The 64,825-nt window shown below is 30.9% G+C and overlaps 8 protein-coding genes across 10 annotated transcripts; 4 read left to right on the plus strand and 4 right to left on the minus strand.

The window, feature by feature from the left end:
- Positions 1 to 271: 271 nt before the first annotated feature.
- LOC114184163 (KHG/KDPG aldolase-like) lies at positions 272 to 3,932 on the minus strand. Of its 2 annotated transcripts, none has more exons than XM_028071426.1 (9): positions 3,645 to 3,932; positions 2,836 to 2,890; positions 2,559 to 2,594; positions 2,434 to 2,478; positions 1,565 to 1,648; positions 1,259 to 1,330; positions 1,091 to 1,129; positions 855 to 954; positions 272 to 544 (listed from the first exon to the last, which is right to left on the minus strand). In XM_028071426.1, exons 1-9 carry the CDS (start codon positions 3,899 to 3,901, stop codon positions 390 to 392), a joined length of 843 nt encoding a protein of 280 aa, XP_027927227.1. In that variant the 5' UTR covers positions 3,902 to 3,932; the 3' UTR covers positions 272 to 389. The 2 variants fall into 2 exon arrangements, with proteins under 2 accessions (XP_027927227.1, XP_027927228.1); XM_028071427.1 differs by having other exon boundaries at positions 855 to 971.
- A 6,018-nt stretch (positions 3,933 to 9,950) lies between these two features.
- LOC114185700 (V-type proton ATPase subunit d2) lies at positions 9,951 to 14,907 on the plus strand. Its single transcript, XM_028073575.1, has 10 exons — positions 9,951 to 10,256; positions 11,032 to 11,152; positions 11,490 to 11,597; positions 11,677 to 11,779; positions 12,205 to 12,285; positions 12,389 to 12,474; positions 12,563 to 12,622; positions 12,751 to 12,799; positions 13,430 to 13,564; positions 14,474 to 14,907. Exons 1-10 carry the CDS (start codon positions 10,076 to 10,078, stop codon positions 14,603 to 14,605), a joined length of 1,056 nt encoding a protein of 351 aa, XP_027929376.1. The 5' UTR covers positions 9,951 to 10,075; the 3' UTR covers positions 14,606 to 14,907.
- Positions 14,908 to 15,536: 629 nt separating this feature from the next.
- Positions 15,537 to 18,590, plus strand: LOC114186257 (receptor-like protein 7). The gene has a single exon (XM_028074300.1). The coding sequence runs from the start codon at positions 15,537 to 15,539 to the stop codon at positions 18,354 to 18,356; it is 2,820 nt and encodes a 939-aa protein (XP_027930101.1). The 3' UTR covers positions 18,357 to 18,590.
- A 1,056-nt stretch (positions 18,591 to 19,646) lies between these two features.
- LOC114186141 (AP2-like ethylene-responsive transcription factor At1g16060) lies at positions 19,647 to 22,017 on the minus strand. Its single transcript, XM_028074170.1, has 8 exons — positions 21,722 to 22,017; positions 21,549 to 21,631; positions 21,391 to 21,399; positions 21,207 to 21,295; positions 21,059 to 21,132; positions 20,807 to 20,857; positions 20,636 to 20,712; positions 19,647 to 20,540 (listed from the first exon to the last, which is right to left on the minus strand). The coding sequence occupies exons 1-8, from the start codon at positions 21,940 to 21,942 to the stop codon at positions 19,975 to 19,977; spliced, it is 1,170 nt and encodes a 389-aa protein (XP_027929971.1). The 5' UTR covers positions 21,943 to 22,017; the 3' UTR covers positions 19,647 to 19,974.
- A 3,059-nt stretch (positions 22,018 to 25,076) lies between these two features.
- LOC114184807 (pectate lyase-like) lies at positions 25,077 to 27,020 on the minus strand. The gene is made up of 3 exons (XM_028072114.1): positions 26,607 to 27,020; positions 25,847 to 26,540; positions 25,077 to 25,772 (listed from the first exon to the last, which is right to left on the minus strand). Exons 1-3 carry the CDS (start codon positions 26,801 to 26,803, stop codon positions 25,305 to 25,307), a joined length of 1,359 nt encoding a protein of 452 aa, XP_027927915.1. The 5' UTR covers positions 26,804 to 27,020; the 3' UTR covers positions 25,077 to 25,304.
- An 8,121-nt stretch (positions 27,021 to 35,141) lies between these two features.
- On the plus strand, positions 35,142 to 37,886 carry LOC114185843 (auxin efflux carrier component 8-like). The gene is made up of 7 exons (XM_028073778.1): positions 35,142 to 35,396; positions 35,562 to 36,194; positions 36,749 to 36,926; positions 37,031 to 37,116; positions 37,209 to 37,366; positions 37,464 to 37,540; positions 37,662 to 37,886. The coding sequence occupies exons 2-7, from the start codon at positions 35,678 to 35,680 to the stop codon at positions 37,726 to 37,728; spliced, it is 1,083 nt and encodes a 360-aa protein (XP_027929579.1). The 5' UTR covers positions 35,142 to 35,396; positions 35,562 to 35,677; the 3' UTR covers positions 37,729 to 37,886.
- An 8,282-nt stretch (positions 37,887 to 46,168) lies between these two features.
- Positions 46,169 to 49,986, plus strand: LOC114185615 (outer plastidial membrane protein porin-like). Its single transcript, XM_028073454.1, has 6 exons — positions 46,169 to 46,410; positions 46,545 to 46,612; positions 48,150 to 48,260; positions 48,720 to 48,806; positions 48,887 to 49,095; positions 49,375 to 49,986. Exons 1-6 carry the CDS (start codon positions 46,362 to 46,364, stop codon positions 49,679 to 49,681), a joined length of 831 nt encoding a protein of 276 aa, XP_027929255.1. The 5' UTR covers positions 46,169 to 46,361; the 3' UTR covers positions 49,682 to 49,986.
- A 3,224-nt stretch (positions 49,987 to 53,210) lies between these two features.
- On the minus strand, positions 53,211 to 57,152 carry LOC114184871 (probable serine/threonine-protein kinase PIX7). 2 transcript variants are annotated; one of them, XM_028072245.1, is made up of 6 exons: positions 56,531 to 57,152; positions 55,505 to 55,842; positions 55,270 to 55,405; positions 54,720 to 54,856; positions 54,511 to 54,634; positions 53,211 to 54,197 (listed from the first exon to the last, which is right to left on the minus strand). In XM_028072245.1, the coding sequence occupies exons 1-6, from the start codon at positions 56,712 to 56,714 to the stop codon at positions 53,692 to 53,694; spliced, it is 1,425 nt and encodes a 474-aa protein (XP_027928046.1). In that variant the 5' UTR covers positions 56,715 to 57,152; the 3' UTR covers positions 53,211 to 53,691. The 2 variants fall into 2 exon arrangements, with proteins under 2 accessions (XP_027928046.1, XP_027928045.1); XM_028072244.1 differs by having other exon boundaries at positions 54,720 to 54,859; positions 56,531 to 57,151.
- Between the last annotated feature and the right edge of the window lie 7,673 nt (positions 57,153 to 64,825).

Genomic DNA, 64,825 nt, shown 5'->3' on the forward strand with positions numbered 1-64,825 from the left:
ATTATTGAATGTTTTTTCTTATGAAGAGATATACTATGTTTCTAACATACTAACTTAATTGTTATGAGCTCCTTCTTTCTAAAATAAATGTAGTTTTATGTTTTTTAAATGTCAAATTGACCAATGTTTTTTACTACTTGTATTGATTGACGCACTAATTATTTTCTAAATTTATCTTTAAATTAGAAGCTCTCTTTATCTCAATAAAAAATAAAATTAATTAAAAAAGGTGATATAAATTTATTGTGTCAAAAAACCTTAAACAGTACAGTGCTCTATCAAATCCTGACAAAATGATTAAAAAAATATAAGCAACAACTATGTCAAACAACCATTATGGCTAAATGTAAGAAAACAACAACATTAGATGTTTAAAAATGTACAAATTGTTACCTATTCACAGTTTTGTTACCAAGTAAGGTAGCAGAACGTGCAAGTTTATGTATCTTATCAAAATTAAATTGCTCAATTGCCTCTTTATCAAATATGGCATCTGATAAAACAACTGAGGATGCTCCACGCAGAATATATTCACCAATAGCATCTGCAAAATACAGATGAAGTCAGTCACATTGAATGGTTATGCGAATGACATTGCCATTAACTTCATCTACTAAATAAAATGCATGTTGTGCTACTAGGCATCCATGGATGAGGTTATGGTGATCACATTTATCTAAAGCTGGTATAGAAAAGTTCTTCTAAAGTTGTTACATAAGCTGGTATAAACAGTTAATCAAAAGAAGTGTTTCTAAGAAAACCAGAAAACCTATTTATCAATTATTCGAGAATGAAACATGAAAAGGTCAGAATTTTCATGTTGGTACTCATACACAGGAAAACTTCAAAACTACCTATTGTTATTCCCTGGGAAGCAACCATAGATACATGAGGAAATGTCTTCTTGAGTGCTGATATGTACTGAAATCCTCCAAGTGCAGAAACTGGATATATCTATCACAAGGTAAAACCTAAGTATAAGAAATCATGATGTGAATTATAACCATTAAAAAGAAAAATAAATTAACATGGGGAAGCTCTAAATATAAAGACATGAATGTTAACCATTAAAGGAGATGGAAAAGCATACCTTGACCATTTTAGCCCCTGCATCACATGCAGACAATATCTGCATTGCACAATGATCACTAAGGAGTGCTCAATGAATGCTTGAAAAAATTGCATACAGTGAAATATTAATGATAGAAGAGTTTATCATGAATCTGCAAAGGACTTGAATCTAAAAGTTGACTCTTACTTCAGTTGGAGTCATTGTACCCGGAATATATAAAACTTCACCACTCTGAACGTAATCCATTACCATTATGTCCTGATAACAAACAAACAATTTTCAACAGAATGCACAATGGTTAGACATTCTAGTGTGTCCGCAAATAGTGAACATGTAAGTATTACGTGACAAGAATCTCTCAAGCTAATTCAAACAAGAATAATAATAGGGAAAAGAAAAAAACAAAAAAACAAAATAATAATAGTAAACACTGAAATTTGCCACACACAGGTATTATGTGACATGCAAGTATATATAAATATAATTGCAAACCTTAACAGTTGCAGGACTCAATAGAAATTTGGCTCCAGCATTGATTGCACTTTTAGCATCCTCAATCTTGAGAACAGTTCCAACCTAAGGGCAATAGCTGTTCAGTTCAGAAAACTGTTGAAGAGAAATGTGATTTCGTAGAATAATATAATATATGATAAGAGTCTTGATCATCATGTTAAAACAATCATTAGAATGCAGAAGGATACCTTTACAAGCTAGTGATATCCAACAAGCAACTAAAGAAATCTCTAATTTTATAATAATATTTTGTGTGCATTTTCAAGAGAGATCAATTTATTAGTGTTCTAGACAAGACTAAATCAGAAGAAAGTTAGAGACTTTAGGTAAACTTTGACGATATTACTTAGAATTTAGAAGAAAAGTGGAAAGATAGGATGAACATCATCTAAACTGATTGAGGATTGGACTAGGTCAGATATTCCTCTTAACCATTATGGGGCTGTCACAAAGAGGTAGTTATCCACATGAATAACAGATTCAACACTAGAACAATTTCGAATGTATCAACTTTATATATTTTTTCCAAAATTCTACAAGACATTGTGGTTTTGTTAGAAATAATCCACAGAATAAATAACTATTCTCTTGTTTCAGAGAGAAGAAAAAGATCCTAGAGTGAGGATTAGCAGTTCTTGGTGATAATCGTCATTTACATGTCTATCAGCATGTCCATTAGGTGATGATGCTATACACAATCTTAAAATTCAATGAACTGAGAGAGTGCAATGACATTGACATGTTCTCCAGATTTCTTAACTCTGGGCAGATTCACATGATGTACACCCAAACAAAGAACATTGATGCCATCTGATAAACTGATAGAAACTTTAAGGATGAAAGCATACCCCTAGGGTCATTGTAGGATGCTCCTTCACAAGCTGCTGCAGAACCTACACAGACCAGAAAAGCGTATGAATTCTAAATCTAAGAACAAAACAAGTGAGGCAGTACAAAAATTGAGGTAAACAACCTCAAACACACCTGGAGTCGACACCACAATTTCCAACTACATGTAAAAAGAAATAGATGATGAGAAACACATCATGAGAAAAATTAGTCGAGTACATCATATCTTTTCAGATGTCACAAGGCTTGCATACCTCTACTCAAGAACATTTAAACTGATTCAACTAGTAGGATCAATTTCAAAACCAAGACAAAACAGATCCATGTAACTGTCCTCTGAGTTTTCTTTATTAAAATTAAATTGATAATACAGAATAAAAGAACGTCAGAAGAAAACTTACAACTGAAACTCCACCTGCTATTGCAGCATTTGCAGCTTTCAAGGCCACTTCTGCACTATACATAGGTGAAAAATAAAAGGTAAGCCAGAATAAACAGGCACACAATACAATTCACTATGGTCTGCCTTGGGAGAATTAGCCTAGTACTTTCTAGCAAATAAAAAATTCAATACAATCAAAAAGAACATAATACATTCAGTAAAATTAACCTCACTAAGCAAAATAGGTGCCAAAGAAAAAGGAAGTGAAAAAGTAATACTCTTTTATCCTCTATATTTAGTAACATAAATTACACAACAGATACAAAACAATTAGGCTGAGTAATCCTGTTTCAACTTTGGCACTAAATTGTTAAAATTTGTTTATGGTGTCACTTCTTATCCTAACAAGCTACTACTCATAGACACCATATGTCCAAACTTCATCTACAACAAGTAGGCCATCCCTGCCTCATGTTTTACACAACATGAATTGTAACCACTCATCCATATCCTTTAAATCTAAACCATATTTTTCACCTTTTTCAACATTAATGCAGTTCTCTTCTGAGAATCAACATTCCCATCAAAAGGAAAGTAGAGTAGCAAGCTCCTTCTTTCTGAAAGCGTATAAAAATCATTTTTTTATTGCAATCTGCTAATTCCCAGAAGAAGTTGCCCAAGTTATCCCCACCAGTGACAAAGCTATAGGGAAGCAGGATAAGAAAAAAAAAAACCCAATATTGATTAAAAAAAACTAGACCACTGGCATTTTTTTATAATTGTTCCATAAAAATAATAAAAGGATAGAAGCAGAGAAGGAAAAGGAACCTGTTAGCCCTGAGACAAGCTATGATACCAGAATTGTTGATCTGGCTGAGGGTTTTGTCAACTGCGGATGCTGAAAGATGAGGGATTCTGCATGAAACTCTCACATGCATACGCAGAGAAGGAGGAGAAGAAGAAAAAATAGGCCATTGACACAGAGATAAGGTTGCAGCAGCAGTGTCCATAGTTTCCTTACATCTGCTTCCTCTCTGTTTTTTCTTTACAGAGAAGCACAAGAAAAATGGTATTTTTTTTTTCATCAATTAAAAGTTCATCCTCACAAATGCAATACGTAAGTGTAAAGGGGGTGTTTATTTTATCATATGTTTTTTTCTTTTAAAATGTTACTTTATTTATTGTTTTCAAATGTTGATTTCTTTCGGAATATTAGTGTTTTTTCTCACACATTGTAACTTTCTTATTCAAGTTATTTTGTACAAGTATTTCAAACATAAAAATGCAACATGGTTATATTCATTTTGATAGAAATAGTTTAAGTGTGAGTCAAAATCTCACATTAGATAAAAAAGACAAAGTTAAACACTATATAAGAAGAAAGACTCATAGCAACATTGCCTTAAAATTTTTGTGTAAAAGTGGTGTCTAAGGTCTTATATGTGTAAGACTAATGTCATATAACCATATGAAACCACAATCTCCCAATGACCATAACTATGTCATGACTATAACCATAACCCATATATATATATATGAAAATATATATAAACCTATCACATTTCTTGGAAAAAAAAAAGTAGAGATGACCTTGTTCATGTTTTCATATCCCAATTTAAATAATAAAATTAATTTTTATACAATTATTAGTTGTAATTATACCAATAAAAATATTGCAAACATATTTTTAAAGTAATCGTTATAAAATCAGTTTAATAACTATGTACTTTCACTATAAAATTATTTTCGTAATCATTTAATTAGAACTTCTTAGTGATATAAGTTTTATGAGAATATTTTAAAAACTAACAAATTCGTTAAACCATTCGACACTTATTATGAATATATTGTTATTAAAAAACAACTTTATTTTTTATGTATTTTTGATATGATGTTTTATATAAAATATTAAATATTAAATACAAATTTGAGATATTAAAGTCTGTATACGGTTTTAAAACTCTATTTTTACACATCATATTATTTAAATTAAAAAAATAAAAACAAATTCTTAAAGTAAGTTTTCATATTAACATTTTGAATTAATTCAAGCTGATTAAACCTTGTACTGTTCTAATCAAAACATAATTGAAGGAATTGGTTGATTCAATTGATTAAATGGGAATTGATCCACTACCTCATCTAAACCTTTTCAAATGATTATATTTAATCAAACTAACATACAACCCATGAAATAAATTCTCATTAGAAAAAACATACAATGATTAACAAGTTAAAAAAAAAAATATTAACAAAGATATGTATATATTTTTTTAAGAGAATTATAATTTTTTAAACTCAAATATGATTTATTAGATTTTTTTTTTATCTAACTTACTTTCCTTTTTTGTATATTATGATTTATGGCCTTTGAAGTACACTTTAAATTTTAGAATTTACGTGTAGAGATGGCAAATAAACTCGTGCCCGTGGGTATCACCCGAACCCGTCCCCGTTTTGACGGGGAATCCCCGCTTTGCCTTGGGTATGGGTAATACCCGAAATTTTCAACTGGGGATAGGGATGGGGATGGAGATATATATATACCCGCCCAAATACCCGTCCCCGCTTAAATTACTAAACTATTTATAATTTATTAAATAATCTAAAAAATATATATAAATAAATAATATATTTACACATAAAATATAATATAATATAATATAGTATATATACATATAAATAAAATATACTTTTATATATATATATATATATATATATATATATATATATATATTTACACATATACATGTAATATAATATAATATAATATAATATAATATAATATAATATACATATAATATATATACATAATAATATAATATAATATATATAATATATACGTATAAAACAAATTAATCATTTAACTAATGAGATCTTTTATAAACAAATTTATAACATTACAAATTTATAAAAATTTAAAAGAAATATATATATATATATATATATATATAAAAGCATAAAATATCTACGCATATACATATAATATATATACATAATAATATAATATATATTATTATATTTATATTATTATATAATATAATATAATATATACTTAAAATAAATATATATCTATAAAAAATATATATATATATATATATATAAAAACATAAGATATCCACACATATAATATATATACATAGTAATAATAATATAATATATAATATAATATAATATATATAAATAATTATATATATATATATATAAACATAAGATATCCACACATATAATATATATATATATACATAGTAATATAATATATAATATAATATAATATAATATATATATATATATATATATAACATATTTCTCATTCTCTTTGTTTTTTGTTATACACTTTGTTTACTCTCTCAATTGTCTGGTTTGTTTTTCAAGATTTAATTTTGAAGGTAATTTTTCTTCTTCTTATTACATAATTTTTACTCTCTGTACATGGTTATGTTCAAATAGGTGTTCCTCAATTTCATTCTATGAAATAATTTTTAGGTTACACATTTGATTATCTTTATTTATTTATTTATTTTCATGAAAATGTTTGACTCTTATTTTGTAGCTCTTCTTTTTGTTACTTTGGTTATACACTTTTTTACTCTCTTTTAATTGTTTGGCTTGTTCTTGTTCTTTAAGGTTTAAGCAGATCTTCAAGGTACTTTTCCTTTTATCATAATCTTAATTATACATTTTTTTCCCGTTATGTTATGTTCAAATGGATATTCTCAAATTTGGGTCACACATTTAATTATCTTTACTCCTTTATGATAATTTTATTTATTATTTATTTTTTGTTTCATGATAATGTTTAATTCTCAATTTTAAGTGCTCAATTGCATAAATCCTTAATTTAATTCAAGATCAAAAGATGAAGAATCTATGTTTAAATTTGAATTATTATTAATTTAATTTTGTTATTTGTGCTATTTCGTTTAAGTGGTATAATATAAATTTTTAATAGTATAAAAAATATTTGAAATATTTTTAAACTTGATTATTGGTTTTCCTTTTATATTTTGTTAAAAAAGAAATTAACCTTTTTACTTTGTTTGATTTTTTTTTGTTACGTATGTTAGTTTCTAGAGAAAATGAGCACAGGAGATCAAGATTTGCAGGTACCAAGTCCACCACAGTGTTCACAACAACCAACTCCCTTTCAAAGTTCCAATAATGACAGTCAATCTCCATTGAATCCATCTACGCAAACACCTTCAGAAGTTCATGATGAAATACATTCAACAACACAAGTAGAGCCTGAGAAAGGGAAATTGAAAAGTGTTGTGTGGGAACACTTTGAAAAGATAAAAGTTGATGGAAAATACAAAGCTAAATGTAACTATTGCAAGAAACTCCTTGGTGGAGAAACAAAGAATGGAACAAAGCACTTGCACCATCATACAAACATATGTATTCAAAAGAAAGCTTTAGCAAAAGGAAAAGGGGGACAAAAAACACTTTTTTCTAAGATTTCAAGTGACAAAAAGGAATTGGCTTGTGGAGCTTATAATGAAGAAAATGCCAAGAGGGAACTTGCAACAATGATTATATTGCATGAATATCCATTGTCAATAGTGGACCATATTGGTTTTATTAGATTCGTGACAACAATTCAACCATTATTTCAATTTCCTTCACGAAATACGATAAAGAAAGAGATACTCGGCATCTATGAACATGAAAAACAAGTTGTTATGAAGTTGATAGATACAAATAAAGGAAGAATAGCAATTACATCGGATATGTGGACTGCAAGCAATCAAAAGAAAGGGTATATGTCTATCACAGCTCACTATATTGATGACAATTGGACATTGCAAAATATAATTTTGAGGTACACCTTTTTTAATTTATAAATTGTCCAGTAATTTTTTTTATGCACCTCTAGAAAGATTATATGTCTTACAAAATATTGCTTAATTTATAGGTTCATTTATGTTCCCGCACCTCACACAGCTGATCGACTTTGCAATGTATTAGTTGATTGTTTGTTCAATTGGAATATTGATACAAAATTGTCTACTATCACTTTAGACAACTGCAGCACAAATGATAGCATGATTGAAAAAATTAAGGATAAGTTGAAGTTGGACACACTCATTAAGAAAGGGTCTTTGCTTCATATGCGTTGTTCAGCACATATCCTTAATTTGATTGTGAAAGAAGGGTTAGCCGTCCTAAAAGAAGGGGTGGAAAAAATTCGAGAAAGTGTAGCATATTGGACAGCAACTCCTAAAAGAATGGAAAAATTTGAGGAAACAGCTAGACAATTGCGAATTTCTTTCACTAAAAAGTTAAGTTTGGATTGCCCAACTAGATGGAATTCTACTTACAAGATGCTTGATATTGCCATATGTTATAAGGATGTGTTTTTTAGGTTAAAGCAATGTGAAGCTCAATACACTTCTTTGCCAACTGATATGTAGTGGGAATTTGCAAAGGATGTTTGTCGAAGGCTAAAATTATTTAATGACATCACAGAAATCATTTCTGGCTCCAAATACCCAACTGCCAACATCTTTTTCCCAAAGATTTGTGAGATCAAGATTGCAATAAATGATTGGGTTAAATCTCCTGAGATAACCATTCAAAATATGGCAATACAAATGTTAAAGAAATTTGAAAGTTACTGGAGTGTTATTCATGATATATTGGCAATTGCTTCAGTTTTAGATCCAAGGTACAAGATGGACATGTTAGAATATTATTTTTATAAATTGTATGGTAATGATTTTGATCTGAAACTTAGTAGGATTCGTCAAATGTGCTATGATTTGGTTTTGGAATATCAATCAAAAAAGAATGAAACTTCTTCTTATAGAGCTACATCATTGGAGTTGGGAAAGGATGTTGATAATGATGCGAATGAATTTTTAGAGTTTATGGCAAAAAAGAAAAAATCTAGAACTACAGTTATGAAAACAGAGTTGGATTATTACTTGGAAGAAGATAATTTGCCGGTTACACAAGAATTTGATATCCTATCATGGTGGAAAACAAATGGGTTAAAGTTTCCAACCCTTCAAGCAATTGCAAGGGATGTTTTAGCTATTCCAATAACAACTGTAGCTTCTGAATCTGCTTTTAGTACTGGTGGTCAGATATTAACTTCTCACCGTAGTCGACTTCATCATATTACTATAGAGGCTTTGATGTGTACAAGAAGTTGGATATGGAACTCAAACCATCTAGGTAAGTTACTCAAATTTATTAATATTTTTTGTGAATTCTCATCTAATATTCTACATTTGGTGTTTGTAGGTGTTAAAAAATTAAAAGGAAAAGATGTTCTCATGAGTGAAAATGAATCTGATGAAGAAGGTACATTATATTCTAGTAATTAAAATTTTCAATTTCAATTATTATATCATATCTAATTTTTCATTTTTTTTCTATGTGTAGGTGGATCGAATGCAAATGAAACCACTGATCATTTGTAAAATTAATAAATATTTTGGTTATTATAAAATTTTAGTAATGTGTAATTTTTTAGCTTTTATATAATTATTTGAATTTTATTTAGTTGTTATTTGATACTTTAATTTGAGATTTATACTATTATAATATTTTTCTTAATATTTGACATCATGAAAATCAAAAAGAGTATGTTATTTTAATATTGAATATTTTGATAGTATCATGATTCCGTTGGTGTGATTTTTAAATTTTTTTTATAAAAAATATTTAATTGATATATGTAACAATAAAAAAATGGGTATGGGTATAAGAAAATACCCGTTACCCGGTGGGGATGGGGATTTGTCAAAAGTTGTATACCCGTTGGGTTTGAGGATGGGGATGAGGATGAATTTTTATTATGGGGATGAGATCATGATACCCGTACCCGCCCCGCCCCGTTGCCATCCCTATTTACGTGTATGACTTTAAATTTGTTATGAATGCTGTTTAGGATTATGATGTATTAAAAGAATAAAAGAAATACTTTATTGAAATTAGTTCAATTCTTACTACCTTGAATCTTTATAAAACCATGATTTTACCGTTTATTGTTAGTTTGTGAATATATGTTTTTCACAATTTATTTTCTCAATGTAAAAGTGCAAAACACACTGCACTGTTCAAACCATTAATTAATTAAATAAAAGAAATAAAAAAAGAGGGAATACAATTTGTTGATATTTCTCAGAAATATTATTCATTCATTCATCTCCTTGCAGAAATTTCCCGAAGGAGGAGCTTCTCATCCTTTATCTGGTTCCCTTTCCTTCAACCAATTCGAGATCCGCGACGCACATTAGATCCGATCCGAGATGTACGGATTCGAAGCTCTCACTTTCAACATCCATGGTGGGTTTCTCGAAGCTATCGTCCGCGGCCACCGTGCCGGTCTCCTCACGACCGCCGATTACAACAACCTTTGCCAATGCGAAACCCTCGACGACATCAAGATGCACCTCTCCGCCACCGAGTACGGCCCTTACCTACAAAACGGTGCGTTTTCTCCAATCCGCGCCCTCTCCCTCATCCATCACCAATCTCAATTTATCATTAGTTACTTATTTATTGGATATTAGTGTGCTTGTGATTATTGTGTTTCTCTAATCTCTGTTTTCCTGAAAGTGAATGCTTCTACAATATCGCGATAACTGTGTTCGACACGTGTGTGGATTTGAAGTGAATATGTGATAAGGAATGTTTCTCAAAATTTGTAGGAGATGTTATGTAATATAACCGAATCTAGTATTTGGAGATTCGTAAAAGCTTGTGATCTAGGTTTTTGGTTTAAGTTTTCATTGGTGTTACTTCATCATTATATATTCATGTCGTGAACCTTGGTGTGATTCTCCAATGAGATTGGGTTTAGTAGAGGGGCTAATCTTCATAACATGGCGAACTAAGGTTCAAATGCTTGTTTGGAGAGACGTCTCGATGGTGTCTCAGACAGGATTGCTCTAATGAAAATTCGAGAGGTGTTCATATAGTGCCTGATTGTGTCTTGAGTAGGATTTCCTTCTATATGGAAGGAAGATATTTGCGGGAAACAAAAATAAGTTGTCTTGTTTGTTTCTTGTGTTATATTTTTCCCTGAAGTGATCCATTTTTTAAAGTTATCTGTTGCTTCCTGCGTAAATAAATTATTTTATTACTGAGTTAAAAAATTGTGTACGTTCTGTTGATTTTGTATTAGCGAAATGGTGTTTACTAGCTGACAAGATATAATTCTGATTATTGTTATATACTGATGGCTGATGAGTAACTATTGCAGAACCTTCTCCACTGCATACCACCACGATTGTAGAGAAGTGTACTCTTAAGCTGGTTGATGATTACAAGAACATGCTATGCCAAGCCACAGAACCCTTGTCAACTTTTTTAGAGTATATCACGTATGTGATCTTTTCCCTTCTCTGTTTGTCGTCTCTTTGTATTTACGGATTTACGCTGTCATGTCATCTTTATAGTGATAATATTATATAGGTTGAGCTAGAGGAGGCTTAAATTTGAATCATTCAAGTAGTCTTATTTCCCGTAACGGTAACTTGTTAGCAACTCAACTAGTGTCGGCATTAGCTCTGCCTCCTTGTGTAAAAGTTTAATTCAGATCAGAATTTCCTCTGGCTGATGAGTCTTTTGTGGCTCATTTTATTTTGATCCAATTTCTGTTATCATTCCACCGAAAAGGGAAAAGTTGAAACTGATGTACTTTCTGTTTTCTTCCTGCAGTTATGGTCACATGATAGACAATGTTGTTTTGATTGTTACTGGCACTTTGCATGAGAGAGATGTTCAAGAATTACTAGAAAAATGCCATCCACTCGGCATGTTTGACAGGTAAGTAAATTCTATATAGTTTTCAATACGTTAACTGTAAGCAGTTAGACTTTTAATTTTTTTCCGCTTTCTGTTGCAGTATTGCTACTCTGGCTGTTGCTCAGAATATGCGGGAGCTATACAGGTTGGTTCTTGTTGACACTCCTCTAGCTCCGTACTTTTCTGAGTGCATTACATCAGAGGTAAACCATCTTTTCAATTATCCCCTTTTATTTTATTTTATTTAATTGATATGTGATAGTGTTAAAGGATTTTAGTAGTTAGTACTGTGAAGAAACTGCAAATAATATAGATCTGCATCTCCTAATGTATAGATAGTGATAATAAAGATTTTGAAGAATCTGCGATACAATCATACAAAATGATTGGGAATCTAATGGAAACAAGGTGCCGGTTCCCTAATGAGGCCTACTTTCATACGCTACCTTTTTTTTGGTTATATGTTTGCTGGAATATTGGGATCTATACCTTGTTGCTTTATAGTTTATGTAACGGTTACTTGTTTCTTTTGTACTAGTTTAATTGTTAGATTTATGCTCACAATAGTTGTGTGAAACTGGACTTCTACTGATATGATATGTTGTTATTATATTCTTTATGTCTGTAGGACTTGGATGATATGAACATTGAAATAATGAGGAACACTCTTTATAAGGCATACCTTGAAGACTTCTACAGATTTTGTCAGGTGAAGGGTCTGAGGCACTTTGTTATCCACTACATATATGTACTCTCTTGTTACGGTTTTTGCGTCTCTGATTTTCATCAATCTTAATGTTATTCCTGAGCAGAAACTTGGTGGTGCCACAGCTGAGATAATGTCTGATCTTCTAGCTTTTGAGGCTGATAGAAGGGCTGTGAATATCACCATAAATAGGTATATGAAAAGTAAAATGATTTTCAATTGCCTTTTAGTTAATCTGGATACTTGTATAACTGGCATCCATGGTTTTTACTTTGTGCAGCATTGGTACTGAGCTGACAAGAGATGACCGTAGAAAATTGTACTCTAATTTTGGTTTGCTGTATGTTCTTAAACCCCAGCTCTCTCTCTCTCTCTCTCTCTCTCTCCGTCCCTCTGTACACACATTAGCAATGTTTGTATAATCCTTTGGCATGATTCTTTTGGTAATGATTGACTTATTTTAAACAGATACCCATATGGTCATGAGGAACTTGCAATCTGTGAGGACATTGATCAGGTATGTATGATTTACTTAAGACACCGGATTTAGGTACGTATGATTGACATGATGTTTTAGGTTGTCAAGTTGGTAGGTATGAGGTGTTTTGCTTCATTCAATTTCTACTTTTCTTAGGCCATGATAGGTTGTGCTTCTTGGGGTAATTGATTTGTTTTTATTGATAACCAAGTTAGTGGAATGTACTGCTAGTGTTGATATGGTTCTTTTTACCAAAAGATGTTTTGGTATTTGATTTTTTAATGATATATGTGTTCTTTGGTTTAAACATTTGTATGGATTAGGCAACATAAGCATGTTGCGAAATTGTCCCATGAGTCTTTGATTGATCCTTGCAGATGTTTTTCGGTGACGTCACTTTGAAGCTTTCCTTTTTTTGAGCACCTTCTATCATACAGGCATAAATGATATATTATGATTGTTTCTTATTCCATTTGTAATTTTAAATTGCCACCTTGGTTTTGGCTACCAATTTCCGGAGGGTCTTTTGTATGGGTTGTTTATCCTTCTCTGTTGGAATCTATCCTGAAATGATCAACCATCAATGCATTAGTATTGTCAGCATTTTTCTGTCCGATTTCTTTTAATAATACTTTTGGGCCCTAAACTTATATCTGGTTGCTCATGTAGGTTCGTGCTGTCATGGAAAAATATCCGCCCTATCAATCTATTTTTGCTAAGCTATCATATGGTGAAAGTCAGATGCTTGACAAGGCATTCTATGAGGAGGAGGTGAAAAGGCTTTGCTTGGCGTTTGAACAACAGGTTCATTTACAATTTTGAGTATCATAATGTTTGGCTAATGCACATCGTGTTTGGTTGGGGGTAAATGTGGAGGGAAGGGTTTATATAAACTTTTGTTGTTTGATTTAATTTTTAGGAGGGGAAGGGAACAAAGTCCCTCATTTTTTCTCTCCACCAACATAGGCTTTAGAGTGGAAGGGAGGATATTAAAAACATTTCAAGTATAATTGCTAAAATATCTCTAGGGTTTATATAAACTTTTGTTGTTTGATTTAATTTTTAAGAGGGGAAGCGAACAAAGTCCCTCATTTTTTCTCTCTCCCAACATAGGCTTTAGAGTGGAAGGGAGGATATTAAAAATATTTCAAGTATAATTGCTAAAATATCTCTACTTATGTTTTGAAGTTCAAATTATACGATACAAATGGGTTTGTTTGGTCAAACTTATGCTTAAGGAATTTTAGGAGAGAAAAATAGGAAGAAAAAATGAAATTAGATTCTCGTAAGTTAATATTAAGTTAGGCGTAAGCGAATTTGTTGGAACTATCTCATAACTTATGCATAAGTGTATATTAGTTTATAAAGTTCATTTATTTTTCTTAATTTTTCGTCTAAAATGTCTTATGAGGAAGTTTGTCCAAAAATGCTCAAAGTAAATTAATTTTAAAATTTATTATCTGTCCTTGTGAACCAAACAAGAAAAAAGCTACCACCGCCCTTCTCTACAAAAATCCGCCTTCCTCCTCCTTTCTCAACCAAACAAATAAGAAATCCACCTTCCTTCCGCTTTCTTCTCCTCCATTAAAATCCCTCCCTTCTTCCCTCTTCCTTCTGAACCAGACAGTTTTGAATTGGGTTAGTTTAATATTTTAATGTTAGCTAATTTTCTTTTTTTGTTTAGTAAGTTGTACTATTTTGTCAATACTGCAGTTTCATTATGCTGTGTTCTTCGCATATATGAGGTTAAGGGAACAGGAGATCAGGAATTTAATGTGGATTTCAGAATGTGTTGCTCAGAATCAGAAGTCCAGAGTTCATGACAGTGTTGTCTTCATATTTTAATCGGATTGCTCGTTATAGTTTGTGTGTTCGTTGGGATAATTTATTGACTTTCTGCATTCGCCATCTGAGTTGTCATTTGTAGACACTAGACAGCCACTGTTCAGAAGATTGAGATAAAAATAATTAATCTTATGCTGATAAGATCTTCTGTAATATAGAAGGAAGATTTTTATAGTCTACTTTGATTGAAATATGTTCAGTTTTAAAGATCTTAAGATTCAATTTGTATGTTGTGAATTTTACAGTAAATATTTCTATATGCAATAAACCTGCTAGCTGGGATCTATGTATCTGTGTCTAAATCTCTTTTGTTTCTACTAGAATTTAGCCTAAGATTTGACCCTTTTTTTTCTTTTCTTTTTTTTTGTATTTTTTTCACTATATTGTTTTATCATATTATGAATCTATTTATTTTTAGTCTAAAACATGTGAACTTCTGTGAGAAGAAAAATACTTAATGGACTTTCTAGGCGACTTTTCAGCTTTTACTGTAAAACTTGCGTGTTTATTATTATGTATGGTTAAGACAGATATTTTAAAAACTGCTTAATTAATTGCAATACATTTTAGTTTGGATGTTATAGGACTATTGTAGGATTAAGTTTTAACTTTTAATGCATAGCTGACTTCGGGATTTTCGAACTTCTTTCTAATTTTATAAATTTTGATCATGACTTCAAAACACATTCACCGATATAAATTAGTAGTAGTGGCGTCGTGTGGCATCAAAATGTTCCAATGAAATAAATTCTCTTGTGGAAACAGTTGCCACGTAGCCCACTGCAATAAATTCTCCCGGCGTCTCTCATTGAACATTCTCAGTTTTTAATACAGGTCAATGCACGTGATTAGATATTTTTGCGTATACAGTAGATTAATCGAGTATATAAAGCACCTACTTCATCTCAGCTTATAAGTTAGTAAAAATACAATGGATTGGTCTTTTGCTCTCTCAAAATATTCTCTCTTCCTTTATTCATTGTTTTCATTCACAGCTACTAATTGTCTTCTTTTCGTTGCTCCTACCAAATGCCACGAACATGAAAGTCGTGCCTTGTTGCAATTTAAGGAAAGTTTTGTTATCAGTAAGTCTTCTTCATATAATCTTTTCAGTTATCCTAAAATGGCGTCTTGGAATGCAGCCATTGATTGCTGCTCATGGGATGGAATTGAATGTGATGAACACACAAATCATGTGATTAATATTGATCTTAGTAGCAGCCACATCTACGGTACAATGGATGCAAACAGTACTCTCTTTCGCCTCAAACATCTTCAAAGCCTTGATCTTGCTGATAATCACTTCAATTACTCTCAAATTCCATCTCGAATTGGTGAACTTTCACAGTTAAGGTATCTGAACCTTTCTCAAACCTATTTTTCTGGTGAAATCCCGCAACAAGTTTCACGTTTGTCCAAGTTACTTTCTCTTGATCTATGTGGTGCATCTGATTCTCTAGTTCCAGTCAATCTTTTGAGTTTGAAAATATCTACTCTAAGAAGCTTAATTCAAAACTCAACTAATCTTGAAGTTTTTCGTGTTAATTATGTAACCATTTCCTCGTCTGTACCCCATACATTCACAAATCTTACATCTTTGCAGCAAGTCTCTCTTTATCATTGTGAACTACATGGGCAATTTCTACCTGGAATATTCCATCTTCCAAACTTGAGATATTTAAATTTGGGAAATAATCAAAACCTCACTGGCACATTTCCTGATTTTCGTTCAAGTGCACAAATTACAACATTAGAACTTGATTCCACAAGTTTCTACGGTACACTTCCTGCATCGATTGGAAATCTCAATTCTTTGAATTGCTTATCAATATCATATTCCAATTTTTCTGGGTCTATTCCTTCTTCATTTAGAAACCTCACTCAGCTTACGTTTCTAGATATTGGAGGCAACAAATTCAGAGGTGATCTTTCTTCTTTCTTGCTAAATGTAACCAAACTACGCACCCTGAGAGTTGGTTTTAATGAATTTACTACTGAAACCATATCATGGATTTGTAAGTTGTCGGGACTAAATGATTTGCGCCTGGAATTTGTAAATATTGGCCACGAAATCCCATTTTGTTTCACAAATCTCACCCAATTATCAATATTATCCCTATATCAAAACAATTTAAGTGGACCAATTCCATCTTGGATAATGAACCTAACCAATTTAGCTTCCTTGGATCTTGGAAAAAATAATCTTCGGGGTGAAATTCCAATCTCTCTCTTCGAACTTGAGAACCTAGAAACTGTTTCTGTGATCAGTAATCTGTTGAAGGGAGAATTAGAGCTGGATAAATTTCTAAAGCTAAAAAGGCTCGTGCTGGTTGAATTATGTTTCAATAAATTGTCGTTAATTAGTGGAAAAAATCCGTCCAATGCAAGCCTTTCAAAAATTCAAGGGTTAGGTTTGGGATTAAGCAATTTGAGTGAGTTTCCACTTTTTATTCGGGACTTGGCTGAGCTATCACACATTTACATGCCATACAATAATGTCAGTTCATTCCCCAGCTGGATCTGGAGAAAAACAAGCCTTCGGAGCTTAATTGTTTCTTACAACTCATTAATTGGAAAAATAGATCCACAAATATGCAATTTGAACTCTCTTGTGCTTCTTGACTTGTCATTTAACAGCTTAAGTGGCAGAGTTCCCTCGTGTTTGGGAAGTTCCAGTAAACTTCTACAAATTTTAGTGCTAAATGGAAACAAATTGACTGGCTCCTTTCCTGAGACATATACGAAGACAAGTGATCTAAGAATGATAGATTTAAGCAATAACAATCTGCAGGGTCAATTGCCAAGAGCACTGCTAAACATTAGAATGCTAGAGTATATTGATGTCAGCCATAACCAAATCAATGATTCATTTCCCTGTTGGTTGGGAACTCTTCCGGAACTGAAAGTTGTTGCTTTACATCATAATCATTTGTACGGATCCATAGGGTGCCCTACATCATGCACATTTACCAAACTGCATATCATTGATCTTTCCCACAATCAGTTGTCTGGAAGTTTGCCTTCAAAAACAATCCAGAATTGGAAATCAATGGAAGCTTCAAACGAGAATCAATTACAGTACGAATATTATACGGTGTTTGATTATCACATGTTGGCAAGGTTTAGCTCGTTGAAGGATGGCTCTTACGGGTATTCATTTGCACTGTGTAACAAAGGGACGACCCTGGTTTATGAAAAGCTCCAAGAGTTTTACAACTTGATAGTCATTAATCTTTCAGGTAATAAATTCTCTGGGGAGATTCCAAATGTTATAGGAAACTTAACTGGTCTTGTTTTGTTGAACCTTTCAAACAACATGCTTAGTGGCAACATTCCTTCTTCCTTAGGGAAGCTTTCAAACCTTGAAACTTTGGACCTTTCTCTCAATGCTTTATCAGGGAAGATTCCCCTACAGTTGCAAGAACTGACCTTTCTTTCGCACTTTAATGTGTCCTTTAACAATCTTTCGGGTCCTATACCTCAAAATATGCAGTTTGCAACCTTCCAAGATAGTTCATTTGAGGGAAACCAAGAATTGTGTGTTAATCCATCGATCAATAAATGTGAGGAAGATGGAGAGCTGCCATTTGTTCCACCTTCCACATCTGATGATGATATAAACTCTGGAATTTTTATTGAATTTGACTGGAAAGTGGTTCTGATTGGGTATGGAGGTGGACTTCTTGTGGGATTGGCACTGGGAAGCTCTTTCAATCGTCAGATATTAGCTTGGCTTAAAAGAGTTTGTTGAGTGCGAACCAATAAATTGTGACGATGGGAGCTCTTTCCATTGTATTTGTGCCTTTCATTTTTGTACTTTCTTATCATTTATTATTATAATTGCATTTAGGTAGCAAGAGTGTGCGTATTGTTTTATGCAGTTTAGCAAGAGTTGCTTATTGCTTCATTTACTACATTGTACAATTGAATGGGTGTGCAGGACAGAAACTTTTTTTTTTTGTGCGTGCAAGTCCTATTGTTACTTAATTGTCATGTCACCATTGTTCCTGTTTCGAAGGTCATACAATTTTTAGTTTAACCATTGGTGCTGAAGCGGTAGAACTCCTACATCAATTAACACTCTTTTGAACAAAAGCTTTTACTCAACATGGAAGTTTATAGAAAGAAACTAAGCACGATGTTATTTTTTTTGCTGGTATTGGATTTGTATGTCTCTTTCGTCTGGTTCATTTAAGCTTCTTCTTTTTACATTACAGAGACTACATACATTTGTTTTTATCTTTATATTTCTGGTTTTTATAGTCTCTAAATGTGTAAAAAGATTGAAACACTACAAGTACTATATATTAATATACTTTTTATTGTTGATAAAAAAAAGATACAATTTTTAGTTCAGTAAAAATATACCACTTTTAAAGGTCTGTTAGATTAAAATATTAAATTTGGATTTGAATGATATTACTTTAATATATTGAATCATTACATTGATTGTATGAACATTGGATCCTATTGCCGAATCAACTGATAATCAATTTTGCTTGAGATTCTATATTTATACATGATAAATGAGTACGGCATGAATTTGGATGAATCCGTCACAGCTCACATATTGATTTCTTTCTCGTAAAAATCTATTAAACCAAACTTCCTTAAAATATATTAATTATTTTGATGCTATAAAAAAATTTAAAAATATTACTAATTATATTGTATTGCATTTTAAGGCATTATCTCTTTTAAAATTTAATATTTTGATTACAATTTTATTATATCAGAGAGATAAGAGGTGAGAGTTTTTAAATTATTTTTAAGCTTAACTTTTAAGTTATGTGCAAATTATGGATATCTTAAAACAGAGTATCGTTAAGTACATGTAGAATAAAGATATTGAAGTATTTTCCACTCTATTTTCCTATAAATCACCATCAAAATACGTTGATAATTCACTACTCAAAACAAAAGGTAATAATATGAGTTTAACTAAGTTATTAGATAGACAAATTAATCTTAAAAGCATGATAAATTTCTATCAATTTTATCCTTGAATACTAAGCATGAAAATGAGACTCTCCTTCCCATTTAATGTTACAAGTGGCTTGAGTATTTACAGAATATAATGAAAATCTTGCACAAATTCAATATAATTATTTACAATAGACCTTCATAATGTATTGCAGCAACACAATTGGCCCTTATGCAATATTAACAACCAAAAACACAATTTAAAACCTTTTTGAAACATATCATGGGAGGATTTCTTCTTGCTATGGATCTTGTTAACTATGGCTTCCATGTACATATTCCCTCTATAAAACCTGTTCTTTTAAGAATTATCTTTATTCCCATGTCCAAAATTGGAAGTAACTGAGATGAAGACAAACTGGGAGCAGAATCTAGACAATCTATGTTCAAAATATTGAGTGGAGGTCTCTTTCTTGCAATTCTAAGTTGTATCTATTGGGATCACAGACAAATGGGATATCACCAATGCTATCAAAGAAGATTCCACCCAGATCATCATCACTACCTATCTGTGGCTGTTCACCTTTTGTGACTTCCCCATCATCAGCTTCATCTCCAGATACACTTGAATTCTTTTTGACCAATTCTCTAAACAACGAAGAGCGGAGAAGAAGGCCAAGTGCAGTGGGAGAAGATGACTTGCTGCTTGAGAATGGGTAGGGTTTGCTTCCATAATTTTCTTGCCCTACTGGGGAATTCAGAGAATCTAGGCTGAAAAAACTGTTGTGAATGACTGAAGATTTTGATTCTTCTGTCAGAGAATAATTAGATGGGGATGCCACCTTTTGACCCTCTAGTACTGCATGTGCTTCAAGTTTTGCTTCTGGGGTGCTTCCTCCTCCTGGCTTTAACCATTTTATGTAAGTGCTCAAATCAAAGTTTGTCACAGCATTGATTCCTCTGTACTCAATGGCCGCTAAGTCATAAGCTCGTGCAGCTTCCTCTTGGGTGCCTATGGTGGCCAACAAAATTTGCTGAGGCTAATGAATGAAAGAAGCATAACTATATCTTTGCTTTGTGTGTGTTTGTTGTGGAGATTTAACTTACCGTAGGTACCAAGGTAGAGATATTTGTTTCCAAAAACCCTTCCTATTCTTGCTTCCCATCTACCATTGTGGTGGTGCCTGCAAAACATTATTCAACACTCATTACTGATTCACCTTCACAAAGCAACTACTCAAAACTCAATTTTTGTGTTTATTGATCAGAAATAAGCACCTTGCAACACCCCTATACTTTGACACACCTCTTGAAAATCCACTGCTCTTTCTGCAAAATCAATTTTAAAATAACCAGAGTCAAGAAGTCGGTTTTTTTCATGACGAAGTAACCAAAGAAGTGTACCAAAACTTATCTATATAACTTTATCTGCTGCAACTTAAATACTACTATTTCTGTCTCTTATAAAACTGCAGCTACTTCCCTACACCTTCTCAAGGTGTCCTAGAGAACAAAACCATAACTATTTACCTCCTTAAAGTTGCCAAATACTCCTCCTTGGTCATAGTCTGCATTATTTCCATATCTTTCCCGTAATCAGATATCTGTTTGAAAGTACAAGGAGCGTTAGATGGATATTCGCACCTAAATGAAATATAATCTGTTACTATCAACTTACTGGAAAATTGGTGAAAGTTGAAGTTCCCCAATACTTAAGTGCAGCTAAATCATATGCTCTGGCAGCCGATTCTTCTTCATCATAAGCCCCTATGATATTTGAAAGATAAATTATTGTCAACTTAAACTTGATTGACAGAGTAATTAAACCAAAATCTTGGCTCTTATATCATTAAATGACTCACCAAGGTAAACTGTTAAACCAATCCCAATTCCAGTTGAAGTTCCAAATGAAAAGGATAATCATGTTAGTATGTTAGCAAGGAAAAGCAAGTGAATGAGGAAAGTAAGAAATATATAGAGCAACAATTGATGCTAAAACACCAAAAAGGAAGAACTCTACCTTGCTTCCCTTTTTTCTTCTGTGTTATGTTCCATGAGAGTTTGTCCCACAAGTGAGCTTCATACCGACCAGTCCACCTATGTCTGTTATTACAGTTAAGCAAATTAGACACAAGACCATAGTAGTTAACGCTCTTTGAAACTATAGAACAAGGAAGTTCTTTCTTATATCACCTGCTAACACCACGAAATTTTGAGCTTCTCTTTGTAGTGTTGATTGTAGAATTTTCACCACCATGTTGTTTTGGTAACTGCTGGTGATTGTTATCATCACCACTGCTAACTGCTGCAGCAACCTCTCTTCTTCGCCTCTTGACACACCGTGTAGCTTGAAGCTCACCTTCTGCCATGGACATTTGGTTCTTCCCTATAATGTTATCTTTCATCATTTCCATTTCTTATAGTGTGATGTTGTGATTGTTTGGTAGACGCTTTTTCCTTCTCAACTGTGTTTAACTTGATGAGAGGTGTGTGAGTTATGCGTTGTTCTTATAATTTGCATGCTTATTTTGGTCTTTTTATGTTTTTGTATTTATTGTTAGCTACAATGTTGTTGTTAGAAACAAGGAGGACGATAATAACGGGGAAAGTATAGTGGTCGGGTTTGTCTTGTCCTATTGCCAGCTCAAAGTCCATGAGTCTTGAACTTGCTTCATGAGAATTCTAATCACCCCTACCATATATAATAAATATAAGAACTCCTCTTTCAAAGTCATTTCATATTCACGCCCACATTTTCAATGATGCTATGATTCGCTTGCCAAAAGTTAATAGGTGTGAAGTTTGTATAGAGTTTATTATATATTAATTAACCCTCTGGTTGGTTAATCATTCACTAATAGTTTCAAGCTTTCACAAACCTAGATTGCTTAATCTTTTTCTTTAGTTTGACCAGGATTTACCCAATAGTAGGGTTAGGTTGACAAATTGTTTCCTTATGGTGTTTGTTTCTATGAGAAACCGTACACCCATTAACGTGTTTGTTTCTTAATTATGGTGTTTATTTCAGGAATAAAAATAATTTTTTATTTCAGGAACAATAATGAATATACTATAATCCACTCCCACCCTACACAATTCTATCTTAATATATGATGGTGAAAATAAGCACCATGATGTACTCGTGCCCTTAAAAATACCTTTCCTAAACTATTTAACTTTGGTTTTTAAATATTTTCTCATAAATTGGGTTTTATTCATTAGTAGACATAGAGAAATGTCACAGTAATTTATGGATGAGTTTGCAATTTACTAAAATTATGTTGGGTCATGAGTCCTGTAACGTTTTTTTATGGGCAAAGAGAATATTTAATAAATAAAAGAAGGTATACCTGAACTCATACAAGAATTAAACCATTGTTTTAAGCATTATAGTATTTGAAGATCACTCAGACAAAAAAAAAATCGTCTTTGCAAATCATGACCTAAATCTTATATATTATGTTTGGATGCTCTGTTTTTAGGAGAACTTATATATCATACTAAGGCAACATATGTACCTAACCTGATTTTAGTAATTGTAACTTTTATATCTCAAACGTAATTTTTGTACTTTTGAAGTGATTTTCAAACATGTCACACATATATGTTTTTGGAAAAGGAAAAATAGTCCTGGAAGATGTAGAATGTATAAGGGAACCCAAACAATTTGGTAATTATTAAACAATGCAAGTTTGACTTGAAACTGACAGGATTGATCAGGAATGTTTTCTTCAATTATATATGTTATTTAACAATAAAAAGACAGCATGAATATAGTATATATATATTGAATATAAAAAGGTTTATGCTTTGGTGCATAATAGTGTTTCCCTTGGATTCATCACTGTCGAGTTGGAATCTTTCTTGAGGCAGAAAAGAATTTGCTTACACCACGTTATCTAAAATTTACGGTGCTACCAATGACTGAAAGCTCATAAAATATTCATCTTGTCATTTATTTATTGTTGTAATATTTTTTTGGTGTATATTACATTACTAATATAATACACAAACATGTTGACAATATATTTAGATTAAATACCTGTTATAGAGCTGAAAACTTGGCATCTTTATATATGTATTTTATTTGCATTTGGGTTACTGATACGGACTAGTTTAATTAATTAAGAAAAAGAAAATTTGTCTTTCAACGCATGCTTCAAGACGTGGCTTTTAGTTTAGAAAATGGAAAATAATTATTTAAGCCATAGCCATGTATCCTGAAGGTGACAATATGTCATTGTCCTCCTAAAATTAAAAGAGTTCTTGGAACATCTCTATTTTTGTGGTTTTAATGTTCAATTTGATTTCGCGTGATTACTTTAAAATTTAACATGTCGTTTGAGGAAATTGATTAGCAATGTGTTGTCTTCCTCAAGTACATAGCTGGGATATTTCGAGAAATGTGACTGAAAATAATGGTTTTCCAAGTCTATAATCAGAATACTTATGGGGATACACAGATTAAGTTTGGTAAGTAAATGTTGAACCTATAATTATAATTAAGTGAAGTTTCACTGAAATGCTATTTTGGTTATTGAAAGTATGTGGAATGCATTCAAAAGTCTTTAAAATTGAAAAGAAAATTATTCAAAAGATTTGTTAGTATTTTATCTCTTATGTCACTAATTTTTATTTTAGAGTAATATGATTGATAGATTGCACTTTCAAAAGAAATTTGGAATTTTCTAGGTTTCACAAACTAATGTAACAAACTACATTTACACTTTTAAAAACTAAAATAATTATTTATTCAGAAAGTCTCTAAAGGTAATCGAAGGAACAAACCATATTATGGTTAATGTTTGTAACTATAGTGAAAATTAACCAAATAGTTAGGTCCACTTAAGACTTGGACTATTTATTAAAAATGTTGGATGTAATTATATATATAAAGCTTATTTATCAAAAGTTCACATTTTAAGCTTTAAAAAGACAACCGAATCCTATGGAATAGTCTATTTATACACATATATTATATTATATACGAATAAAATGTATATATAAATAATAATAACAATAAAATATAATTATTAATTATAAATGTTAAAGATCTATTTTGGACTTATAGGTCTATTGATCCAGAGTCCCTGTATAAAGCATGCCTTGTAAGGGATACTTATGTCAGAATAATACTTCAAATGGATTAAGCCAAGTTTTAAAAATTGGAGTAAACAAATAAATAAATTAGGATTAGGTTTAGTTATACTAAAACATGATCTAGCTACGGTATGCTTTCACCCCCATTGACTCTGGGTAATTAATTAACATCTGTGAAGGTTTTAGAATTAAGAAAATGATGGCGTTGACTTTATATATATATATATATGTGTTGTTTTAGTAGAATAATCCAAACGTTCAATGAATATGAGTTAAGAGAAAGAAAGAAAGAAAAATGTTTTTGAAATGATTGGGATGTTTGGCATGCATGCAACTCATTCTCTTCCCCAAAGTAACAAAAACAATGCATGGAGAAATAATATAGAGATGGTTGAAAAAGTTGGAGGAAAAGCAGTTGAATTTGTAAATGTAAACGAAAGTTGATATATTGTTGTAAATAGAGATATTAATATTGTACAAAGTAAAATGGGTAATGAAAGAAAGATTGTGAAAGACATCCTCTGTCTAAAGCAGAAGAGCCACCGGTTACAGTAGACCCTAGAGGATTGATTCCCTACGAATTATTAATTACTCAGTTGTTGTTTGCTTAATTAAGGGGTAATTAAGCAGTAAGTAATACTAATTAAGAAAAAGCCATGGACCTTAATCCTCTAATCTAGCAAGGGTTTCCCACTTTGCATTTGAGGGTTCCAGCAAAGCGTGTGAGCCTGTTGGCTTGAGAGCCATGTCTAGGTTTCATGAGATACCCTTTGTTGAATGGAAGCTTCCCGAGAGGTTTCCCTGACTGAATAAATTTAGCCCCATTCATGAACACATCGTTCTCTGATCTCCATTGCCATTTCCCCCACACGGGAGGTTCTGCATAGTCCCTGTGCGTCACTTCCTTCGCCTTGTCGTCGTCCGGTGCAATGAACCGGTTTCCTTGGCTCAGAATGGTTGGCCCTGAGCTCCCACCAATGGCATACATTATCCAGTGAGTGTAATCGTTGTTCAACACATGGAAGAAACCCCATCTGCATCGGGGCATTCTCTGGATCAGACCCTGCCCGAAATGGTTGAATGCCACCGTCACCTGCATTATCTTGTCTCCGGAGAAGGTGTCGCTCGCTCCGAACAACATCACCTGATTCAATAATCAATCAATAAAGGTGAATGAAGAGTAAAATATCAAAAGACATGAATTTATAATTAATTTACATCGTTGTGTTTGGTCATGTGGCAATTTGAGACGGTGATTGCAGTGGAACCCTGGATAATATCGACGAGACCATCCTCGCATTCAGAGAGTGAGATGTGATCGATCCAAATGTTTGAAGAGCCGAAAATGGAGATGGCATCACCATCAGCCCTTGTTCTTGTTCCGACATGGTCCCAAGAGTCTCTGATCATGCCACCCGGCGTCGACTTGATGTGGTGTATTTTAAGCCCATGGATGATAATGTTGTTCACGAACTGCATGGTAAGACCTGCACCACCCTTGATGACCACGGTGTGGCCGCGACCGTCGATGGTTTTGTCAGAAGAAATCAACAACTCGTAGTTGAGCTTGATTATCATGCTTTTTGAAAATATGATCCAGAGTGGGTCCTTTTGTAAAACACCGTAGCGTAGGGTTCCTTCTTTAGGGTCAACGGGATCATCGTCAGAGGGATCAGAGACAGTGTAGATTTTGCCCTTGGATCCTCCGGTGGCCCTTCTTCCAAAACCCTTGACGCAACTGGCTAACTTAAAACGGTTTTTGGCCCAGCTTTTCTTGCACCTCCAACAACGATCGATTGGGTTGAGGGCCAAGCATGGTCCTTTGTATTTCTTCTTATCCTTCTCCTCCGTCATCTCCCTCCTTGTTGTTGTTGTGCTGTTTGATTCCTTCTTTGGCTTCTTCCTAGTAGTCCTGCATCAAACAATTTGTGAGCATCATGTATACATAATAAATGAGTTTGATGATTCAAGTACTTACTCCTTAACATGCAAGTTATTGTGCTGGGAAGTGACGTTTGTAGGGTCAGGCACGTAGGATTTCAGAGCGATTTCATGGGCCTCCATAGCTCGTTCTTTGAGAAATTCGTCCATCGTACCAATGCCACCCTCAAGGCATGGAATAGTAATGGCAAAAGCGACCAGGACAATTGCAACCTTGCATGAACTTCCTGCCATTATGCTTTCCAATGCCTCTTGTCTTTTTTCGACTTTGTTTTCGAGTTTTTTCTCTTTTTTCTTTTGCTTCAGATACTATACCTTTTTTTTGTTCTTGGTTTAGAAGGCAAGGACAGAGCCTTCGATCGGTCTATATTTGAGCCTTTTAGAGTCTACAAAATAGACCTTACCAAGCCAATACAGATTACTAGAGCAAAACACTTTATTTAGGTCCACAGCATACCGCTCAATTGAGCTGTTTAGAGAACCAAGTTCTGCCAACTTAAATAATGCTCCCATTCCTTCAACACTCAAACCTTCACTTCTAAATTTAGAACCCTCATTCTATTTCTGTGCCTATTTTCAATTTCGTTCGGTTAACACAATGTTGCTTCAAAATGAAATCACTGTTCATCCGTTCACTTAGCCTACAATTTCTCATCACTATTTTCTTTGCTTCTCCGTTTGAATAGCCATTGCTGAAATTTGTTATGTAGGTCTTAGCAGTTACTATTTATCAGCCACATAAATGTGTTATGTGATGCCTTTTTTAGTTTGTTTCACCATATATCTATTTTGAAACACTTGCATGCCTTACTATTAAAGTCTATATCTCGTTCATATGGTGGGGAATGTAGTTAGGATCACCTACTTTTCTTTTGGACAACATAAAAATCTATTTAAAAACTAAGAAAACAAACTATTAGGGATATTACCCTAAAACCCCTATCTGATAAGCTGACACGTGTCCAATAAATAGGTTTTTTCGTCATTTTGGTACCCTTTAGGAATGGTTGAAGCAGCTGAAGAAGCTTTTTTGTAAAAAGGAGTCACTTTGACCAAGAATTTGTAAAAATGGGTCCGTTGAAATTTTTTTTGCAAAATAGGGTCAAGTCGTCGTGGTGGAGGATGACATTAAAGGTGAAGTCGTCCTCCACCATGCCGGTTTCTTTTTTTTTTCAAAAAGCGAAATCGTGCTCTTAGAAGCCGGTTTCTATATATTTTGAAAGTGAAGTCGTCCTTGGGCCTGACGACTTCACTTTTTGGTTTTTTTATTTTTTTATTTTTTTTATTTTTACACATATAGCTTTATATATATATATATATATATATATATATATATATATTTTAATTATATATTATTTAGTTTTTTTTTTAAATATTTGTTTACAGTAGAGAAATAAAGTGACATCCTCAATGGCGATTTTTTCGCCAGTTTCTTCTGATTTGGTCAAAACGTTCTCTACTTCTTCGTTTGATTTTATAAATTTAGTATTTTATTAAATGATATTTGATAGTTAGTAGACTAACTAAACCACAAATAAAATAAACATTAACAAATTAAATATTCAAATATAATTATCGAAGAATTTTTTAATATTTTTTTAATTTGTATCATTTTATCTTCTTAATTTTGTATTAAGGGTTTAACGATTAAGTATTTTAGAATTTTTTTAAAACTATTTTTCATATTTTTACTTAAATAAATATTTAACAAAAACTAAATAATATATAATTAAATATATATATATATATATATATATATATATATATATATATATATATATATATATATATATATATATATATATATATATATATATATATATATATATATAAAGCTGAATGTGTAAAAAAAAAAAACCAAAAAGTGAAGTCGTCAGGCCCAAAGACGACTTCACTTTTAAAATATATTGTTTTATGAATGTTGGTCCGTGTCAGCGTGTAATTCCTTGGGGTCTCTAGGTGAGACCTCCGGGGCTACGCTTCAGTGGTCGGGACGTAATTCCATGGCCTCTGTTAGTGGGTGTCCATGGTGGTGCCCCATCTGTATAACTAGGTAAGGATTCAAGGTAAGAAGGTTGCATCCTGACACTTTGAGGAGCCAGTTAGTCTCACCTAGAGCGGACTGACTCCTGTCTGTAGTGAGAGTAGCAGGAGGCCTGAAATCCAGTAAGGGCTAACCTTGTGGTGAGGGAGATTTGATTTATCGTAACACTTGAAACACATAGCTCAGGATCGAGCAGCTCAGGGTCGAGCAGAGGTATCCACCACAAGTGCAAGCATCCGCTGAATCCGACCAAGTTATACGTATCCGGATGAGTCGAGTCGTAGTGTATTGAATGAAGAGTCATGACATGTTTGGTTGTTATATGGATGTGAGATGATGAAAATATATTTGACTGTATGATGAGTATGTGTTGGCTCTAGCTTACCCGTTTTGTTGCATGACTGTGTTGTATGTGGTTGTTCTTCCTTGCGATGATCATCAACTTGGTTGATGGGAGCAGATGGGCGAGATTCTCGTGGTCAGCAAGGAAGCGGTGATTCAGTAGCTTAGCCATCTGGGCTGGAGGCATTTTATTTACGATTTCTTTAGGGCTACGGCCCTTGTATCATCTTATGATTTCTTACTCTACACTCTTTGTTAGATTGGTATCTGTTTTATGTCGGCATCGTGGTGTGCCAAGTTGTAGGGGTTACGTTAAGGACCCCAAGACTACGCTGCTATACTTTATCGCGTGACGTTTCCTTTAATTTCGTTTTTATAATTAAATGGGACGTAACCAATACTAATTCTAACAATATCTAAGTACAATATTTGTTATTATTATTCGTATGAACAATAATATTGTACAATGATATATATAAAAAATATTAATTACAAAAGATAATTAATATTTGTTACTTTACAAATACAAAATTAAAAGAAAAGAAAAACACATCACCCGTGCGCACGCACGGGTATAACACTAGTTACTTTAAAAACAAAGTTGGTGGAAAAAAAATGCTAAATTTAAGTCACTTACTTTTTTTAAAATTTTAAGTATTGCTTAAATTAAAATTTCTTGAATGTTGATATTATTGAAATTTTCTATTTTCATTAAAAAATAGAATTCAAAAAGCTTTAAAATATAAGCTTCTTTTTATATAGAAGTCAAATCCAAATTAAGTTCAATTATTCAATTAAATTGAAGGAAATAAACACTTATTTTTGAAAGAATTGTATAAGTAAGCAATTAATTTACTTTCTAAAAAAAAGTATAAAGTATATGTAGCAAGAATTATTGTTATTATTATTATTATTAAATGTAATGGAAACAATGTATATAGAATTGAGAAAATAGTTTCTATCTAATGAAAATTATACGTGGAAATTATCAAAATTGTAAAAAACAATAAATGTAATTTAAATTAAGGTAAAAGAATTGAAAACAAATAAAAGTTAAATTTGATGGATAGAGTCTACACCAATTCATTCAAATAAAAAGATCTGTTTAAATAAAAAAAAGGCTATATAACTTTTAAAAAATAAATAAAACTACTAAAATATTAATAAGAATTTAACAATTTTGAAAAATCTAAATTTTGAATTATATAATAATATTTTTTCTACGAAATTAAAATTTTATTTACATAATGAAGCATATGTAATTATATCCTTCTGTGTCTTTTTACATTTCTCAACTATTTCATCAGTTACTTGTCAAACACTTAGCTTATCAGCTAAAAAACTTATGAATTAAAAAAATTATTTGTTAATTTTGATAAAGAAACAGTAAAGATGAGTACTCCCCAACAATAAAGAAAACAATCAATAACCCTAATGTCATTTTGTATATTTTCTACAATAAAAAGAAATTCAATATTGTGCCATTCCATCGATTAAAGATTCATATAGTTATTCCAAAATTCACCATTATAGTTTCCATTATTTTGTATACTACTAACTAACTAAATCTAATTAATAATTTTTATGACATCAAATTTTAGACAATTGATTAACTTCATTTAAAAAAAATCAATTATTTTTTATATAATTGGTTGGAACATTTCAAATACTTATTTTAATATATTTTTTTCTTTTATATATATATATATATATATATATATATATATATATATATATATATATATATATATATATATATATATATATATATATATATATCCATGTAATTCTCATATTAACATTAGAAAATCCGTCTGTCAATTACATTTTTTTATCGGCAATAAATATATTTATAATGAATATTAATATATCAGGTTCATTTTACTCTCCATCAGCAATGAGTACTTAATATATAAATATTGGAAAATGTTTATTTTAACATCAATTTTTTTACAACTTATTTTTAAGAGTATTTTTAACCATTGTATTTGAAAAGAGATTAAAGGATAAAATAGTGATATAAAGAATGTGTAAAAATTTATTGGATATCAAAATAATAGTACACATGCCTTATTTAAAAGAAGAAACATGTATATTTTTTTTTTGCCGAAAAAAAAATCAAACGTGACAAACTAAGTATCAACCTTGCTAGAAGAGGGATTCATGTACTTAATTATAGTATCTAACATTGTTCAAACAATAATGTGTTTAATCTTCGTTAAAAAAAATTAAAGTTTGAATTTAATTCATTTACTAACTAAAATATTTCTAGAGATGTAACTCAGTCTATAAAAGTTTTATCTAGCTACAAACCTATTTTATAATAAAAATTCTAAAAAACTTACATCATTATGTTTTTAGAGTTGTTCAGAATTATAATTTTCTTATATCATTATGTAATATGTAAAATTATTTGTATATAATATGTAATAAATTGTTTATTTAAAAATCTATTTTGTAACAAAAGTTTTAAATAATATGCAACTTTTGTACATTGATAATCTTATAAACTTAACTTTTAATATAGGTTAAAAGGCACATAAATATATAATTTTAAAACATTAATTATAATAAACTTAATTTAATAAAAAACCAAATATTACTATTTATAAATAGATCGTATAATTAATCTTGAATAAAAATCTAAAACTTTTATCATTTTAAGTAAACAGACTTTCAGAAATCTAGATCTAACATATTTCTTAAAATAGGTCTAAAATCAGATTCCTCCATACATCTGAATATAAAAATAAAATAAGATCCCAACACGTTTCAGTGTCTATAACTACAATCATCACAACAACAAAACCATAGTAGTATACGTAATACATTATAGAATTATGATAGCATCGTATTCTGATCATAAAAGAAAACCTAATGATTAATATTGTTATTCTTGAAAAAATATATGTGGTGAAGTATGAAGATCTTTATAGGACAGCATCACCGAGAAAAAGGGCTTTATTTAAAGAATGAACAATAGCTATATGCATGTAGTCAATAAGATAGCTCGGAAAAAAGATTAATTTTAACATTAACAATATAAGTGGTAGGGTTGGTCAAAAGTTGCCACTGCTGCACCAACGACTGTTTATTATTAACTTAAAAACTAGCTAACTTTAACTTTACCAGAAAGAAGACCTGATGATGTCTATTAACATCTACAACCAATTTTTCATTTCTATAAAATAAACATTCCTTCCTTCCAACATCAAAACACAAACAGGCTTAAGAGTCAAGTCAACATATATATATATATATATATATATATATATATATATATTGGAAAAAAATCTCCTTCACATATAATAAAGACGGAAGAAGATGAGTATGGTTGAGAATAGTTCAAGTGTGAATCAAAAGTCATACATTGGATAGAATATTATACAAAGTTAAACACTATATAAGAATAAAGACTCATAACACCATTGAGATAAAAGTGGTGTCAAAAGTCTTATATGTATAAGACCAATGTCATATATATATCTAGAACCACAATCTCTTAATAATTATAATCTATATATAAAAATATATACATAAACCCAACAAGTACGCATAAAAATGTAAGATAAGACATTATAATTTGGGTTTATGAGAATCAGCAAATATTTTACTTTCACGAGTAAAATTATGAATATTTAGGAAAACTTAAAGAAAGTTGACTTCATTATGAATGTTTTGCATGAACTTATTAAGAAGACTGAAATGTAAGTTTAGTTTTGTTTGAGAGACTTAATATCATTTCTTGTACATAATCTTTCGCTTGAGGGACAACTACCTTTAATATTAATGAGTGCTACGGTAAACGACTTCATTTATTGTAATTTAACAGTTTTAATATTAAAGTCACTCATCTACTACTATATTTACAGTGATACATAGGAATTTGGATTTTTTTGCTGAATTTGTGTGTTGTTTTCTGATGTGTCTTCAAAATATTTTAATGATCATTAATTTTAAAAATTTTAAATATATTAAAAATATTTGTAAAGTATATTTTTAATACTAAAAAAACAATAATCTGGAATCGATATATAGTGAGTGATGTCGTCCAAATAAAAGTACATTCCACTTTCTTTTCATATGCATCTCTATTAAATTTTTCACATTGTTGTATTAATATTCAAAACTTGGAATGATTCTCTCAACAAAATTATATATTCTTGTTATATTTTCTTCAACTACATGGAAATAGAATCAGAATAAACCCAAATTATGTTTTATATATTATAAAATAAAAAGTATGTACATGTAATGTGATGATGTATATTTATTAAGACTTGTTTGTTTACTGTTTTGAGAAAAAATGTTCAGTTTTTTAGTTTTTAAAAACTAAAAAACTTATTTGATAAATGTATTTGTTAAAATGATTTAAAATAACATTGTCCTGTTTTTAAAAAGTTAAAAAAAAAAAAAGGTTTACATTCACAGCAGCATTTTTACATACAGGCGTAAATAGGAACTGCTGGAGTTAGAAAATTGATCCTATGAAACCCTTAGATTGTAGACAGCACTTTGTACTCTTTGGGCATGAGATCAGGAATAATTAAGGGAAAAAAATATATAATGGTTTATATGAAGTAAAAAGAGAAGAGATAAATTAGTGTTATACTGATAAATAAATTCATGCTCGTGATATTATTTGAACTCATTTTCATACGAGAGAAGAATATTCAAATTCATCAAGATAAAGGTATATGAATATGGCGATATTATTCTACTTGTAAATATCAGAAATTTTTAATTTATTTGATACTTTATTATCTTTTCAAAATACACTTAGTACTGTAAGTGTATTGTTTTAGTTAAATCGTTTTTATATGATTGACAGAATTCTTTGTTATACTTTTATTTGGTATATTAGTTAAGTTAAATTTCTTTGACAGTATTAATGGACCTTCAACTTGGGGATTGTGTAGCTATTATGCTAAGGAACATTCTGTCGGAAACTTTGTATGGACAATAAGTTTTCTTGTCTCGTTCAAATATCTCTTTGGTCTTGTTAGTGGGAATCACATAAAAATAAGTGTTATATTTGACATTGAGTTTTTCAGGACTAAAAATACTACTGTGAAAGTGATATATCAACATAATCAATTGTTTTATATCAGAAAATTTATTCTCTTTCTCAAATTTATATATAAACTTCAACTTCTATATATCTCTTCTTTAAACGCTGGGGAATAACGATGTTTTTCGACTTAATTCACCACAATATTTTAAATATTCTTATTAAATACTCTTAATAAATTAAATATTTTAAATACACTGTGAATAGACAATATAAATAAACAAATGATTTATGTTTCTTTTAGAAAAAAAAAATTATGTATCTAGCCATCCATTAGAATTTAGTATAAAATCTTTCTGATCTATATCTGTTTAGCATCGTCCCTGCATGAAAAGACAATTTAATGAGCTTGGTGGGATTGAGTTTTATATTCTCTTACAAAGACAACATGAAGAAAGAGATGATGGGTCTTTTATGGCAAAAAAATCACGTTTTGGAAAGTAAATTCTCTGCTGCAACACTTTTGACCAAAACTGGAAAGAATTCTTCTTCACACAGTTCTTAACAGTCCTTAGTTACTTAACTTCCAATTAACTTCTTTATTCTTCCTTCCCAGCACCGAAAAGCTTTAAAGAAATATTTTATAGGAAAAAGAAGTCTCAAGATTAAGCAAAAATTTTGAAGCAAAAATTTGGGTTACATGACAGTAGTGTAAAACCAAGATTAGTTTTTGCATGTTCAAGAATGAGGATTATTCATAGGAATATCAGACAAAGGCTGAACACAAACTGAAACGAAAAATAGGGCACTTGAATTTATGTTCTTTTACAATAAAAAAATAACTGAACTGTATCATGATTTTGTCTTCTGATAGTGATTTGCTATTTGTCAGCATATACACTGTCTAGGTCTGCTTTCTTAAAGAACCTATGAACCGAAAGACTATGCCAAGAAGATGAAAATTGGAATCTAATTTTTATATACTTCAAGTGGACTTAAATGCCCTCACTTTATTTCATCATTAAGCTCTTTTCTAACCAAAATTGTGAAATCGTAATGTCTACACCAAAATACCATCAGATTCATGATATCTATTCATGGAAGTATCACAGTGCAGTATCACAGTTTAAGAGAATAATACAACTAGACTACAGTGCACTTTGCAAAATCGAAGTTGAGAACTCCGAATAGATCATAACTCAGCTTAACAAAAGAAGAAAAAACAAGAAAGAATGATCCAGCAGACGACAAACCTGAGATGATAATTATATGCTGTCTTACTCAAAGTACAAAGGTTGTTTTCAATACTAATTAACTGTTGTGACTAAGAGTTCATAAAGCAGCAACCTTACTATTACGCTAAGGTTCATTTTCGGGAAAAGGGGAAGAAAAAAGAAGCTGCTAAAATTAGCAATCCAATCCTATTACAGGTACAAGCTTTTCATTTAGAATTACACTGCTATTATCATAGTAAATGTTTACATTCAGAGTTGGTTTAGATTGTAGAAATGAAAATATAAACTTATTGAAATATACCGCAAGAGAAACATCTAAATCTTGTCTTATTAACCTTAAGTCACTTTTTGAGTGTGCAGAAGAAAGCCTCTGAAGAAGTTTCTTAAACCATTATTCATGGACAAAATAGCCTAAAAAGCATGCAAGGGAGCTTAAGAAGGTGTAGGTGATCCTAAATTTTCCTACACTAGCAATCATGATTTCCCTAGCAGAAGCCTATCATGTAGTGGCAGCCACTGTCCCATTATATGTGACCATGATACTGGCCTATGTTTCTGTGAAATGGTGGAAGATCTTCACACCAGATCAATGTTCAGGCATAAACAAATTTGTGGCAAAGTTCTCCATCCCCCTCTTGTCATTTCAAATCATTTCCTCGAACAACATCTACAAAATGAGCCTCAAACTCTTATATGCCGATTTTGTTCAGAAATTGCTTGCCTTTTTAGTCTTCATAGCAATCACGAAGATCAGTGGCCGAGGAGGGTTAAAGTGGATCATAACGGGTTTGTCATTAACAACACTTCCCAACACTTTGATTCTAGGAATTCCTCTGATGAAAGCTATGTATAAGGGTGATGCAGTTGTTCTCCTTGCTCAGATTATTTTCTTGCAGAGCATGATCTGGTACAATTTGTTGTTGTTTCTTTATGAACTTGATGCTGTCAACACCAGGCCTGCTGTAGCTGCACCACCATCACAAGGTTCAGCTGGTAGGTGTTTATAGCAGGTTAATTTTACTTGTAAGAAATGAGATTTAGAGTGATTAATATACGTGAAACAAAATAGTGATTAACTTAGCAAAACACTGATCTAGATTCGTTCTTCTTCTTGCCATTACTTTTCTCTCATAAGCCATAATTGATATATGCATAGATAGATAATATATTATTGATCAGTTAATCCTGTTCAACCAAGTAAAGTGATCTAAGAGAGTCAGATTAAATGGGGCCTGAACATTAATATATTTTAAGAGTAACTATATTTGAACACTATATATATATTATAAGCTTGTACAAATAAGTTTTTATATGTTAACATGTTTCTGTGCGATCTTTTCTTTCTCAACCTTCTCATGCCATTTGAATATATTTAAATACAATTTTGTTAGGAAACTATATATATCCCAGTGTTTTAGTAGCAACATATATAAATCAAACTATAACACATATCATGTTGGTTTAGCATATGGTGTAAAATTTAAGTGCAGATATTTCCATAGAACTGAACCAGAAATAAAAATTGTATAATTTTTCTATGTTGTAAGGAGAAACAGACACAGATCGTGAGGTACAATCAAAAGGAGAAGAAGACGTAGACCCTAGAACAAAACGGAAGCTCATGAAGGTGTTGCCCATTCTTGCCAAAGTGGGAAAGAAGCTAATAAAAAATCCTAATACATATGCAACTTTAACAGGTTTTATTTGGTCAAGCATACATTTCAGGTAATTATAACATGTCAGTCATCATGCCATTAAGATCATTGTATTTAAATTCCTGATCATACACAATAATTAAGGTGAGAAACAAGGTTAATTAAGTTGTGCAGGTGGGGATTACACATGCCTGAAATTGTTAATCAGTCAATAGAAATATTATCCAATGGAGGCCTTGGCATGGCAATGTTCAGCCTAGGTAAGTAAAAGCAAAAATCCATGGTTTCTGGTTATGAAAATTGCATTAAAGGGTATAAATTTTGTATATTTGTTGATGGAGATTGGTATCAGGTGTGTTTATGGCATCACAGTCGAGCATGATAGCATGTGGGCCAAGGATGACAATGGTGGCAGTAGTACTGAAATTTGTGGTTGGACCTGGTCTCATGACAGTGGCTTCTCTTCTCATAGGATTAAGATGCACACTGTTCAAAGTCACAATTGTTCAGGTCATTTTCCCTTTCATATTTTTTATTTTTATTTTTTCTACTTTTCAGGTCATTTAAAGGTAAATAGTTTGCATGATCATGATCTTGCATGTGGCAGGCAGCTCTACCTCAGGGAATTGTTCCTTTTGTTTTCGCCAAAGAATATAATGTTCATCCAGCTGTTTTAAGCACAGCGTAAGTCTTCAAATATCTCTTCAAATATCTTCTTCTTTTCTCTATTTTTATTATTTTGTTTTTGTTTAAAAAAAATAAAGAGGTGTGGAGATTTGATGTTTTTTATTGTTTTTGATGGCAGGATCTTGTTAGGAATGGTGATGGCCTTGCCGGTGGAATTAGGCTTCTACTTCCTCTTAGCAATTTGAAGTGCTGGGTAAAGTACTTATGCTATATATATGAACAACAATAACCAGCATTACATTGCTGTTACAATAATTTACAAATATATACTTATAAATTTACTACATTATACATTCATTGTAATTACAAAACATCCGAGTTCGCCGAGGCTAATTAATATTGGGTTGCTTATAAATAAATAAATAAATATTGTATTATATTATTGTATATATTGTTACAATGTTTCAGGAAAAATAAGAGTTGTTTTAGTTCCTTCAAGCAAGAAAAAAACCAAGGAGTTGTTATATTAGTTCTAATTTATGGATCATTTACTTTTTGTGAGTATATGTACTTTGTTTTGTTTGTGTTGTCGTGGTATGCTTATAATAATTGCTTCTATTTTAAATTTGGTAGAATGAAGATGTATATATAAATCTCCAATATTATTAAATAATGCCAGCTGTTTATTTAGAGGATTATCTTACAAATCTAAACTAGAAACAATTTTACCCACTTAATTAATTATTGAATGAAAAATGCATAATTTTGAAAAGTGTTATTTAATCAAAAGTAACTAATGCATCTTAAGTGAGAACCATTCTTTCATCCAACAACATCATTGTTTGTTTGTACAATAAGTAAGCATCGGAAGAAATTCTTTCAAGATTCGTCAAGCAAGAGTGTCTCACTTGTTCAATAAATAGGACCACTTGAAGCAATTTTCACAAATTCTCCAACAAGTGAGCATCATGCTTCTTTAAATTTCAATTAAAAAGTGTTATATCTCATCAAGAAATTCACTCGCCAAACGAATATGCATAATTAAGAACTTATATTAGATTGGTAAATTTGTTTCACCGACCTAAACAATTATTTTACTTTCTTTTCACAAGTTAAAATTGGTTATACCAAATAAACAAATACTAATTGAAATTAATTCAGCCAGATTTACCGATCTTTGAAACAAATTCCTCTTCAAAGCCCAAATACACGTATCATTTGTATCTATATCATCAATTCAACCATTTTTCCAATTTACATCATCAAACAAGCAAAATCACATCATATATCAGTTCAACCACCCTAAATTGGAAATTCACCCACAATCTCCTTCACAATACAATAAAAAAATTAATATCTAACTTCCTTTACTTGACTATGAGCACAACACAACATCCATCTCTAAGCACACATAACCACAAAGAAATAAATATTTGCACAAGATAAAACTCATATAAATGATTTGATCATATTCTAACATTCTTAATTGAACATAGATTCATGTAGAGCTTTGAAAATATACATGTAACCTCAAGGACTATACATGCAAATCCAAATATCAAAAGACTTTAAAAAGAGTAAAAGAGTAACTTACTCTGTTTAACTAATTAATCGGATAGAAAGATAGACTTTGTTGCCAATAGTCCTATGGTATGTTTCGACCTTCAAACAAGCGGTAGAAAAATCGAACACTTGGAGAGGAGTTAGACTAGGAGGAAGGTCCTAATTTGTAGAAAGATAGTAGATTTTATAAAATGAACTAGATTTAACTTTTTTAGTTCCTTGATAGTGGCTTAGCTGAATTCTTGATTTCTCTCTCTTTGCTCCTGCAAAACAATGTGTTTTCCTTAGTTTTCTTATCTTTTGTTTATCAAAAGAGGATGTTCATTAACTTAAGTAAAAAAGGGTATTTTCCTGTGATAAAAACAATTTAAGCTTTTGATAAATGTCTAATTTGAGGTGTTTTTTTATGTTATGGAAACACTTATCAGGCCCTCAGTTTCAGTCTCTTTTGCTTTCTTCTATGTCGTCTTTAAACTTGCGTGCTTATTGTGATGCAGATTAGAATGATGATCCTAATGATCTGAAATCCAATATTGGGTAGTGTATTTTTCTTGGTGATTCATGTAACATCCCTAAAAGGATATTACTTAAAATATTTTAAATATATAAAAAGAAGCTGGAACGTCACATCTTCATTAATATACGCCGCGAAAATAGAACAAAAATTTGATATTCAACGCGACAATTATTGAATAAAGATAAATAATTTGAAAAACTTTTACAAGTTCCAAATAAAACTTTAAAGCATAGTAAATCCCTAGCTCTAATTCCCAGTTAGTCCCTCTCTCCATCTCGAGTGTTAGCAGCATTACCTGTATCATCAACTGCTCCCGTGTAAAATACACGATCATCGCCAAACACAGACAGAAAGGGTGAGCTCAAAATATATATAAAAATCACAGAAATTAAATAATAGAAAACACCAATCTTATTATCATAATTACATCTTGGTTACATTCTCAACACGCCCCATGGCTGTTCAACTACTAACATACAACAAGGTTAGTCATGGACTCAGGATTCCTGATGCTCACACGAACATGTCCGCTCGTGGTTCTGCCTCTACGAGTCTCCCCGCTCGTAGTCCTACTCTACGGACCTACCCGTCCGTAGTCCAACACATGTGATCCACAAGCTACGTACCTTCCCACACGCAGCATCTCTCAACTGTGAGCACGGAACATACGAACCTACCTCGCTCGTATCCCCACAGGAGAGTAATCGAGTATGAACCTCCTCGTCCATACCATCACATGTTATCCACCATCCATGAACCTACCCGCTCATGCCACATCATCTCCTGACCCATGTTTCACCAAAGTATACAAACAATACCCATAGATCGTCCTAAACTCGCTTGGGCTAGAAGCCTTAGCTTAAGCGACCAGGCCTGTCTCACTCAAGCTAAGGTTTCTCACCTGAGCTAGCGTGCAAACAGGTCTCACATGCGAAGGCGAGCTTAGGCGAGATCCCACTTCGCTCACCACAACAACACTCGCCTAGGCGGCGAGACATTAGAACACACAAGCATCGAACTCGAGTTCTCGCTTAGGCGAGTACCTCTCGCCTGAGCAAGGTACTCTGTCGCTCAAAACATGGGCTCCTCGCCTGGGCGAGACCCTCGAGCTCCACCTCACGTTTTCATGAATCCTCGCCTGGGCGAGCAGCTCTCACCTAGGCGAGTTGTGCAGACATAACCCAAAATCTCCTTTCTGCTATTCTCGCCTAGGCGAGCCTAGTTAGCTCGGGCGAGAACAGAGGACCTATTCGTTGTCACGCACATAAAGACACCAAACCAATTGCCAAAAATTCACACACCATTATGCTAAGTACTCCATTACTGATTGCAATTGTGAAGAGCACAACATGCACTCTCATAAGGCTTTAATTCCATTACCAATCAAGTTGGCTAATTTTCCCCTTTTATATGGCTCCAAATTGTGGTAAAAAAATAAAAATGAATAATAGTTCTTTTTAATGTTTATTACTACATTTCATAGGCCATTATGGGTTGTTTCTCCCAACTCCCTTAGTTGCCCATTGTCTCTAGGCTTTCCTATCCTTTCACATTCATACCACAAGTACTTTAACAAAAATAAATAGATTAATTCGTTCTCAACAAAGGTTGAACCCACAATCACAAGGCAATTTATTTAACCAAGTCATGTTTGTGATAAATCTTCTAATTATATAATTATGTTAGTACCCAACATAACCTTGCAATTTATTAAAATTAATATTCAATCAAATAACACACATATGGCATACATAGGACTCGAACCCAAGTCCTTTCACACAATTAAGTACTCTTAACTACTTGAGCCAGTACTTTTCCACGTCACAACAATTAGCATTAAATGCCATAAAGGCTTATACTACCCACATTTACTAACAAACTATTAATTTAATTATTTAAATTTCCCGGGTCTTACAATTCAATTATATCATGGATGAGTAAGAAACAAGATGTTACATCTCGATCTTTCATAGAAGTTGAGTATCGCGCCATGGCTTTGATTACTTGTGAGATTATTTGGCTGCATTAGTTACTTGCATATATTTGGAGGTGGCAATGGCAACGATTCAACGAACATCACTTCACACCCCATCCAAATCACGAAAACTAGTGGAAGAAGCATTGCTCCATCACTTTTTTTTTCTCCAATTCCTATTTAAAAAATCCCAATAACACACAACAAATCAGATTTATAAATGGAGAGAGGGAAGGTGCTGCCAACATGGCAATGGCAGAGGGAGTTTGATGGTGGTGGTTCGATGGTTAAAGACCTTGGCAAGGTGCGACGACGTCTTAGTTGAAAACAACAACCCCATTAGTGGCTCCCTGGTAGATTTTGGGGAAGAAAACCCCCGCATTGAATTAGAAGAAGAAAGCAATGAAGAAAAAGGAGAAAGGGTTGCAATAAAAAATCATGATAGCCACGTTAAAGAAAACACTAAAAACTAGACATGTCAAAGGGGGATAGGTCCGACAGGCCGACATGCCAGCCCGCTAGGAAAAGGGTGTGTCGAGTTGAAATTTCCAACCCGCTGTGGTCCAGCCTTGGCCCACCAACCCTTTTTTTTAATTTTTTATGTTTAAAAATTAAAAAAATTATATTATATATATAGTTTATAAATAAATTTTTAAAAAGTTAAAAGAAAAAATAAAAAAAATGGCCCACCAATCGGCCTTGCAACAAGAATTGTCCAACCTGTTTTTGGTGGGTCAAATGTGTGGTGGACCAAAACGGACCGAGCTAGCCTGTTTTACCACTCCTACTAAAAACATACCTGTTTTCTAGTAGCGAATCAACTCAACCCGACCTTTTTTTCGTGGGACAAAGGCAGGGCGAGCCAAAATTAGTGAAAAGTAATCAAACTAAAGAAAATTCAATAATGAAATGTTAGACGAGAGAAAAGTTCCTCTGTAGAAAAAAAATTGAGTTAGTTTAAAAAGAATAAATAAATTCTTAAATCTTAAAATTATAAATAAACCTTTTTTTATTTACTATCATATTTGGAATTTTTAAATTCATCTATATTATTATTTAAAAAAATCTTTTAATAAATACATAAATGTTTTCTTAATTTTATTTTTTAAATAATTATTCTTTTAAACTAAAATAATTATTTTATCAATTTTATTATGTTCTATTAATTAAGATGAAGAAAATTACATATTTCTACAGTTTTAGATTTTTTCTAAACTTTAAAATAAATATTAAAATTTATATTTTTAGTATTTTAAACTTATTTTCATTTTTATTTAATGTTTTTAGTTGTTTTATATAAAATAAATATTCACATATTATTAAATTTAATTATAAAAAATAAACATTTATTTTGTGTATCGCCTAGGATAGAATACTAGTTATTCATCTATTGTTTTTCATTTATTCAGAAATGTTTATGAAACGTATTTCGTAGGGGTAAGTACATATTTCATGAAACATTATTTCAAAGCGGTATTTATGTATTATTAATGCAGAGTTTAATTAATCATTAAATATATTAAATCATTGCATTTGTTAAATGTAGTATATAGTAAACTCTAATAATATTATTAAATGTTAGTATATTATTAATTTTATTAAATATATACGATATGTACATTTTTTTTTTAGAGTTAAATATGTTTTTTTCCTATAACTTTTAGTGAAAATTGAAATTAGTCTATGAAAATCTAAAATGAATATAGTCTCTCATCTTTACAAATACGTGAATTTAGTCATTTAAACTATTTTTTAAAGTTTATTTGACTTAATAAACTTAATAAAAAGTGATTAAAATGGATTTATAGAGTTAAGGGACTAAACGAGTTCAAGATTTACAAAAAAGACTAATTTCAATTCTCATTGGGTAAAGGATAAAAAACATATTTAACCAATTTTTTAAATACTCTTATAATAATTATTAATATTAAACACACACACATATAAACTCTAATTAATACATTTTAGTGCATTAATTTTAATAAATATATATGATACATGCATTAAAATGTTATTATTATTATTTGAATACTTTAGCATTTATAAAATCATTAAATATTATTAGACCATTGTATTGTGTAACATATAATCACCTATAATTATACTATTAAGTTTTAGCATATTATTAATTTTAATAAATATATATGATACATACATTTCAATTTTATTATTTTTTTCTAAATTTATTCTATAAAGCACTGGTGAAAATAAATGTTATAACTTTTTTATGATAACAAAAATATTTTTTATAGTTTTATTGTAAATATATATAATTTTTATAATTTGATTGTAAATAATTTTTATTTATTTTATAAATATTTTTATAATTAAAAAATATTAAGTTTAAAAAAACGGCAAAAAAACGACTAAATTTTAAAAGAAATTACCTAAAGATAAAAATAATAAAATAATAATTTTAGTTTAAAAAAAGTTATTTAAAAGATAAAATTGAAAAACAAATATAAAAATAAAAATCTTTATATATGCATATATTTTAAATCAGTAAAATTAAAAAATGATACTAATATATATATATATATATATATATATATATATATATATATATATATATATATATATATGTATATATTATTTTAATTTATGCAATTCGTGAGATAAATAGAAATTTAGTTTATTTGAAAATTATAATGAATAAATATTTTTAATATAAATTACATTATAATCTCAATTTTTATATATATTTATTTTTAACATATATATATATATATATCATATTTTATATTTATGAAAAAAATTTCTTATTAATATTTTCTTAATATTATTATTATTATTATTTTAAATATATGCGTTAATTACATATAAACTATTTAATAAAAGTTATCTCTTGGTTTCGTTCCTTAATTATTATTTTACATATACGTTTGATTAAACATAAAAATACTAAGTTTTAATTAATATTGTTTATAAAAAAAACGTTTTTCTGTGTAACAATTTGAATAAATTATTATATTTTATTAAGATTTCTCAGCCATAAACTCGTTTCGAAATGTGATAATTAATATTATTGACCTTGACTAAAACTGCTCGCTATCTTAAAATAATATCTACATTGATCGTTTATAATAAACTATGAATATATGAAACTTTCATTCTTGAGAATTTTCAATTTAAATGAAAAATAATCACTATATTATGGCTATTTAGCTTTGGCTAAAAATTGATTTTATAAAGGAAAAAAATGGTCTCTATAATTATTAGCACTAGATTTACCTTGAACACGACAATGAGTTCTAAAAACATATGAACATCAATTTGATGTAAAGACTTTGAAAGGACCCAAAGATTTTAATATATATTTTTGAATTTGATGTAAAGAGGTTGGTGGGTTAAAGGTTTATCTCCTTTATTTAAAATAACTTTCCAGCAACTGAGTTTTGCAATCATGAAGACCAGTCAAATAATTAGTTTCAACAACTTCAAGTGTGACCATTTCTTCCCTTTATACAAGGAATAAAAATTTGGTATGAGTTCGATGATGATTATAATTTTGAGAGAAATGTTGTTTGTGTTTGATAATTAAAGATCAGAATTTTTCCTTGTTATTGGAAATCAAAATGATGTATCAAAATTAATTTTAATAATTCACTTTTTTCCAATGTATATAGTTTACTAATTTAAATTTATTTCTGTTTTTATCTTTTTCATTTTGAAAAGATAATATAAGTATTTTTTAAAGTCATGTACATTTCGTAATTGAATTAGAAATAATCGTTTACTATAAATATAATGACATGTTAGTTCATTTATTACAATTAACCTTTTAACACTAGTGTAATTTCAAATATAGATTTTAATTTAAATATTTCCAAATTTTTCAAAAATATATTGCTATTCCATTTGTTTTTATAAATATATTTTTTCATATCTAATCACATAGCCGACTTTAAAAGTTTATGACAGACGAGAAATATTTAAAATTTAATCTAATTATTTGCTGTGAGGAGTAACAAAATAGAATTAAAACAACGAAAAAAATATAATTATTTCTTTTAAAATTATATTAAATATTATTTCATTAAAACTTAACGGAAATAACTATATTTAAAGAAATTGTTAGATATTCAAGAAAGATAACTGTAATTTGATTAAAATTAACATTACATTCATTTTAAATATATTTTGGCTCAAATTATTAATGAAAAGTTTTAAATTGTGAGTTTAGTGAATAGAGAAAGAAAAAATAAAAATATAATCAAACGACTACGTATTAAATGCGGATAAAAAAATACTCCATGTTAAAAATAATTATGTAATTACATATGTGAAATTTCCTTATTCATTAATTATTCCATCGGTCGGTGAACTTGTCTTTGTGTTTTTGTTGCACGTCTATATGTTTATTTATTGGATATAATTATTATTGTTCTTACGTACAGAAACTTTATTGATAGCATCTTCAAATTAAGTTTTGTAAGATAATTTAATATACCATATGGTATCTTTGAAATATTTTTTATTTTCAAAAATTTTAAGCATAAGTACGAATTATTATTTATTTTTTTATTATTACGATTATTTTATTATTGTTATTACTAATGTATAAAGGAATAAAAAAATTCCATAATAATGTATATAAAATAATTCCTCAAAGGAAAAAGACAACGAACGTTTTGAGATCAAACGGTGGAGTAGCCTTCAAGATTTCAAGAAAATAGGTCTTGGAAAAGAAGCTAAAAATTAGGGTTTTGAGGTATTTATTTAATTGGCAAAAGACAGTGTTTGGGTTTCACAGACAGACAAAACACTCTCCCTTCTTCCTCCACAAAATTTCTCGAGATCCCCATTTTCTCCGAATCGAAGCCATGGCTAAGGGTCCCGGTCTCTACTCTGATATCGGCAAGAAGGCCAGGGGTACTCTCTTTCCCTCTCTCTTTCTCACTCTATCTCTTCTTGAATTCCGAATTGGGATTTGGGGGGGGCGAGAGATTATTTTCCGACCGTAAATAATCGGTGCTTTTTGATGAACTTATAATTGTTTTTTGTAGATCTGCTGTTCAAGGACTACCAAAGTGACCAGAAGTTCACCGTGACCACCTTCTCGCCCACCGGAGTTGTGAGTGTTCTATTTTTTAGTCCTTCAATTTTTTTCAGCACAAACACAATGCATGGCATGGGTATTCTTTTTTGCTGTTGGGTTTGTTATTGGATGTTCTATTTAGCTTGTGTAGATGATAGTGTTGGTAAAATCAAGTGACTGGTTGGTTTTGTTGGAAGATTTATGTGTTCTATCTATATCTTGACTGCAAGAAATCTTTGTCATGGGTTTCTTTTTTCAAAAAGGAAAAAATGGGGTTGTGTTCTGTTTTGGCCATTTGGTTTTTCATTCAACTGCAGAGTGTTGAATTTTCTTAATGATAAAACAAACTGGGTTTTTTTCGCTGGAAGTATTCTAGTAACATTGTAATTATAATTTTTTTTTTTATGAAAGAATGGAAGAATAGACAATCCAAATAAGCATGTCCTTTTATTTTAAAATGAAAACAATAGCTTGTTTTGTTGTGATTTTTCACTTTTTAGTTGTTTTCATAAGTTTCTTCTCTTCCATTTTCATTTTCTTCATTTACTGATTGGATTGTAGTTTTACATGAGCTTTTATTTTTCGATGGCTGTTCCTATAGCTTCATGATGGAAATAATCTGGATGTCCCGATTGGATTTTTGTAATTTAATGTAATATGCCATCTACTAAACGCAAATTTATGTTTTAACTATTTTTAGAATTTTATTAGATTTTCCTGATTTACTTCTTTTCATGTAAAGGTGTGGAGTTTGTATGTAATGCAAGCTTGCGTATGCATGTCAACAGTGGCCAGAATGACCATTTTTTGCATCAAAAGTGGAGCAATGCAGTCTTTTTGCCGTGCATAATTTGATTTTCTACTTTTTCTTAGGGTTTTATGAAAGTTTTCAATGTGATGCTACAAACCAAGAAACCAGCCTTTTTTGATTGGCTTTTGATTTCATACCCACGACCCCTCTGTTTTGCACTCAACTAACCAACCCATTTACACATCTACAATTTTTTTGTTTAAGCTGTGGGCACTCTCTGTTCTGCACTTGTGATGCAGCTTTTAGCAGTTGTTATCTCTCTGCTATTCTCATCCAAGTCCACACGGACTGCTTGTTCTCAAAAAAGAGATCACCATTCCCCTATTTTCTTTTTTGTAATTGACATCCCTTTTGTTTTATGGTGATTTATGTTGCCTATCCGTTGTTTTAGTTAATTGATAAAGGCTGGCTACGTTGGGATCTGGCATGTTGCCGTAAAATTTTGTGTGCCTTGTCTGCCTGCTTTGTTTTCTCTCATTATTTACTTTTGTATACTTCGTCCGTGTCTTAAAATTCATCATGGAAGTTGATGCATTATGTTTGTGTATATCGATAAGGAAATATGGACTGTCATGTATACCTTGCAATGTGGATACCTTAGATGAGGTGGATGGATATTGATTCACGTAGTATATCAGTTGCAGAAGCATTCTTTAAATTGATCATGTGGAGCACATCTGGAAAATTTTGATATTCACATTATGTCAATGTCATTTTAGCCACTGTTAGCATTCTGATTTGATTTTGTGTCTTCTGCTTCAGGCTATTACGTCATCAGGAACCAGGAAAGGTGAACTTTTTGTTGCTGATGTCAACACACAGTTGAAGAACAAAAACATCACTACTGATATCAAAGTTGATACTGATTCTAATGTAAGTTCAATATTCTTGTTTGGATATTTGTTGATTCTTTTCTATTTTTAATTGATGTCTGGTCTCCTGTGCTTCTGATTTATATACCATGTTGAGAATTATCAATCAATTTTTGTGATTGATATTACATGTTTGTTCTACTACCCTTGGTGGGTGCGTTTCCAGAAAATTCAATTTGTTGTATATTATATTTTAGGATATTATGTGTAGTTTTTTTCTTATCAACAATTATTTTGTTCTTCTTATAACTCCTTTTCAAAATTGTTTTAAAATTTCTCTTGTTCAACTTTTTCAATAATTTTAGTCGAACTGTTTTTTATACTACGCGCATACATTAATTTAAACCAAACGGTTCATCTTTCGTGAACCATGTTGAATGGAAGTTCATGCTTTCATTTATTTATGACTTCTGTATTCTTGTTTCCATTTTGTTAATGATGGTTAACGTGTACATTGCAGCTATTCACAACTATCACTGTCAATGAACCTGCTCCTGGTCTTAAGGCTATCTTTAACTTCAAAGTTCCTGACCAGAGGTCTGGAAAGGTAAGATAGTCAAAGCATTTTTGCATAACAAGCTTTCAAAAACGTTGAACTCAAGCTGGAATTTTCATTGTCTTTAACAGGTGGAACTTCAGTACTTGCATGACTATGCTGGAATAAGCACCAGTGTTGGGTTGACAGCAAACCCAATTGTTAACTTCTCTGGTGTTGTAGGAACCAACGTTCTTGCTCTTGGTGCTGATCTTTCTTTTGACACCAAAATTGGGGAGTTAACAAAATCCAATGCTGGACTGAGCTTCACTAAGGATGACTTGATTGCCTCATTGACTCTGTAAGTGACAGTTGCTGCTCAAAGTGTTAACTGTATGCATCTAGAAAAAAATGCATTGTTTATTTTGTTTGGTTCAAGGCTCTAGAATCGACTGGTGAACCTTTCGAGGTTCCATTATAGATGTATTCTTTTGTTATTTTCAGTTTTGTACTTCCCCTTTTCCGAGTTCTGCCTGGTTGCATATACTTGTCCAAACTATTCCCTAGGCCTGCCTGTGCTTGTATCATAATACTGATTTCAAATGAACTTTTTGGTGATGTGGTGAGTTCTTGTGTGCAGGAATGACAAAGGTGATGCTCTGAATGCTGCATATTATCATGTAGTTAACTCCGTGACCAACACTGCTGTTGGTGCTGAGGTCACTCATCGTTTCTCAACTAATGAGAACACTCTCACCCTTGGTACCCAACATGCATTGGATCCATTGACCACATTGAAGGCACGTGTCAACAACTTTGGCAAAACAAGTGCTCTCATCCAGCACGAGTGGCGTCCCAAATCATTCTTTACGATTTCTGGTGAGGTAGACACCAAGGCCATTGAAAAGAGTGCCAAGGTTGGATTGAGTTTGGTTCTCAAGCCCTAAGAATTTTTATCCATCCTGGCAAGAGCATTGAAATAGGTGTTAGGAAGCTTATAGTCCGTCAGACAATCATTTTCTCTAAGTTGGTTCTCTTTTTGGGTAAGAAGTGTTCATGGTGTTTTCGTTGCATCTGAGCAATTCGACCATGTAAAAATAAAATAGGTTTTCTATAAACCAACTGTTACTGTGACTCTTGAATGCCCAAGGCTCAGCAAACATCTTTTGTTGCATGAGGATTGGTACTCTTTATTGAGGTTTTGACATGCGAAATTTTATATCTTCTGATTGATGGATATTTTTTTGCAATATTCCTTGCATTTTCATCTCCTCTTTTTGAATATTTGGTTATTTTTTTCCTCCACTTGTTTTGTTCCAGTTTTGCATCTTTAGATAAAATACATTGATGCTAGGTATAGATCTTGCCCTTTATGCTTTATTCCTGATTCCTTTTTAGCCGTGAGATGTTTCAATGTTTGTTTTCAAACTATATTTTTCCTTAACTGAGTGCAAACTCATTAATTTATTTCAAAATATGGTTTTAATACTACTTTTGAGCCCTTGAAACTACAGCTCAATGATTTTGCATGTGACCGGGTACAGCCCATTTTCAACTTAATTTTTCTCTCGAAGAAAGATAAACAAATCGTGATCGAATTTGTTGTGACGAGTGTTACATTGAAATGGAGATATCAAAATCTGTTGTGTTGGGTGTTGCAATAACATGGCTTTCCAGCACAACGATCCTCACAATGAGGTTTCCAAAACACAAACTTGGGCTACTCAGAGATGGAAATGGCAATGACGTAGGACATGGTACAAAATGTTAAGCTTGATTTAATTTATTAATCTCTAAACGATTTACAAGGAGTAATAATTTTTCAGGCTCTTATGATTCTATACAGTATTTTACAAAAAGAATGATAAACACAGAAAAGAGTTAATGGAAGCAGATAACACTTTTCAAACTCTTCTAATTTGTTATCTCATTTCTATGCTCAAAGGTAGCATCACCCCCAATTTTAGCAGCTCCATTAACAGAGTTCATGCAAAATATTACCAGGTTTTAAAGCAGCAATCTAATCAAAGATCAATAATGCTATAACAACTTAAAACACACAACGAAAAGGATGTAGCATTTTTATAACAGAATTTATGCACATTGCAGAGCAATCATTCTAGTGTGTATAGTAAGTACCATCAAAATCATTTGATTTTGCTGTTCAGCTTATGGAAGGCATCACTGCTTTATCAGCCATGTCATTGCACAGATGCAACCACCATCACAAACACGTTATCCTAAAGATTTGATGACGGTGAGAGCCAAAACAATGCGTGTGTAGTGAAGATTCTCTTTTATAATTTCAATGATGCAATCCGTTTTACATTTATAATTCATAGTAATACATGTCTCATGGATTTATGAATGTATAGTTTATTTAACTTCAGTATTCAAATTCACCTTTGTAGGTAATTTACTAAAAAAAGAATTTAACATATGAATTGTAAATGTATGATTAATTAAACATTTAATGTTATAAATTAAATTAATTCTATTAAATATTCGTGTTTAAAATGTTCAATGATGAAGGTAAAGATAATATAAATACTATATTGTAATAAAATATTTATTAATTATTTAAAGAATTTCCTTATATATTTTAAAACATTCGTCACGTGATATATTTTGTATCGTTCTGATCGTTCGGAGACCGATCCGATATTCAATGATGAATATACCAATCCAAAAATGTAAGATATTAATTTTGGATCAGCTGGAAAATTTGAAGATACAGTAAAGTCTTTAGGCACAATGATTATCTTATAGAAAATTTTAGTTTAATTAACAAATTCTATAATCTAAGAAATACTTTAGAAAAAGATAAAAATGTTCATATTATCTTTATATCTTATAGATATATGATTTGCAACTTAAATGTCCACAGATAGAAAAACAAGACTTTAGGTATTTGATTTCTATGGTTTGTTCTCTAGTTTAAAATCACAACTCTAAACTAGAACATATTTATTATTATTTTGTTTATTTTTCCAAAAGTTATAATTAAAAGTTGGAAAAATAAATACATTTAATGAAGATAAAAAGAAACATTAATATATTTTATGTGCACATAATTCATTTCTATGTAGGGTAAATATCTTATTAAATTATACTTTGAATCATTGAAGTAGGAACCTTTATTGGTATAAATATAATTACCAATGGCTATTTTTATTAGAAAATATAATCCTAAACAAATTTTTGAATAATAATGTTTACACTTTGTTTGAAGTGTATTGAAAAGAAATATAGGAGAGAAAAAATAACAATAAAAATATAATTGTTGATGTGGTGAAGAAAGAAAGGAAAGTAATATTTATATTAAATATTTTTATTGAGAATTTAAGAAGTACCAACGATACAATAAAAAAGTATATAATCTTTTCCAATATAATACAATCAAAATTCATTTGAAAAAAAATAAAATTCCACGATAAAAATGCAGTTTATTTTTTTATACATAAGTATGTTAATAATGATATATGTTGGTAATTTTGCTATTACGAGAAAGTAAGAAAAAACAAACAAAGCTAACATTTTTTCTCCCTTTTAAATATAACAAAAAGTCAAGAAAAAAGAAGCGTTGCTACAGAGAATTTTAACCAAGGGAATGAAATAGCCTTCTGTTTAAGAAAAAGATTGAGACTTTATAATAAATGTGTGAGACAGATAAAGTACTGTGAACCGATTTAATAAATGTGTTATTTTGAACCTTTATTAAAAAAATACTCACTACTTTCACATATTTAACTTCTCTTTTATTTTATTTGTACTTTTTCTGTTTTATATTTTTATATGTTTTCTACCAATTTTACGAATTCTTTTCTTTGTTTTTCTATTTTTTTTCTTCCACTAATTATATATACACCAAAAGAATAAAGGGCATTTTAATAATTTTAATTAAAAAATTAAATGCAATCTACTGGGGATATATTTAGACGAACTTTTTCATAAATTTCCTTTTGATAAAATATGAAAAAAAAAATAGAATTAGCTTTTCTATAAATTAAAATTAATTTATATACAAATTAAAAATAGAAATTTACAAATTATACGGAAGAATTTCTAAAATTTAACTCATCAGGAAGTTAACTTTATTTATATTTTTCTCTTAAAGTCGTTTATGCTTTTTTACATCCACTCATTTGTCTATGCTTAAATTTATATTTATCATCGATCTTAACTTAGCGATTACTTTTAACAAAATAACTTTTTTTTATGAAAAACTTTCCCAAACTGATTAGAAATAAGTGATCACATTACCTTAAAAAAAGATTGCATGTTTTTTTGAACTGATAACATGGTATTAAATGTTATCTTGAATATAGCATGTTCCAAACGTTTGTAAATGATACACGTGGCATGCTGGATATAACAATTGCAAAACACAGAATCTACATGAGAAAACAACAAAGTTCTTTCTCTGAACAACTCATTTAACACAGAATATAAGCAACAGATGACAAAAGAAGAAAGTTGAGAAGCTTTTAAGTCGTTCAAATTCCAAACTGTAGCATATTTAGTACAAACACTTAATTACACTGATACGTATTAACTGAAAGTATATTGACGAATTAGTATGTAAAAATCTCTATGAATAACATGAGTTAACACCACCATCCTGTTTTCTTTACAAAAATACATTCTGAAAGGCAGAAGAAAGCCTGTGAAATGGTAGAAAAAGTATAGCAACTTCACAGTAACAAATTCATTCCCCATGTGAAAACTGTATAGTTTTCTCTTCAAGTTTGGTCAACTCAGTCCCCACTATGAAACTGTCTCATGGTCCCCACCATCCCCCACCTTATTTGAGACAAGATAAGGTCAGAAAACTCTAATGATTCCTCAAATTTCAGAGCAATTTTAAAAACACAAACAGTTTCTGTTCAGCTGATAGCCTAAGTTGAGGGAACTGAATGAATAGAAAAGCAAAACAAAGACACACACAACCATGATATTATCCATTTGGTTTTGGTGACTTGATATAATGATGATAAGGAGAACCATGAGGGCCTTTTGGACTTGACAAGGACCTTGCAGGTTGACCCTTTCTTGATATTGTTAGCTGTGCTTGCATACCATTTTTAGAAGTTGGCATGGACATGGTTCGATCCACTCTTGCAACCTGGAAATGATAAGTTGAGATGGCCATATCCTTGAGGTTTTGCAAATGCTTCAGAGCTTGAACAACATCACTCATCATAGGTCTGGATTTTGGATCACGGCAAAGGCATTGAGCAGCCAGATGTGCGGCCTTCTGTGCCCCTTTAACAGAGAAGTGACCTTCAAGGCGAGGATCAATGATCCGTAGTAACATCCTCCTGTCCCCAAGCACAGGTCTTGCCCACTCCACAAGATTGTGTTCACCGTTTGGTCTGTTCTTATCGATGGATCGCCGGCCGGTCAGCATTTCCAGCAGCACTACTCCAAAACTATAGACATCACTTTTTGATGTCAAGTGTCCTAATCAGAATTCACAGCTAAGGTCAAGACTGAAACTGTGCAAGTGTAAAGCTATGCAATAGAGGGTATCAGTTGAAGCTTCCAAGTTATCATAGAAAAACCTTATGAATTTTTCTTACATGTTTTTGTCACGGTAACAGCTTCATTTGGATAAAAATGAAGCAGTCGATTACATATTTCATTCCAGGAAAAAAGAAAAGACAGCTATAGGGTAGTAACATACAGAGTCCCATATGTCATTAGCAATCTAGAGTCTAAATCATGCAGTGAAATCTAAAATTAATGAAAACAAAAAGTGAAAAGGGAAACTCACCAGTCATCACATACTCAGGAGCTGCATAACCATATGTTCCCATGACTCTTGTGGATATGTGTGTCTTTTCCCCTTCAGGACCATCTTTGGCGAGTCCAAAATCAGAGAGCTTTGCATTGTATTCCTAACAAGAATTCTGCTTTTAGATTTTTATGTTGGATAGTAGATAGCAAATAGTAAACAACTTCTTTTTCTGATAATTCACATACCGCATCCAACAGAATATTAGATGTCTTAAAATCACGGTAGATTACAGGTCGCTGAGCTTCTTCATGGAGAAAAGAAAGACCTTTAGCAGCACCAAGTGCAATTTTCATTCGGATAGACCAAGGAAGAGGCAACGACCCTTCTGCGCAAATCATGGTTGTTACCAGAAAACAATGAACTTCCTTATGCATAAAAAGAGCATACAAAAACCAGAAAGAATAATGCGCTATAGGAAGAGAATCTTTTGTTCTGGTATACATTTTCTTTGAGCATAAAGTCCTGTGTATTCACTATTAATCTAGGACTCCAAGAATTAGTTGTGAATCAGATAGTGTACGAAAATGATGGCAGGACTTCAAGTGGTTAATACAGCATTAACGTGTTTGTAAACAAAAGTAGTAGTAAAAATCAAGGTCATGTATTTAGTAGTTTTGATAATTTTGATTTAATTTGTGTGAAGAAAATCCAAATTTGCTGCAGAAACAAGTGAAAACAGATTTAAACAAGCAGTATTGAAGACATGATTAGAAACAAAACAAGTCCAAAGCGTACTTCTGAAGAGGTGGTTCTCCAAACTTCCACGGGGCATGCATTCATAAACCAACAATCTTTGGTCATCTTCAATACAGAAACCAACCAATTTGACCAGATTCGGATGGACGAGGTCACCAAGAATGTCTAACTCTGCCTGAGAAGGTAGCAAAAGTAGGGAAAATGTTAACAAAGAGAATTGTAAGAGAAAAAATCATAGCAAGAAAAAATTGAGAAGAGTATATAAGTTTCATACAAGCCACTCTTTGTGACCCTGAAGCCCATCATGGTTGAGAGTTTTCACTGCTACAGTAAGCCCAGTACCAGGTTTCACAGGTGCAGTACCATTTTCTTCGATCCAACCCTTGAAAACACATCCAAACCCTCCCTCACCAAGAAGACTCTCTGGTCTGAAATTCCTAGTGGCCAACTTAAGCTCATTGAATGTAAATTTTCTCAAACGAGAAGAAACCTTCAACTCCTCACTGAATTTTGGGGTGGAAGGGACACTTTCTGCATTACTGGTTGTTGTAGAGGATCCTGGAAGAGCATTTGTCTCCTTCTTGTTTTTCTCATATGCAGATGTTTTTTCCACTGCATAAAAAAATCATAAATTAAATTATCACTTCTTCAGAATCTGACCCTGATGTGCCACACAGTGTGCAAGTTCATTACAGGATAAGAACTTCGTACAGTAACTAAATTCAAACGCACAGAGTTTGCTAAAATGGTCATGCAATAATGGTTTTGTCCATGGCAATGAAAAAAACTACACTTTCATTATACTAAGTTTAAAACCATGATATCTTTTTTTGTTATGATGAATCTATGAATTTTGCAAAACCTTCGCTGAAATCTCACCCCACCATTACCGTCTAAGAACCTCAAGTTGCTATAAATAATCAAAAGAGTTAAGTAGATAAGTTCCTCAGCCTTATTTATGAACAAGATCAAATGAAGATAGTGCTACTGTACTGTTTACAGAAGGATCGTGCAATTTTCCAATGGTAATGCACAGCATATAATTGTTTTGAAATTCAATTGTCTGCAAGAAAATTAAGCAGTCCTTCAACTACATCCACCGAGTTGAAGCACATCAGACATAATATTACTTTAATCAACTCACGGAAGTTATATTGTTTCAAAAAATTCAGAGAGAAAAAGGGGTGGATTTAACAAAAGGGAGAGATAAAAACGATATTTTCACCCAAAATTAATGTCAAAGTGAAATCATTTCCTGAAACTAAAGAAGAGAAGGGTATAAAGAAGGAAAGAAAATTACCACTGTTAGCACTGGTGCCACTTATGGAAGTATCAACCTTTGATCTTGAAGGCATACAGCTCCCAATGAAACAGAATTTAACACAGCACCCAATTTCCTTTTCTGAACCAGCCTTTTGCATCTTTACCTTTGACTTCCCCACATCCAAACTCCCTGCTTGAATTGCATTATTCCCAAACCCCATCGTCCACAAACTCTTACAAAGAGCTTTTCATGCCCAAAGTCCCCACAAGTTTCCGACTTTAGGCTTCAAAAAGGAAAATAACGGAAATAAAAAGCCTGTTCAAGCAACCTCACTTCCAATAATTGAAGACTCTGCAACCCATATGATGATCATGACCGTGATCACAGTCACAATCAACAGAACTAAAAGAAGAACATCACTGTAGTGAATCAGAAGAAAAGGATCAACACAAGTACACAGATAAATGGGTAAAAAACAAACACAAACACAAAACGAGTTCTGAAAATCAGTCCAGAGGGGGTGTAGGTGGTGGAGGAGAGAGGCAATGGGAAACTGCATGTGAAAGAGAGAGTTTTTCAACAACGGGCCGGCCGGGTAGGCTTCAAATGTGAAAGTTGGCAGCCGGGCAGTGCGGGCAGGAGAGAGAAAGTGACAGCCATTTCTTTATGTTTTTGCTTTTTTGAGAAGAGCACTTGCTAGTTACAACTTACAATATCTACTTTCCTCTTATTTGTTTGACTTTATTTTTGCACTCTGAATTATTTCACACAAGATAATCTTCTTTTTCCCCAAAATTTATATATCAAATATCTCAATCATTAAATCAAAACCATAATCAAGTGTTACGCTAGTTAATAAATTAATACCCATTGTTGGTAGCTTATCTTCGTACACTACCTTTTATATATATATATATATATATATATATATATATATATTGTACACATACAACTAATTAATGGACTACTTCATTGCATTATTTTGTTTTCTCGAATACTATTTATAATACTAATAAATTTTAATAGTGTACCCCATACCAACAAATGTAGTCATTGTAAATTCTCTGAACTAAAAACTATATAGAAAAAAATAAACTTAAGAGAAGTTTAAAAGTTTAATTCACATGATAAAAAAAATAATGGTTTTATTAATTAATTTAGCTTTCATATAAAATGATTGAATGATGTAAATACAAGCATTTAATATTGTTGAATCACTCGTCACTCGACTAAGAAATATGAATAATTGATATCTCATATATCAATCTATCTAATTATTGGATAAGCACAATTTTTTTTTTTTTTGAAAGAGCGTAACACAATAAATATCATAATTAGATTATGACTTAACCTATCTAACATATATTTGTTCTACATTTTTCTATAAGTTGGACATTATTTTTTAGTAAAAGCGTTTAAGTTTTTAATTCTGTAATTATGGTTAGAGACAATAATTATGGAAACTGTTTACATAGTGGTGTAAGCCAATTTGGGACTTAGGAGCAATTGCACTATGAGTTGTTCCATCATTCAGAATATGCCACGTTACTCTCATTAGTGTTATTTTTTTGTCTGCAATATATATTTTTACCCATATTTGGTGTACTGGAATGGGACAACTCATGACTCGTGACCAATATAGGATGGTGCCTAACTTTTGAAACGTTTTTTGAGCCAATTTGTGGAGTGAGAAAGAAGAAGAAGAGACAATGGAATCAATCATTTTCATAGTGCCTCGCTGGGCCTTTAAATTGTTGGGTTCTGCGTGAGTGTGTGGCCCAGTGCTCATATCTTAGTACTATTTCTTTTAATACATGTCAGTAACACAATTTTTATTTTATTTTTTCACATTCTTTAATTGCTTGAAATTTTTTTTATCGTCATATTTTATGTTATAGTTTTCAATAATTTTTTTAATTGACGGAAAAGAGTGTATTAAAAAAATCCATTTTTTTAAAATGGGGCAGAAGGAAAAAGTGTGAGAGGAAATGAGAAAAGGATGGGACAAAATAAATGAGAGAGAAGAAAAGAAAATAAAATGTTGTATTGGGGTTAATAAAATAATTAGCATAAAGACAAAAGAAGTTGGAAACTTTAGTATCCCATAGACGAAAGCAAACAGAGAAAAATGTTAAATAAAAAGGCATGTGAGAACAAGTATAAACAACAGAATACGGTACACGACAAATATAGTAGCACACAGAGGAATAAATTAATGAGAAACTAAAACTTAGAGAACAAAATGTTTTGTTTGTAATGTTTTCATCCATTGGACTTTACAAATTTTGTTTATTTTAGACACATGTTTATTCCTTAAAATACGAGAAGCTGGTGTATTATATCGTGTGCTGTATAGGATCAATATTTTTATATATTGAAAATTATAACAAATAAATATTTTTAATATATATATATATATTTTAATTGAAACATGTAATTTGAGGATAAATGTCCTCTGGAAAAAGAAAAGTTAATAATAATAATAATAATAATAATAGTAAAAAGGTTATTTTTAGGATATAAAATTTCTAATCATTTATTAAAGAAACACATTTTCAATCATTGAATCTACTGTGCCTGTTTATTAATTAACGTATCAGTCGATGAATAGGATAAAAAATTATTTTATGTGATAAATTTTATAACAAATAATTTGTTTAGATTTATTAAAAGATATAATTAATATTCACATAAATAGATGTTTGAAGATTACAAATTATATTTTGAATTTAAAATGAAAATTACATTGTAATAGGATATTTTTAAATTAAAAAACAGTACACATGTTAAGAAAAGTCAAGTATACATACAAAATTTTCTAGAAAATAACTAACATAGTTGAAAAAAGATGTTTCTTTGTTAGTCGTGCGATAGTGTGAGTATATATTTCAAAGAAAGAAGAAAGAGAGTTGAAAATACCTAATTGAAAGAATAAAAAAAGGTGATATTACATATGCATACCATAACAGAAAACAAGTTTTACGTCATAAATTGTAAAAGAAAAAAAGAATGCATGAATGGAAAAGAGAGAACAAATAAATAAATTTGGAAACAATTTCTTAGAAAAACAACTATTAAAAAATAATTATAATTTTATGTTTCAATATCGATAAACTTTTATTTGACAACCTAAAAATATTATAACTAAAACATACAAAAGGAGTCATGTGTTTTCTTTTCTTACTAAAGAGGATTTTAAACTCAACCTGATGTTCTTATGAACCATACGTACCCATAATCAATATTCCAATAGTCTTTTTGGTTTATTGTTCTAATATAAAAAGATGGGAACGCACGTGTTTAGAACATGTGTTTCAATTATTATTTTTGTAAGGATTAAATATGTCGTTGATTTTTTAACTTTGAATGAATTTTTGAATTACTTCATCTTGAAACTTTAAATCAATTTAGTCATTCATTTTTTGAAATATGTGAATTTAATCTTTTTAATCAAATTTTGCTATGTTTATTTGATATTTTGTACGCATTTTAGAATTGTATTTTAGTTATTTATATTGTTTGACACATTTTTGTTTTAATGTTAAGTCAAATATTGTTATGAAACACAAATAAACTTAATAAAATTTAATTAAAATGATTAAATCTACGTATTTCGAGAGATGAAGGACTAAATTTGTTTGAAGTTTTAAAATAAACTAATTTTAAAATTCACTGAAAGTTGAGAAAAAAAATATATATTTAACCGTATAAATTCTGATTATTTTTGAGTTGGAATTCGGAGGTTGCTTAATTAATTTACAGATAGTTTTTTCCAAATATATATTATTATTTTCTATTTTTGTTAACTTTGGTAGTCTTTAAACAGTCTCAGCTTTGAAAACTTATAACCGTTTTGGTTTTGGAAACCACCAGTCTACAATATTCTAACTTAAGGCTTTTATTTTTTATTTCACCTCTATAATTACTTTCTACACCTTCATAGAGAATCGAGAATGACCTTTAATTTTTTCATTTACAAATTCCAGAAAATAACATTTTATATGGTTTTACATATTCCAGAAAATGATATTTGAAATGTATTTAAAAGTTTATAAATTATATATTCGGAAATGCCTTACGAAATGTACATTAGTTTAAATTTATATATATATATATATATATATATATATATAATTGTCTTGAAATTTTAGAAAAGTACATATAAAAATGAGCAAAGGTTTATATAGACAGTTATAAAGGAATACATGAAATAACTACTTTAAATTGTTGATTTTGAAGCATCCACACTAATATTTACTTTTAAGAGTTATTTTTTTGAATTACTTAAATATATTTAAAAATATTATCCTGAGAGAAAAAAAAAACAAATCAATTTAATGTTACAGAAACTTTCAAAAATTCGCTTTCCATAACAATAATGGAGCAGGTAACTCAGCGGAAGATTGTCATGATTGTTTGGTTGTAGAAGGGCAATGATCTTGAGCATATCATGAAAACTATTACGCTTCATAATTAAAATCCCGTAAGATGTATTAAATGGTCACGAGAATCTTAACGTCAACTAATCTTCACGGACATAACTAATCTCTATTATCAAGCAATCTTAGCAACAAAGTGCAACGCAAATAAATAAATAAATTCATAAATGTACATTAACTTAAACTTAATAAAAAAATAGTTAAATGTATTTTTATTTTTAAATTTAAAAAATTGTGTTTCTTTTTTAAATTAAATTATATATTTATTTATTTTTTATAATTTATGAAAGTTATGTAAAACATTTTTCTTATCAAACAATAAGTGGAGTGTTTCTCACATGACAATCAGAGTTTCACGATAGATTTTAGTATAGTCTTCACATATAATTTGTTGGAGAAGATGTTCTACAATACTTTCATAAAGCATAGACAACAAAATAAGTATAAAGTTTTGTTTAGGGACGAAACACAATTTTTAAACATAGTTTTATGACAAAAAACATATATATATATATTAATAATTGATCTTATTTTTAATTGATATGAAATATACAACTTAGACTATCATTAAGCAACAACTCAAAGGTAAACTATACTAAAATGAGCTATCATGAATCAATAAATTCTATGTTTCTACAATTCAACACTGAAATACATAATAATCTGACACAATTCGTCATATATGTTATGAGATATATACGCACGAATCCACATATCCAAAATATTAACTCAAGAATATTTACTAATGTCTTTTGGGACATCCCTATTAAGTATTTTTCACAAGAAATTTATTACTTAACCCATTTTAGAACATTAGGTATGTATACATCGATCACTTGGATCAAAGTGAGTTTAAAGCATATCCTTACCCAAACTCCAACTAAGTCACTCTTTTAGACTTCAACATGTGGTTTGATGATACTATAAATCTCCTTTAGATTCTTATGACTGATGCTTAAGAAGTTTGTGTTACAACATAAATTTTTTATTAATACCCACAGTGAGACATGATTTACGTATTATCCAATATTCGTGACATCAAAACCATACATAAGTATGCTATTTTCATTTCCATTCCATGCATACAAACATATGCAAACACACCACAATTCAACAATTTCTACACATAAACATACATATACATTACATGTTCATTAAAACAAATCACAAAAATCACTTGAATAAAAACATCAAATGATATTTTTTGTTAAGCAAACATATCATATAAGGTATTCACTAGAGTAACTCAAATTATACCTCGTTTAAGCACATTTGTTTTTGCTCAAGTAAGGGTATCATACGAAACACTTTATAAAGTGACTTAGACGATACATTCGCTCAACTGCATTTGCTTTCACTTAAGTGAGAGGGTATAAGAGGAAATACTCATTGGAGTGACTAAGGCAACACTATCACTTAACGACGAAACCTTCTAAATTAGGACAATAACACTTAAAATACGACTATTTCCCTATTTTTTTTATCATGTTTCTATCTCATATCATAATAATTTTCATTTTGAAAATGGAAATGATCATACATAAATCCAAGATTTAATATGAATTCTAGACTCTGGTTTAGACAAATAAAGAGAGACTATAATTTTATAGTTAAAAAAAGGATTCTATCTAAACTGATCATGCCACTAACACAAAAAAGCTTTTAACGTCCGATATTTTCGACCTTTGGCGTTGCCCAAACACCGACGTCGTACTGGGAGAAGTCAAAATAACGTCAAAAACTATAGTAGATGTCAATTAATGTCGGGGACATAAGGGTTCGATGTTATCCAACGTCGAGGTAAAAGGGAGCATACGTCAATTTTCGCGCTGAATGGTGCCAAAAAACTACATTGTTTGACATTTGGTGATGCTCTGACAGACGTCAAATAACGTCGGGGCTTACCTTGGCCGACGTTATTTGACGTCTGTCAAAGCACCACCAGACGTCAAACAATGTTGCTTTTTTTTAAAAAAAATTTGGCTGTTTTTACAACATTCCCAAACCTGAAAATTAGAAAATTCCCAGAATAGTTTCATAATATTTTCAGAACAATTCAGGACTTACAGTTATATCTAATAACACTTAAGTATTCTAAACTAATACAAATAACACCAAACTAAAAGTTTCAACATGAAATTTTTGTCCAATAAAGTTTTTGAAAGGAGTTCTAATTCCTGTGGTATCAACTCCATCTTTCCAATAGATATGTTGCCCACTCTTGTCTTAGTGTGTGGATAATGTCATCTGGTAGAGGTGATGAATTTTTGAACCGTTGAAAAAGTAATACAATTTCATTATATATGAATATCATTCTTTAAAGTTTGATATGATTTATAATATGTAATATATATATATATATATATATATATATATATATATATATATATATATATATATATATATATATATATATATATATATATATATATATATATATATATTATTACCTTTATCCAATCATCTTTAATTGCAGCTCAAAAGATTATTATTATCCAAGAGATGACATAATATCCACATTCTAATGAATCTTCTTGCTTGTTACACTAAACCTTACAAATAAAATAATCACATATCAAAGTCATAAGTTGACATGCAAAAATTAATAACTTTAAAATGAATGAGTTCTAACATTTGGATATAATACTTTAAGTTGTTGGCCTCTAGGCTTACCCACAATTCTAATGAAATTTTGGAAACATAAAACATATGTTAGTTTTAATATAACTAAGTAGATACATAGGTTAATATTGAAAAAAAAAATACTTACTCTTGTAACATGTTTTTCAAAGCAGGTGGAATCTTCCTATGACATGAACAAAACCATACAGTCGTGCATTGTCTTGGAATGATGACCAATAGTTGCCAATGGTACCTACCATCAATTACAAGTACTTAGCCAAAATAATTAATAATACTTCATAAAATATTACAAGCAAAAACACCAACCCATCGATGTATGGTGCAAATTGTATACTAAAAGTATAATAAATCTACATATATAAAACAATAATTAATGCAACAATAATATTCAAAAATCAAATACATTTAGAATTATTTAAACATGCAACATCTAACAATAAATATAATTTTATTTCCTAATTTTACAAACATTATTAAAAAAATTCAAATAAAAAAAGAAATAGGCCAAAAATATAGTCTAAGATTAAAACTATAATGGCAAATAAAAAAATACAAGCAATTATATACATATAATGAACAAGAGATAACGAGCAAAATCAAAGAAATGAAAAACTAGCCTCTTGTACCAAATTGAAAGACCTTGGAGAGGGAGGCTAGGGTCTCTTCACGCTGCTGGCCAAATGGGGACGAAGAGCAAGTCGGACGAATCTCAAAACGCTGCAAATGGAGATGAAAACGCAAAATATTCGAATCAAAACACCGAAAATCAATCCACAATCAAATCCCAACAAGTTTGGTGGTGGAAAATGTTCAAAACTCACCTAGAAGGGGTCAAAATGGTGGTCGCCAACGGGGAACGATTGTGGAAGTAGTGATGGCACGAGGAAACAGTGTAGGGTTTCTGCGTTTCGGCGCAGAGATAATTAAAAATTAAAGTTAGGAGAGTGTGGACCGATGTTAATTAACATAATTTGACACTTGTGTAAAGGTGACATTGTCATAAAAATTGTAAATTTTGTATTTGAAAAAAAAAAAGTGACGCGTAATGAATGATAGTATCAAATGAGTGTATAAATATTTTGCTGTCAAAATACTGTGAAACGAAAAGAGTTTATCTCCCACTAATTTGACCACCATCTAACATCTATATAAAGATATAAAAGTCATAGAAAGAAAAAACAATAGTGGTTAGAACCACCACTAAATAATATATTAAACTGATGTTAAAATTCAAAATTTTAATAATGAT

Source organism: Vigna unguiculata, chromosome 5 (genome assembly GCF_004118075.2).
Source record: "Vigna unguiculata cultivar IT97K-499-35 chromosome 5, ASM411807v1, whole genome shotgun sequence".
NCBI classification, from domain to species: Eukaryota; Viridiplantae; Streptophyta; class Magnoliopsida; order Fabales; family Fabaceae; genus Vigna; species Vigna unguiculata.

What these genes read in the sequence shown, in the direction of transcription:
- LOC114185843 (XM_028073778.1), top strand. Translation starts at nt 35,678, where the DNA reads ATGATTTCCCTAGCAGAAGCCTATCATGTAGTGGCAGCCACTGTCCCA. An exon ending in TGGTCAAGCATACATTTCAG is followed by an intron (nt 36,927 to 37,030) that starts GTAATTATAACA and finishes TAAGTTGTGCAG; the next exon opens with GTGGGGATTACACATGCCTG. An exon ending in CATGGCAATGTTCAGCCTAG is followed by an intron (nt 37,117 to 37,208) that starts GTAAGTAAAAGC and finishes GATTGGTATCAG; the next exon opens with GTGTGTTTATGGCATCACAG.
- LOC114185615 (XM_028073454.1), top strand. Translation starts at nt 46,362, where the DNA reads ATGGCTAAGGGTCCCGGTCTCTACTCTGATATCGGCAAGAAGGCCAGG. An exon ending in TATCGGCAAGAAGGCCAGGG is followed by an intron (nt 46,411 to 46,544) that starts GTACTCTCTTTC and finishes TGTTTTTTGTAG; the next exon opens with ATCTGCTGTTCAAGGACTAC. An exon ending in CTGACCAGAGGTCTGGAAAG is followed by an intron (nt 48,807 to 48,886) that starts GTAAGATAGTCA and finishes TGTCTTTAACAG; the next exon opens with GTGGAACTTCAGTACTTGCA.
- LOC114186141 (XM_028074170.1), bottom strand. Translation starts at nt 21,942, where the DNA reads ATGGAAATGATGAAAGATAACATTATAGGGAAGAACCAAATGTCCATG. An exon ending in TATTTGGCAACTTTAAGGAG is followed by an intron (nt 20,858 to 21,058) that starts GTAAATAGTTAT and finishes TTGATTTTGCAG; the next exon opens with AAAGAGCAGTGGATTTTCAA. An exon ending in TCTCTACCTTGGTACCTACG is followed by an intron (nt 20,541 to 20,635) that starts GTAAGTTAAATC and finishes TGGCCACCATAG; the next exon opens with GCACCCAAGAGGAAGCTGCA.
- LOC114184807 (XM_028072114.1), bottom strand. Translation starts at nt 26,803, where the DNA reads ATGGCAGGAAGTTCATGCAAGGTTGCAATTGTCCTGGTCGCTTTTGCC. An exon ending in AATAACTTGCATGTTAAGGA is followed by an intron (nt 26,541 to 26,606) that starts GTAAGTACTTGA and finishes TGTTTGATGCAG; the next exon opens with GACTACTAGGAAGAAGCCAA. An exon ending in ACATGACCAAACACAACGAT is followed by an intron (nt 25,773 to 25,846) that starts GTAAATTAATTA and finishes TTATTGAATCAG; the next exon opens with GTGATGTTGTTCGGAGCGAG.
- LOC114185700 (XM_028073575.1), top strand. Translation starts at nt 10,076, where the DNA reads ATGTACGGATTCGAAGCTCTCACTTTCAACATCCATGGTGGGTTTCTC. An exon ending in GTGAATATCACCATAAATAG is followed by an intron (nt 12,475 to 12,562) that starts GTATATGAAAAG and finishes TACTTTGTGCAG; the next exon opens with CATTGGTACTGAGCTGACAA. An exon ending in GCTTGGCGTTTGAACAACAG is followed by an intron (nt 13,565 to 14,473) that starts GTTCATTTACAA and finishes TCAATACTGCAG; the next exon opens with TTTCATTATGCTGTGTTCTT.
- LOC114184871 (XM_028072244.1), bottom strand. Translation starts at nt 56,714, where the DNA reads ATGGGGTTTGGGAATAATGCAATTCAAGCAGGGAGTTTGGATGTGGGG. An exon ending in TGGCACCAGTGCTAACAGTG is followed by an intron (nt 55,843 to 56,530) that starts GTAATTTTCTTT and finishes TTTTTTATGCAG; the next exon opens with TGGAAAAAACATCTGCATAT. An exon ending in AGGGTCACAAAGAGTGGCTT is followed by an intron (nt 55,406 to 55,504) that starts GTATGAAACTTA and finishes CTACCTTCTCAG; the next exon opens with GCAGAGTTAGACATTCTTGG.
- LOC114186257 (XM_028074300.1), top strand. Translation starts at nt 15,537, where the DNA reads ATGGATTGGTCTTTTGCTCTCTCAAAATATTCTCTCTTCCTTTATTCA.
- LOC114184163 (XM_028071426.1), bottom strand. Translation starts at nt 3,901, where the DNA reads ATGAAAAAAAAAATACCATTTTTCTTGTGCTTCTCTGTAAAGAAAAAA. An exon ending in CGACTCCAGGTGTGTTTGAG is followed by an intron (nt 2,479 to 2,558) that starts GTTGTTTACCTC and finishes TGGTCTGTGTAG; the next exon opens with GTTCTGCAGCAGCTTGTGAA. An exon ending in TGAGTCCTGCAACTGTTAAG is followed by an intron (nt 1,331 to 1,564) that starts GTTTGCAATTAT and finishes GTTTGTTATCAG; the next exon opens with GACATAATGGTAATGGATTA.